Genomic DNA, 72,089 nt, shown 5'->3' with positions numbered 1-72,089 from the left:
ATTTTTCTTTCATTAGTTTCTGTATTAGTTTCTGTATTAGTTTTATGAACAAGTACTTTTTCTTTACTTAGTTTCTTTTTTGTATTGGTTTTATGAAAAATACTTTTTTTTCACTGTGTGTTTTTCTGCTTCTATCAGATAATGTTTTCATTTTTATTCTTAAATGCATAATGGATTATGTTTTAGTTTTTGATGATGCATAACTTGTTATGCATTAGTTTTTATGATGCATAACGTATTATGCGTTATTTTTTTGAAGATGCATAATCTCTTATGCATTGTTTTTCGACGATGCAAGATTTGTTATGCATTTATTCTTTGAAAGATGGATCATAACGACTCATGCAAATGTGGTTCCTTCATGCATCTGCATCTGCATAACAAGTCATGCGTCTGCATAACAAGTCATGTACATTTATTTTATTAGGAATAACATGTTATTCAGGTTTATTTTTTTTGCATAACTTGTTATTTAGATGTTTATATGTAACCTGTTGTTCCTTCATTTTCCTTGTAAGATTTATATCATAGTACAGTTAAATGAAATAAGATTGCAGCAAATAGAAGCACTTAAACCAGCATTGATATATAATAAATATATATATAAACATCGACAAGATAACATAAGTTGTTCTGACAAGAACTACTGAATAAAGTTAAGTTTTCATACCAACACATTACACATAACTACTGACTGAAGTTAAGCTTCACACTAACTACTTTCCCATTAGTTTTCACTCCCAAGTTAAATTTCTCAACCTACCAACAACACACAGGTTGTTAAAACAAAGTTATGTTTGAGCCTTTCTATTATGCACAACTTCACATTTGACGCGCAGCTTCATCACATTGACGCGCAACATCATCCAAGATGTCTTCATTGGCATCTATCGCCCAACTGTTTCCAAGATCCGTCAGCATTTTCAATACCAGACTTACTCTTTTCTTGTTGTCTTTTTCTACTGCATCTTCAGCCATTTGTCCCTGACTTGAGACTTCATGCTCACCTTCATATAATAGCATACAAATATGAGGCAGTCGGGGTGATGACCTTGTTCAGGAACAATCTTGGAAAAATGCATTTTAGAACTGCTATTTTAGAACAACAAAGGAATGCATAACAAATATAACAACATTTTTTTATATGCATAACCTGTGATGCAGCAAGTCTAAACAATCCATAACTAGTCATGCATTTAATATTGGAACTGAATAATATGTCATGCATTGATTTGTTAAGGTGCATAACTTATTATGCATTTAAAAACACAACCCTGCTTAACTTATTATTCATTTAACCACACATGCCTCTTTCTCAGGCATATGCATAAACCATTATGCACATCTTTTACCATGCATAATCTATCATGCACTACTAGTTAACACATAAACAAACAATTGACTGCATGACATATTCTGCATATTTTTTAAGAAGGCACAATCTGTTATGCATTTTTTTTTAACAAGCATAATGTGTTTTACATACAAACAAGCAGGTAAATGATAAGAAAAGTTTATTAACTGATGCATAACAGGAACAAGAAGGAATTCAACGCACCTTGTTTATAGACAACACATTGCTTATTAGATTCTTCTTCTTCTTCCTCTTCACTCTCGGATCTTTCGATTTGCTTCTTCTTCATCCTTTTCAGGTCTTTCGATTGTTTGGGTTCATGTCTTTTTCTTTTCTTCTGATGATCAACAGCTTGCCTCACTGAAACAGGCCAAATCATATTGAAACAAATCAATGACACCAATTAAACAATATATCACACAGAAGATACCACAAGCAAATCTTACCATCTTCGGCATCATTTATATTATCATCCACATTATTTGTATCATCACCCAATACTTCCTTTGGTGCAGCTTTATTTGCTTTATTTTTTCCCTTAGTAGCTTTTTCAGGCCTAGGTGAACTAGGTGATACTTGAGGTGACACCTGATCTTTTAATCTCTTCGACTTCCTTGACGGGGTTGCTTCAGGATCTTTTCAACACACAAATAAATAGGCTATTTAAGTTATGCAGTAACTTTGGTAAGCATATGAAAGTTAAATTTAAACAGATGAAAATTAAAAAGCAACACTTAAAAATAGGTGTTATGCAGTGTTTTTTTTTGTAAGCATAACCTGTCATGCATCTGCATAACAAGTTACACACATTAATTTGATGCTGCATGCCCTGTCATGCATCTGCAGAACAAGTTATGCAGATTTATGTTACGCAGAATCAACATGAGAACTAGTTATGCATACCAGAGCCTTTCTTACTCTTCTTCAGAACATCTCCCTTTGCCTTGATTTGCATCTCCTTCAGTGTTTCGTCACTATCAATTTCTTCTTGTTCATCTTCAACATCAGTAGGTAAAATCACATTGAGGAGAAAATTATGTTAAAATCGAAGAACAATAAAGTGATAACTCAAAAAAATTATGGGTATTTAGGATGAAACTCTCACCAGAAACAATTTTCTTTTTAGGTTTACTCTTTTTTTCTGATTCATCATCGGCAATTACTGTAACAAAATTTAAGATTAAAAATAAATAAATTCAAAAGAAACAAAATCAAACACTAACAGATGAAGCTAATGATAAATCTCACCGGGTTTTTTCTGTTTCTTCGACTTCATTTTTCCTTCGGTTTTCCCTTTTTCATCTGATACATCAAGAACAAAAATTTAAATCGAAAATCAAATAAAATCAAATGTATCGAATGCATGCAAGAATAAGATCGATTAAACTAGTTTTAGTACCTAATTTCTTCTCTTTTGATTTCTGAAGTGTTTTTGTTGGTGTTTCATCCATTTTGGTTCTACTAAATTCTAGGGTTAAGGTTTTTTAGAGTTTGAAATTGATTTTTAGGGTTTGATCAACTTCAATCATCGGTTTTAGGGTTTGATCAACTTCAATCATCAATCATCCGTTACAGTGTTTATGGAGGAATAGGAATAGAAAAACGGATGAAGAATAAATGAGAAGAAGAGAAAAGAAATGGTTCCGACCGTTTTCGGGAGTTAATAAAACTGCCCAGAACCGCTGAAGGGTAATTGAGGAACTCTGCACGTTTTTAATAATTTTAAATAATGTTGGGTGCGACTGTAGGGAAAAGTAATTGTGGGCCTGGCGGTAAGAAAAAAAATTCTGGGCCTGCGCCTAATTTTCCCTATAAGATAATGGATTGCACTCATCATAAGAAAGGAAAAACATTATGAGCTTTAGGTTCATTGGCTTGCAAAGATATTTGAGAGAATTTCAAGAGTTATTTCTTTTTCGATTTTTGTTTTGTTTTCTTTTAGTTTTGTTGTTATGTTTTTTTATAAACGATAAATATTATCACCTCTTACGCCATTTGTAGTGGCTTTTCTATATCAATCTCTATTATAGAGATTAATATGATATTAGGGATACAGATTTAAGGGAGTATTTAAGTGAAGTTGAAATGTGACAAGAGGCTTTTTTATAGGTTATTAATGAAAAAGAAACGCTGGTACTGAGATTTTAGTTGCCAATTTTTATTTTCCGGCGGAGAACGAGAAAATTTTGACCAAAAAATGATATTCAATAAATAGGTGAAAGTTTAGAAATTACAAAAGAGGAAAGAAAATAAATCGGTTGTTTCCAGTTACAGCTTCCTGATCACAAATAAGAGTACTCAAAGAGAATCCTCCGATATCGAAAGACCAACTAAAGAAAGTATATTTGACAGCCACAATCACCTTCTAAATATTTCTATTTTAATTATTATACACCATGCAGTTACGCTCCTTCAAATAGTTTGCCAGATTGCAAAAGGAAAAATTTCCCATATTTTCTTTATCATGCTTCTATTCTTCATAGTAGATCGTTCCTATAAATTAAAATTTATGTTCACAGAGAAAACCCCTTTAACTCCAAAATCCTTCAAAAAAATTTGGAAAACCTTCTTATTCTGAACAGTGAAGAAGTAAATTTCCTTGAGATTTCGGCTGAACATTACATATTAGACATGTATTAGAAGTAACCTTGCCAGCTCTCCACATATCTTCAAAGTTGGTGCTCCATTATGACATAAACACCAAAATTAATAAATAAACTTTTAAAGGAATCTTTGGGTTCATAATTTTTTTATGAAGAAAAGATAAGAACCCATCCACTTCCAAAGATAAATAAGACTGGCCATTGAGAACTCGAAGACAAAGTTTCTTTTCCTGCCATCATCTTACATATTATTATGCACAAGTAATAACAAAGTTTTCTAGTAACTACAACATAATAACATTTTTCTTTACCTCATGTTCATTCAAGTTTCTATTGAAATTGAAATTCCAATATCACCGTGAACTAAAATCATATGTTTCACGAATTTTTTTTCCTAATAAGATATATTATAAAGATATGGAAATATATCTCTTAGAATGTAATTACCGACCCACTTATCTGTCCAGAGATGAATAGAAAAATCATTCTTCAAAATTAAACTTGTTTTTTCTTTCACATCATTCATCGCTTTAAGATTTCCTACCCATAAGTTGTGCCCAACAAAATTAGAGTAAGTATTATGTGTTAGAGCATTGATCGGTTGAACCCACAAGTTTTGTTATCTCAAACTTGTTGTCAATGTTAGGTGATGAAAACAATATCTTGATTTCTAGTCTACTAAGTCAAGTTTCGGATAGGTTAGAATTGTAGTTGATATTAGAGATTACCCTTGAAGACTGAAGATCGACGAAGACATTTGGAGACTTTATGGATGAGGTACGTGAAGATTGAAACATTCTATTTACTCACTATACCATCGATATTATATTGGTCTGCCAACCAATATTTTGATAAAATAATCTCGTTGCTTAATCATTCGAATTGCTTGTGACATGGTCGATGGAGGATGAACCTTCTATAATCATTCAAAATTATTCATCTTCATATGGTTTTATGTTAACAACTTGACACATCAAAATACATATTGGTCTATGAATCCAACAATCGCCAGAGACTTATACTCGTCAATCCAAATCATTTCATTTGAACATCATTGATGCTTCAGCTAGTATAATGATATGTCACAATCATCAGTTCCATCAGACTCAACATATATGGTCTATAAAGCATTGTTGTTATCTAAATATATAAACACTTCATGCTTCACCCATCATTACAATGAATTACGAAATATGTTCAATTCATCAGTTAAGACTCATAGTCTAACTAGGTCAACAATTGACCATATAAATATAAGTGAAAAGACGAGGGTATCCAAATACACCACAATATTTTAATTTATCCACATATAAGTCCTCTACTGAATTTGATCTTCTATAGACAGAGTCGAGACAATACAATTCGGTACACACTTACTGTGATCCTCTATGGATATGAGATCAAGACAATACAAATCACTTGTGTGATTGACTATGGATACAAGATCGAGACGATACTATAACAAAGTGTGCACTTGATAATAGGTTCCGTAAAAACCGAAACTCTATAGGATCAATATCAAGTGTTACGGAACTAACGTACGTGTGTAATTTACTTAATTATAAAAAAATTATAATGCGAAAAACAAAGTAAATGACACAACAAGATTTTGTTAACGAGGAAACTCCAAATGCAGAAAAACCCCGGAACCTAGTCCAGTTTTGAATACTCTCAGAATTAATCCGTTATACAAAATCTAATACCAACTTCGTATAGTTGAGACCGAGCATACTACCCCTAGCTACTTAGTTCCCTCAGTATCCCTGTGTCTTCGACCTCTAGAGTCACGCACGTGAATAGTAAGTCATTTGGATCGTATTCCAAACATCAAAGGAAGAATATGTTTGGTAACCACTCTAATCAATCTTGATAGAAGATAAGTGAGTTGTTTGACAAAGGCTCTTCTGTTTAATCTATTAAACCCATTTGTCCAGTTAAATCAATCTAAGTATTGATTGCCGAAATAACCAAGTTATATGTTCGCAATCAATCAATATTGATCTAAAGAGAAACTATAAAGCGGTGCCGATCTCACGCAACTAATCAATCAAGTATATCAAAGATAAACCGATTCTAATTGGATCCCAGCCGATCAAGGTTTGTGCATTAAATCCACAAGATACGAAAACTAGTAAGAATTTTTCTCCGTCTTCGAATCTTCTACTGCCTTCAAATACCTGCACAACAACACTTGGATCCTCTTGTGATCAATCACGCACAAAACGGAGTCTGTTAAGAATGGATTATCACAAGATGTATTTAGATCCGAAGATGGTCTTAAAGATCCCGTCGATACTTTGATCTAGTTTGAGTTAATCTTATATCAGAAGAGAAGATTCTTAAGAATAAACAAACTAGGTGCAATCGAAGTTACAACAACCATTAGTCAATCAAACCAATAATCAAAAACTAATAACAGTGTAATTATCTAGTTTCCCACCAACGGTACTCATAGAGCTTCTTGATCCCACATAAGTCTTTAAACGAGCGGTTGTAAGAGATTTCACCTAATTAGGGTCTTTTCCTCTCCGAATAGACAACTCCACCAGAAACTACAAGAAATAAAGTTTTCCTGGATCTTAGGATGGTTTGCAAGAAATTCATACTCAAGTATTTATAGACCAATGTTGTTTGGACAACAAGGAAATTCCAAAACAGAAAATATTCTTAAGATATGCATTAAAGTATCTAAGTTCGGTTTTTATATTTCCAATTAATGTTAACCCACATTTCCTAAAACTCTCGTGGAAAAGCATCTATTATTAGTCTAGCACATTAACTAATAATATTTTCCAGAGGATATGCTTTAATTGCTGGTAATTAAACTTATATGATGAAAATCATAATTAAATGCTTTCACCTTTTCGGACCAGGGATCACCTTGAGTATTATGTACAAGTTTATATATATAGGCATCCGGAAGCTTCTCAACTTGACAAACCCAAAACCCTAATTCACACACACCATGAAGAAATATGTGAACCATGGTTATTGGTTTCGTACTTGGAACCGATTAAACCATCACTCCAAAATATGTTGTGACCGGTTATAACATGATACCCAATACATGTCGTAATCGATTACACCTTGCTCACAAAGTATCTTGTGTCAGGTTACACCTTGCTTCCCGAGTTATCTTGTGATTAGTTACAACTTGCTTCCCAAAGGTATCTTGTGATCAATTACAACTAACTTCCCAATTCATCTTGTGACCGGTTATACCTTGGTTCCAAAGTAACTTATGGACGGTTACAACTTGCATTCTAATATAGCTTGTGATCGGTTATACTTTGATTTACAATGTAGCTCATGACCGACTAAAACTAGCTATATTATATAGGCTAAGACCGGTTATACCTCAAGTCTCAACAAAATTAAGATAGGTTCTACCAAAGTCATCTTCCATTGGTCATCCAAAAATATATTAAAAGGATAGCAAGACCAGTCATGATTTCCTTTTCGATTATGAAAGAAGTTCATACATTTACTTCCTTAAACTCATGTAAAGATACATAGTTTTCTAGGATGAAATCATACCTATATAATGCACACATAATCAAATAACTAAATACAATAGATTATGTCGATGTCGTATTTACGAAGTTCCAAAAGATAAGTGTTTATACTTCGTAATATGTTTTTCCTTTACACTTTGATCATAATATTATGACCAAGTCTCACCACTAGAGCATTATATACAATATATACAACTTCGCATGTTATGTTTTCAATATAGCACAACTTGAAAGATATGTTAGGAATTTAAACAAGATCAAGTCAATATTACTAACCTCAAGTAGAAGGATGATTTCGTCGTTGTAGTCGTTACATCTTCTCATTCTTCAGGTATTCAGAGTAATACTTGTATGTCTCAACATTCCTAAACTTTCTAGTTATTTGTGGGTGAAAACTGTTTCTGCTGGTTTTGGTGAATTCGGGTGTGTGGATGAGAAACAAATCTAGACCCTAAACAATGCACAGCACGGGAGTACTTTTGATTCGAGAGGTCAATCTGTACAATCCTGGCCTAAACCAAGAAATGGTCGTTCCAGGCTTGCTTCGGTCACAAAGTGAAGGAGAAGGGTTAGTCTTAGGAAGGGAAGCGAATAGAGTGTTGAGACCAGAATGGTTAATTATGAAGGTGTGGCTTGTTTTACGACTTGTATCAGAAAGTGGAACTGGATTTCCGATGAAAAGCTATCAGTTCTTTGGTGAATTCTGGATACTATGTTGTTGCCGACCAAAACTTGTTGTTGGTGTGATTTGAACCCAGCATGTTGTTTGCGTTAGGTGAATGCTCCACCGTTGTGACATGGTTGATGTCTTGAGTGTTTTTTAGAAAACATGTAGCACTTTGCTACGTGTGGCAAGTCAAAATTAAGAGACTTTGTCGCAGGAAAACAGCGTGTGATGCTATTAAGCTTGTATTGGCTGGTCGCCTAAAAGTTGTCACAAGCCTGTCAGTTTGGTGGCGAACTTGGATGACTGAGATTGTGTCTCATGAGGAAGGGTAGCCGTCGATTATGTCTACCTTCTGTTGGCGCATGATAATGGCACAGTGGCACCTTTGGTGCATGCCAGTGGCATTGCGGCATAGCTCGTGCATGCCAGTGGCATGGTGGCATGGCTGGCATAACTTGTGCATGCCAGTGGCACGGTGGTGCAAGTGACGTCTGGCGTAGCCGTGACCACTAGACTTATGTGGCTGGTAGCCTAAAAGTTGCCACAAGTCTGTCAATTCAGTGGCAAACTTGGATGGTTGAGATTGCATCTCATGAGGAAGGGTAGCCGTTGATTATGGATACCTTCTGTTGGCGCTTGATAATGGCACAGTAGCGCCTTTGGTGCATGTCAGTGGCATTGCGGCATAGCTGGCATAGCTCGTGCATGCCAGTGGCACGGTGAAATGGCTGGCATAGTCTGTGCATGCCAGCGGCATGATGGTGCAAGTGGCCACTAAAGTTTTGGCACGTTGGTGTTAGACTCAAACGTGGTGTGGCAACATCAGTTTCAATGGCCACATTGATCCCAATGTTCTGTGGAACATTGTTTGGCGCAACAACTTTGCCTAATGCCGAAACCTTAATTAGCACATATGCATGCAGCATGCGGTAGGTGGCCGTGGCATGGATTTTTATACAAACGATGCCAGAGTCATGCAGGAGGATACATAGGCAGGCCACCATGTAGGAACGGCCATAGAAGCAAGTATTTCCACGATTGTCCATGGTGTGGCGCCTTTTTTTAGGGTTCCCTAAGTCTGTGCAGCTTGTGGCATGTTGCGTGCCCGAGGTGGCATAGTTTTTGTGCCACAATTCAGAACTTAGGGTTTCATCCACCTCCACTAGAGCATGGACGCGCCTACTGTTTAGGCTAGCCAAATTGAAGTCTATTGTGAAGCTGGTCGCGCACGGAGAGTGGTTTAGCAGGTTTGGCGTGTTGTCGCGGTAAGTGGCGTGTTTGGTATGCATGTTTGGCGTGTGCGGTTGGCATGCCGTTAGTATGTTGGCGCGGTTTTGGGAAGCTAACTTGGTATGGAGACCTCTTGACACAATTTCCACCTATTTTAAAGTTGTGGCAGGTTTAGAGTAACCTGATTGGTCAATGAAAGTAGGGGGCCGCCAAGCACGGGCGTGGCTACCCTTTTGGCACGTGTGGTAGATTTAATGTGACCTGATTGGTCGATAGAAAATAGGGCTGGAAAATATGGGCCCAGCCACAACTCATAGGGAGTGTGGCAGTTTTGAAGCGACCTGATTTGTTGGCAAAGGAATAAGGGCCGGTTGGGTAGCATGGGGCGTGGCCAAGTGGCGTCGGCTAGCCTATGGCATGGCCACGCTTCCCTCGTTGTTTCTCCTACTCCGCGGCTCTGTTTATTCTTTGATTTCTGACTGAGTATTCCATGCAAGGACCTTAATCTTGATACTTGTAAATTTTCGCTACTGTGCTGCGAGTGAACACCAATCCGTCATGCCATACCAATGTTAAGAGTTCTGCTGGGGAAAGAGTATCTGGGATCATTGCCACATGCGCCAGTCTGGATAAATTTCATGAAAGTATATTGAACGGCTCAATACACGTGCTAGAGGAGAGGTTGACACTCATGGCTCTGTTTCCTCACAGAGTGACGGCACATCAGATGCAAGGTTTTACAAATTTAACCCTGAGCTAGAAACCACCATCAACATTAAGTCCCCTGCTTAGCCCTTAATAGTGGCATTGTTGCAGGGTAAGCATGAGATGGTGACAGACAAGGATAAAATAAAAGCGGCAAGTCATGAAGAGATTGCCAGGAAAATTTGGCTAACTTTTGGCACTAGGCATGAGGAATATGTGATCCTTGCATCGGCGACTCCGAGTAATTACGCTTTGGCCATAGAGTGTTGGCGTCAGTGATGTAACTTTGGATACTGATCGGCAGAGATGGCATTGCAATTTGGTCCGCATAACGGGCGCTTGATGGCTAGGTCACGGAACGTGCGGAGATGGTGCTTAACTTGGAACGGTGGAAACTAGCTTCAGCCCGCGGAATGGTGGAAATTGGCTTCAATCTGTGAAATGGTGAAAACAACACTTGGAACTTTGGCTACCAAACAGTGAGGACAGAGCCGGCTAGGTCGCAGAAAGGGCAGAGATGGCGCGACTTTGACCATGGAGTGCTGGAGCCATGACGCTGCTTGCTAAGCTGTGGAGCGGGCGGAGATGCCTGATGACTTGAATGCCAAACCCTAATTATCCTGTATAGACAAGTATCTAATCCAGCTGGTATCACGCGTTCGGAGCCTTGATACACGGCTGGTAATAGGGTTTCCTTTCTCAGGTTTCATCAATCTGCTTAACATAATAGGCGATCTTGAACCTTTCTTTCTTATAGATCACCTTAGAATTGCGTCCATCCTCTTCACAGGTACCATCTCGTGTCTCTTCTCATAGTTCTCCATTTTGTCTTCTTCATCATGTAGATTTGCCGATGCATCCATAATGTAATATTTTTTTCTTTGTAGCATATAATGGGATATTTCGGTGATGGTCATACCTCTGACTTTTCGGAGAAATTTTTTGAAGTTGACAAGACCAGGTTTTCTTCATATGAGGAGGTATTAGACAAAATCATACTGTTGTTCCATGAAGCCTGCCAGATTATACAAGGCATGTCCCTCACCCATTTACGCATCGTGTGGATGCGTGTTCAGGCTTTCATGGCTTCGATGGACATGGAGGAAAAGTGGAGACATGATGAAGCCTCCCAACGCATCAGGAAATATCAACGTGATGAAGCTTCTCCACAACCCGGCGCCAGGTCTGAAGGATTCGCCTCTCGATTGAAACGGCAAAGGACTGAGCCTAAGAAACCTCTAGGCGAGAGCCAGTTTAATTACCATGTCCATAATGGTATCGTAATCCTCGATTCTGATGTGGACGAACCATAGCATCCTCAAAAGGCTGTTGGAAAAGTTCCAGAGGAAGATGTCGACGCGGTTTGCGAGACTGAAGCAGGTTCTGTAGTGGACGCTGAAACTGCTGTTGGGGATGTTGGAGCGACCGCTGAGGATGCCGACAAGGAAAATGGGGAGGCGGTGGAAGCATATGTTGGAACCGTTAGAGAAGTCGTGGAAACATATGCTGGGACTGCTGTTGAAACGAATTCTGGATGGGATACTGAAGCTGCGGCTGAAACGGCTTCTGGATGGGATGCTGAAGCTGCTGCTGAAACGGCTTCTGGATGGGGCGTTGAAGCTGATGCTGAAACGGTTTATGGATGGAATGTTTGCTGTCGGAGAGGGTGCTAGGGCAAGTTTTTGAAAAAGCTATGATGGAGGCGTCATTGACCAAGGCGTTTGTCATTGACGACTAGTTTTCTTTCCCACTTTTGCTATTTCTTCTTGGCGTTTAGCCGCTTTTGATACTTCAGGGATTTATTTTCATTTTCTCGTTTATATGACGGAGCTAGGGCTTCGCCAAGTAATATTCTTTTATTCAGCTTTTATGGTTTCACGTCTTTAACTGAATGAATGAATAAAATCTTCGAATTGAAAAGAATCCAAAACCCCTCTTGCAAAAATAAGTTGCTCAATTCTCCTAGGCCATCCAGCAAATGGAAAGATACCGTACACAAATAATGCGGATGGAATTGTCACACGTACTAGCCAGCATGCTGTTTTAGCAGCAAACACCTCCGAGAGCCGACATCAACCATAGCAAATCAAAACAGGGGAAATAACAACAATGGTTAAAGATTTTACCGACCTGTTTCTTGGTCCTCCCTTGTAGTAGCACAGTCGTCACATGTCATGAGGAGCAGAGAAATGTCAGATGAGACTTGAAGCCAGATATTCTCGAAGAAGATATTTTTTCCGCCATTAGATGATCCTCTCTCTTTCGTATTCTCTTCTTCAGTGTCTTCGAATAAAGTAGGGTTTGACTTTTTCTGGTTTCGAATTGATATACAAGGTTTTTATGATGGTTCGGGATTTGTTTGAGAGAAAAAGTGTGCTCTTAATAGAAATTGACACCCTAATTATGAATGCAAGTGGTGCACTCATTTTGGAGGACATACAAATATTGAACGAAAAGGGAAATTGTCGAAGGAAATACTAAGAACAATTTTTAAGTGAGAGGTAGCATGACGTCTTCAGGCTTGGAATGGTTTGAGCCACTGGGCGTGAATTACCACACCTTCCAACTTTTCGGCATTGATGAGCTTGCAGTAGCCTCCCAGGATAACTTCTGCTACTAAGTATGGTTTGCCCGTGGAGTTAGACGAAGGAGGCTGAGCGGAAATTTTCACCACCGTATCTCCAACCTGAAATGGGTTTTGATGTTGCACGGCTACTCGACTTTCAGATTCGTTATTCTTGACCAACATTCTCCAGATTTTTGACAAAATACTTGAAAGGCTCGGCATCCCATTCACATCTCTTAGTGGCGCCTGGGTTGAGGATCGAATTGAGTCCCCGAGCCTGGACGAGATGAGAAGTGGCTTATTGCAGAAAGGGTTGTTCAACAAGACTTACTTGTGCCTGGAATCTGCGGATGAATGTCGACGGGCTCTCTCTAAGTAGTTGGGTTACACTGGCAAGTTGTTGATACGGCAACAGATAATCTTCAGGATTGGATGGCTTGTTGGAGATTCTTTCAGGCATGGACACCGACAAAGGAGATACCCCCAATTTTGTTTTATTTCCATGTACCCACGAGCGCCCCAGAATCATGTCATATTTTAGGCATTATTTGACAATGTGGAATCTTCCATGTGTTAGAGCATCTCCCACCTTGATTTCAAGGTTAATGTAGCCGTACGCATTCATTGCTTCCCCTTCCGAATTCTTGACCATGATTTGGGAGTGGGTAGCCTCCCGCTTTGAAATTCTTGCGTCTCTCAGAGTCTTGATGGTAACAATGCTGAAGTTAGAGGCCGCTTCGATCAACGTGCTATCAAACTTGGCATTCTTCAAACAAACCGTGGTAAGCAGTCCAAAGTTTCATTTTCCGTCACCGCTTCTTGAGAGAGCTTGGGATTCCGGCGTGGTTTCTTCAATAGGAAAAATTTGCTTGCCCGACACAACGCGATTAAGGGCTGCAAACATATCTTGATGCTGCGTCTTGGAAAAATAGAGAATTTCACACACGTGCTGCATCATGGATTGTACAGTTTTGTGAACAGAGTCCCCAGAGAGCATGCAATCCTGATTGGAAAAGTATCTCTGTGAACTCCCTCATTGCCCAGTTGAAGTTCCCATTCCTCTACCTTTTCTTTGAATATACGCTTCAATCTATTGCAGTCACTGGTCGGGTGATGGACAAACCTGTGGTAGCGGCAATACTTGGGATTTGTCACTTCCTCTTCAGTTGGTGGGCTCCTAGTAGGAGGCATGTTGATGGCGTCATCTTGGATATATGCCTCCAAGATTTCAATTACTTCCTCGATTGGGAATGGGAAATCTAAGGCATTTTCCCTGACTTCTTGGTGATGTGCAGGAGCTTTAGCTGCAGTCTTCCACAATGGAGCCTCCTGATGTTCTGGCGCTGTGCGCTTGGACTGTTGTTATGCCACTGGATCCTTCCTTTTTCCTCCTTCGATTACCACGCCCACAGAGGGGCCAGTGTTATATTGCTTGTTGACGAGGAGTCTATTTCCTCGAGTTTCGCGTGCGTCTTCACTCTTGGCTGGCCTGGTTCTTTCCAATAATGCTGGTGCTGTCGTGGCCGGACGTTTAGCAGTATCATGAAGTTCAGAGAATGTCTGGAATTGCAGATTCTCCAGTAAGGCACGGTAGATGGGAACCATTCCATTGATGCAAGAATCCACAAATTGTTGTTCGGTCACGTTTGGGTCATGATAATCCATCGCTTGATTCTGAATCTTTTGACATAATAATTTGGATGTTCATTGTTTCGTTGAAACATCCTCCTAATCTGAGAAGGTAATTTGCTCAGACACAAAGAAGTACTTCTTTTAGAAAACCGTAACCATGTCACACCAGTTGGATATGTTGTTTTGTGCAATGATGTTGTACCAGGTGTATGCTCTTCCGGTAAGTGACTTTGAAAACTCCCTCAAACGGAGAACATGATTGTATTCGTGCTCGCCCAAGGATTCCAAAAATCGTGAGACATGTTCACGTGCATTACCAGTGCCGTCATACAAGTAGAATTGAGGAGAAGAGTATCCTCTCAGAAGAGGAATTTTTTGTACTTCAGGAGGATACGGGGGCTGATGTTGATGCATGTCTGCAAAATCGCTTTTTGTCTCGGTTTCGAAGAAGTCGTTCCAAATCTTCTCGTGTGACAAAATTAGAGGGTTGATTCCTCTCCACTGGGGCTCCTGAACGAGTCTCTTCATCTACAAAAGTACGCCCTGCTGAGGTATAGGCGCCAGGAGTATTGAAGGCGTTCCTCATCGGCTCTGGTTGTCGTGATTCCTGTGCTAACCGTTTCGTTAGGTTCTTGAGGAAACTAAGCACCTCCTTCTGAGTCGAAGCAATGTCCGTCTGAGCTCTAGCAAGAACCTCCTGTCTTTCCATCAAATCGGCAATGGTAATGTAGGATCGGCTTCCTCCGCCTCCTCCATTTTCTCGCCCTGATGGTGGAGTAGCAGCGAATCTGGTGACAGTTGGAGGTGTCACGCTTGAAGAAACGTTGGGGGTGGCAGCATCGGTTCTGGCTCTGGTGATCGGAGGTGTAACCCCTGAAGGAACACTTTCTACACTGCCAGCATTGGCAGTTGGCGTGTTAATGCCACTGGAAGGAATGTTAACACCGAGGATGATTTCAGCACTGGTGTTTTCAGGATTTGTTGCTGATCCGGACCTCAATTCTACCATCTTGAGATCGGGATTGAAAAATAAAATTGGAAATTGATATTGCAACCGAGAGATTAATCTCTCATTGTGGTCGCCAATTGTTTGTGGGTGAAAACTATTTCTACTAGTTTTGGTAAATTCGGGTGTGTGGATGAGAAACAAATCTAGACCCTAAACAATGCACTGCACGGGAGTACTTTTGATTTGAGAGATCAATCTGTACAATCCTGGCCTAAACCAAGAAATGGCCATTCCAGGCTTGCTTCGGTCACAAAGTGAAGGAGAAGGGTTGGTCCTAGGGAGGGAAGCGAAGAGAGTGTTGAGACCATAATGGTTAATTCTGAAGGTGTGGCTTGTTTTACGACTTTTAACTGGAAGTGGAACTGGCTTGCCGAATGAAAAGCTATCCGTTCTTTGGTGATTTCTGGATACCATGTTGTTGCCGACCAAAACTTGTTGTTGGTGTGATTCGAACCCAGCACGTTGTGTGCGTTAGGTGAATGCTCCACCGTTGTGACATGGTTGATGTCTTGAGTGTTTTTGTGGAAAACATGTAGCACTTTGCTACGTGTGGCAAGTCAAAATAAAGATACTTTGTCGCAGGAAAATAGCATGTGATGCTATTAGGCTTGTCTTGGTTGGTCGCCTAAAAGTTGCCACAAGCATGTCATTTCGGTGGCGAACTTGGATGGCTGAGATTGCGTCTCATGAGGAAGGGTAGCCGTTGATTATGGCTACCTTCCGTTGGCGCCTGATAATGGCACAGTGGCGCCTTTGGTGCATGCTAGTGGCATTGCGGCATGGATGGCATAGCTCGTGAATGCCATTGGCATGGTGCCATGGATGGCATAACTTGTGCATGCCAGTGGAACAGTGGTGCAAGTGATGCCTGACGTAGCCATGGACACTAGACTTATGTGGCTGGTCGCCTAAAAGTTGCCACAAGTCTGTCATTTCGGTGGCAAACTTGGATGGCTGAGATTGCATCTCATGAGGAAGGGTAGCCGTTGATTATTGCTACCTTCTGTTGGCGCCTGATAATGGCACAGTGGCGCCTTTGGTGCATGCCAGTGGTATTGCGGCATGGATGGCATAGATCGTGCATGCCAGTGGCACGGTGAAATGGCTGGCATAGTCTATGCATGCCAGCAGCATGATGGTGCAAGTGGCGCCTGGCGTAGCCGTGACCATTAAATTTTTGGCACGTTGGTGTTAGACTCAAACGTGGTGTGGCAATATCAGTTTAAATGGCCACATTGATCCCAATGTTATGTGGAACATTGTTTGGCGCAACAACTTTGCCTAAGTTAGGGTTTGGCATGCCGAAACCCTAATTAGAACATATGGCATGCAACATGCGGTGGGTGGCCGTGGCATGGCTTTTTATACAAACGATGCCAGAGTCATGCCGGAGGAGCCATAGGCGGGCCACCATGTAGGAACGTCCATAGAAGAAAGTATTTCCACGATTGTCCATGGTGTGGCACCTTTTTTTAGGGTTCCCTAAGTCTGTGCAGCTTGTGGCATGTTGGAGGCCCGAGGTGGCATAGTTTTTGTGCCACAATTTAGAAATTAGGGTTTCATCCACCGCCACTAGAGCATGGCCAAATTGAAGTCCGTTGTGAAGCTGGTCACGCACGAAGAGTGGTTTGGCGTGTTGTCGCGGTAAGTGGCGCGTTTGGCATGTGCACTTGGAATGCTTGTTTTGCATGTGCGATTGGCATGCTGTTTTTGTCGTGTTTGGCATGTCGTTAGTATGTTGGCGAGGTTTTGGGAAGCTAACTTGGTATGGCGACCTCTTGACACAATTTCCACCTCTTTTAAAGTTGTGGCAGGTTTAGAGTAACCTGATTGGTCAATGAAAGCAGGGGGTCGGCCAAGCACGGGCGTGGATACCCTTTTGGAACGCGTGGTAGGTTTAATGTGACCTGATTGGTCGATAGAGAATAGCGCCGGCAGATATGGGCTCAGCCACAACTCATTGGGAGTGTGGCAGTTTTAAAGCGACCTGATTGGTCGGCAAAGGAATAAGGGACGGTTGGGTAGCATGGGGCGTGTCCAAGTGGCGTCGGCTAGCCTATGGAATGGCCACGCTTCTCGTTGTTGATCCTACTCCACGACTCTGTTTATTCTTTGCTTTCTAAACTAAGTATTCCATGCAAGGACCTTAATCTTGATACTTGGAAATTTGCGCTACTCTGCTGCGAGTGAACACAAATCCGTCATTCCATACCAATGTTAAGAGTTTTGCTAGGGAAAGAGTATCTGGGATGGTTGCCATATGCACCAGTCTGGATAAATTTCATGTAAGTATATTGAACGGCTCAATAAACATGCCAGAGGAGAGGTTGACACTGATGGCTTTGTTTCCTCGCAGAGTGACGGCACATCAGATGTAAGGTTTTACAAATTTAGGCCTGAGCTAAAACCACCATCAACACTAGTCTAACCTAAACGAAGTTGACTCTAGTATTTAGTCAAGTAACTCTAGATGAGTTTTAATACTAAAATATGACAACCAAACTTCACATACCAACGGTTGGTGAGTTCAACCGAGCTATGATTAAACAATAAGTTTGCAGAGAAGACTTTCACATGTGACATCAATCATTTCACATGGGGGAATATTCACTAGGATTTTAGTTTGGAAGCCTACAGCACGTGCGATGTTTCAATACATCCACGATGAGAGATGTGAGTAAATCGTGCTGGCAGTTAAAGGAGTAAATGTGTTAGAGCACTACACGGTCGAACTCGCATACGTTGCTATCTCAAGCATGTTTGTCAATGTTAGTGATCAAAACTATAAGTCTTGATTTCTAGTCTACTATAGCTAAGTCTCGGACTAGGATAAAAAGTGTAGTTGAGCTCAAGGACTCCATGGCGATCATCATACAAGATGAAGAACTACTCAAGGAACTGGTGGAACTTCATCGACTAAAAGGTATATGGAGACTTGAACTTATCTATCACTCAAAAGTCTATCTAGTCTATCTCCTATCTTGAGACAAAAGTCATTTTGCTATATAGACTATGATTATACACATTTGTTATTTCGAGCCGAGTTTATCTCGCCTATCTATTTCTCGAAATATATGTCAGTAAGCTTTCGCTTTGGCCAAGTTCATCTTTACTTAGTGACGAAAGTCATGTTATGTTTCAATCACTTTGAAAATGGCTTTGACGAAAAATGGTTTGTGAATAACAACTATATAACGTCCTTTAAGAATGTTTCAATTATTGAAATGAGAGTTTAGAATATATAACCAATGTTGGATATAAGCATTGTATGGTAACACATATATGTACAAGTCTTTATTCCTTGAACCAAAGTAGGCGTACTTTGTTGATCAGGAAAATCGGAACAAGAGCCTGAACTCAGTCCGCGAACTGGCGGAGGTTCTCACCCCGAGAAAATCTGCTGGAGTTTGTGAACTCCTTCCGGGTTAAGTCCGCGAACCTAGTCTGCGTACTTGAGTTGGTTATTTCTAAAGACGATTATTTGTGAACTTATATTTATATAAACTAAGGAATGCAAGTTTGCTAACCGTAGCTATAAAGTTCATAAATCGATTCGAGTGAATCAAATCGTTTTTGCTTTGATTGTGTCTTGTATACTTCTATAAGATCTAAGTAATTGAACAACTCTCTAACTGGTTCATTTGAGTCATTTGAACTAGTTATGGTGAAGAAGAATATGGTTGATATGAAAGTGCTCATATGGCTAACCATTTGGTTAACTATTGTTGAACCAACAAATGTACATGTTGGGGTACGGTTACACAAACCTAAAATCGTACATTTCATTTGTGTGTAACAAGCTAAGTTTTCGATCCAACGGTTGAAAGATATTAGCTTGAATCTAATCAGGTTTTCACCTAACGGTGAATATTGAATGCTTTGTTACCAATCTAACATTGATTGCAAACCCTGATTTGAAAGACTATATAAGGGATAACTCTAGCAACTGGGAAACCTAATCCCCACACTTCCTGTGTGATACTAGTTGTATTAGCTAGAGTCGATTCTCATTTAACCTTAGGTTTCTTCTTGAAAACCAGGTTAACGACTTAAAGACTTCATTGGGATTATGAAGCCCCACCGATGCTACTTAGTTGATATCTCCGATAGGCAAGATGTCATACGAGTACAATCTCATATTCTATCATACGAGTACAATCGCAAATATTGGCTTGAGATATCTCCGATAGGCAATATATAAAAGTAATCACAAACATTTTCGTCTCATCGTTTGTGATTCCACAATATCTTCTTTCGCCGCGTCGATTATGATTATTGTGAGGTGATTGATAATTCTAGGCTGTTCTTCGAGAATATAAGTCCGGGTTATCAATTTGTTCCTGTTCACCTTGATTTATCAAAGGACAGAAAAAAACTCGTAGGTATTTCTGTGGGAGACAGATTTATCTATTACCGTAGACTTTTCTGTGTGATACATATTTGTTTATTAAAGTCTCTGACTTTGGGTCGTAGCAACTCTTAGTTGTGGGTGAAATCAACTAAGGGAATCAAGTGCGCAGTATCCTGCTGGGATCAGAGACGTAAGGAGCATAACTGTACCTTGGATCAGTGTGAGATTGATTGGGGTTCAACTACAGTCCAGAACGAAGTTAGTTTGTAATAGGCTAGTGTCTGCAGCGGCTTAATACAGTGTGTGTTCAATCTGGACTAGGTCCCGGGGTTTTCCTGCATTTACGGTTTCCTCGTTAACAAAATTCTGTTGTCTGTGTTATTTCTTTTCTGCATTATATTTTGTTATATAATTGAAATATCACAGGTTGTGCGTTAGTTCAATCAATTAGAATTTCTGACCTCTGGTCGTTGATTTACATTGATTGACACTTGGATATTGGTCTTTGGTACCATCCAAGTTATCTCTCTTATATTTAATCAAACTCACAGATTTCTATTTGCTTGAGTAAGGATTAAATCGAGATATCGAGATATTATAACTCTTTTATATACTTTATTAAGATTGAGTCTAATTGATTCTCTTGAAAGTATATTGGAGTTAGTCCATACAGATTGCTAAGAGAAATATTGGGTGTGGTTGTTGTACCTTCGCTTTTTCAATTGGTATCAGAGCCGGCAAACACGTTTAAAGACCTTACAAGTCTGTGTTTGTAGCGATCTGACTCTATGGACAGAAGTTTTATCTCCGTAAAGGTACCACCAGTCTTCGATGGCTCAAACTACCTATGGTGAAAAATTTCTATGCGTGCTTTTCTTCAAGCTCGTGATTTTCAAACATGGGTACATGTAGTTAATGGCTATGAACCTCCAGTTATTACAGAAGGCGATGTAACTATACCGAAGGATATTGGTATATATAGCGCATAAGAAGTTCTTGATGCAAAGCAAAATTATGACGGCTTAAATGCTATCATACATGACATTACCCCAGATCTTCAGCACCATGTGACTATATGCACTAAGTTTAAAGAAGCATGGGATATCTTTGAAACTGTATTTGAAGGAAATACTAATGAGAAAGAAGCTAAACTTCAAAACCTATGTTCTGATTGGGAAAACCTTCGTATGGCAGATGAAGAAACGTTTGATGAGTTTAATCACAAAGTGTCTGAAATTTTTAATGCATATTTAGCATTGGGTAAGACTATTCCTGAAAAGGACATTGTGATGAAAATTCTTAGATCGCTGTCATCTAGATACGACTCTAAGAAGCATGCCATCGTTGAAGAAAATAATCTCGCAACGCTTTCCGGAAATAATCTGGTTGGGAAGCTAAAGATATTTGATTAAGAGCATACGTCTAAACCTTGCAAGGATGTTGCGTTCAAAGCTATAAACTAAATTACTTGATAAAAGTAAAAGTGTTTGTATCTCTCAAGATGATCTTTCTGAGGCTGATTCATCAGATGAATATCTTGATAAGTCAGTCTCGTTGATCACAAGACATTTTAGGGATCTTATTTTGAAGTGAAGTAAACTATTTTCCAGAGATAAATCCAAGTCGTCAGATAAACCTCATAATCGTATTCCTCCTAAAAATAGGGATATTGATGAGACTGATGACGAGGATATGCCTCAGTGCTTTAAGTGTAAAGGTTTTGGTCATTTTGTAAATGAGTGTCCAAATCGAAAGAAATACACTGGGAACAAAGGTTTTGCTGCAACTCTTGATGAAATGTCTGACAATGAAGACGATAAACAAGTGTTGCACTTCTTGGTGAAAATATTGATTTTGATAATTGTAGCAATACATACATCAATCTTGATATTCTTTCAGAAGAAAACTCAACCAATCTGGAAGAAAAAATTGACCCCTTCTTTGGAAACTCTGTGTATAATGTTTCAAGTTACATTGTGTGTCTAGCATCTTGCACATCTCAGATGCCTGATTTATATCCAAGATTGACGTGCTCGTACTGTTCTCTCAAGGGTCATGAACTATCAAAGTGTTACAAGTACAAACACAAATTGAGGCATGTCAACAAACTTCAACGAAGAGCAAATCGATTAGCAAACAAGCTTAAACTTTCCTAGAAAACCGCTGAGGTATGTAAGATTTTATCTTCGTCTAAGAAGTTAGTTTCCAAGGACAAAACAAGACCATTAGAAAAGAAAGCATGGTCAAATTATTTTGATAGACAAAGGTCTGTGGATTACTCTCAAGAGGATCATGGTGGAAAAATTGTTGTTCTCCGCAACACAACTTGATTGTGTTACTTTTTAAATCCTGTCTCATGTGCCTGATCAAAAGAGACAAGATTGTGTACCTCTCAGGATTTAGGAAAAGTTTGTTTTTCTTCTTTTCTTAGTTTTCTTTTTGCGTGTCGATCAATAAAGGAGGGTTATTATCGACAATTCTACTCTCTCTAGGGTTCAGAGTTGTGTGTGCACGAACCTATTAAAAGGTTGAGTAACCCTACATTCCTTTTTCCTTCCCTGGAACCTTTTTTTTATCTCAAGACTACTTGTTGAGTTTAAATTGTGATTTCCTCTCACAAACCCATACGTTTATGGATACTCCAAGCATCATGTCTTCCGATGGAAAATATGTTAATATGATTGTTAAGCATCAATCATGAAGGAAAAAGAGAAATCTCCATTATCTCCAACATTGAAAAGAAAAAGAAGGAATGTGAGGAAGCCAAGAGCCGTTCCTTCAAATTCTCAGAAGTTTTCTGACATTCTTGAAGTGTTGAAGGAGATGCGGAAGGAGATTCAACAAATAAAGGCTTTTGTGTTTAAGACTCATGAGATTCAGAAGGCCCTGGTTCGACATCAGTCAAGAAGTTTTATTGATATCAACTCCTATCTTAATGAACCTTATGTCCCAATGGATGTTGACGACAAGGAGTTCAGGGACGATAAAAAATTCTTCAAAGGTCTTATTTCCTAGTAAATCTTCTTTTATTGTTTTATTTAGAAGAATAACTAGAGTTTGGAATAGCCATTATTGTGATTACACATAGCTATGTCTAACGTTTTCATCTTCATGTATTAGGTTTATTTGTTTAAATTCTAAAAAATTGTCTGGAAGATGATATTTTTGCAGTATTAATCTTTATGGTTTTATATATTGCAATTTGTTATGGGATATGTGTGTTTGGGTCCGTGAACTATGATTGTCCCATACCTTGTCAAAAGTTAAGTCTTTCGTAAGTCGATATGCATGTATTGATAAAAGAATGATTGACTTTTGACATCACAAAAGTTTGAATCCTATTATGTCATTTATTGATGGAAGATAGGTTAAAATCTTTTGTTTACGAGGATTATGTCTATTATATGTCATTCTGCAAATGGTAATGGAAAATAGAATGAATCCTTGTCTATTCCGCAGTATTGATCTTCCCTGATCCACATTTTTATGTATATACTGTGAGGCTCGTAAGTTCTCTTATGTCGAGCATGACCAATTAAATTTATCACTTTTTGTGGTTAATTTGGTTGTATATTTCCAATTAGATTAATTATGGGTTTTCTTGTGATTAATCTAATTGAGTATTTTTGGATTCAAATTCATATTCGTATATGACTTGTTATGTCCAAAGAAATCCTTCTTTTCTCTTGAAATTAAGGTCGCTCTTGTTGTTCCTTCGGAAATGACATATTATGGGGGAGAGTTATTAATTGAACTTGTGCTTAATTGCCAAATCTTTGTGTGGAGTGCGGCTGTGGAATATTATAGGGCTTATCTTGTATCTTTATAAACTCCTTGATGAAAGCATTTAGCTTCGGCTATATGATTGCATTTAAATAAGTTGATATGTGATTACTTTTGGTCATGAAATGTCTCTATGGAAATTTTCATTAGGATCCGTTCTTGTACCTTTGCCAATTTTATTGACAAAAGGGGGAGAATTAATATGTAGTTCACACTACAAATACATATGGTTTTCGGATCATTATGTAAGGGGGAGTGGTTTACATGTGAGATGGAGTATTGACTAAGGGGGAGTGATACATATCACCATAGTATTGTTGTCGAAGTTGTGATACAATTGAACTTTGATGCTGCATAATGATACTATGACAATGGATAACAATGATCGAGAATTATGTTTTCTCATTGTTACAGCTACGGATTTTCAACAATGATGATGCTGAAATTACAACCTTTGGAATCATTGGAGTACTTGGAAGTGACGAAGATTTCGAGTAATGTTGAAGATTAAGCATGTGGAATAGGATCTAGAAGTTTATTTATTTATTTTTGTATTCCATATGTATTAATATTTTTGTCACTAAAATTGACAAAGGGGGAGATTGTTAGAGCACTGCTCGGTCGAACTCGCATGCGTTGCTATCTCAAGCATGTTTGTCAATGATAGTGATCAAAACTATAAGTCTTGGTTTCTAGTCTACTATAGCTAAGTCTCGGACTAGGATAGAAAGTGTAGTTGAGCTCAAGAACTCCATGACGATCATAATACAAGACGAAGAACTACTCAAGGAACTGGTGGAACTTCATCGACTAAAAGGTATGTGGAGACTTGAAGTTATCTGTCACTCAAAAGTATAATACTCTATATCCTATCATGAGACAAAAGTCGTTTTGCTATATAGACTTTGATTATACACATTTGCTATTTCGAGCCGAGTTTATCTCGTCTATCTATTTCTCGAAATATATGTTGGTAAGCTTTCGCTTTGGCCAAGTTCATCTTTACCTACTGACGAAATTCATGTTATGTTTCAATCACTTTGAAAATGGCTTTGACGAAAAATGGTTTGTGAATAACAACTATATAACGTCCTCTAAGAATATTTCAATGATTGAAATGAGAGTTTACAATATATAACCAATGTTGGATATAAGCATTGTGTAGTAACACATATATGTATGATTCCTTATTCCTTGAACCAAAGTATGCGTACTTTGTTGATCAAGAAAACCGGAACAAGAGCTGTGAACTCAGTACGCGAACCCAGTCCACAAACTGGCAGAGGTTCTCATCCCGAGAAAATCTGCTGGAGTTTGCGAACTCCTTCCGGGAACTTAAGTCCGCAAAACTAGTCCGCGTGCTTGAGTTGGTTATATCTAAAGATGATTATTTGTGAAGTTATATTTATATAAACTACGGAATGAAAGTTTGCAAACCGTGGCTATAAAGTTCATGAATCGATTCGAGTGAATCAAATTGTTTTTGCTTCGATTGTGTCTTGTATACTTCTATAAGATCTAAGCAATTAAACAACTCTCTAACTAGTTCATTTGAGTCAATTGAACTAGTTATGGTGAAGAAGAATATGGTTGATATGAATGTGCTCATATGGCTAACCATTTGGTTAACTATTGTTGAACCAACAAATGTACATGCTTGGGTACGGTTACACAAACCTAAAATCGTGCAATTCATTTGTGTGTAACAAGCTAAGTTTTCGATCCAACGGTTGAAAGATATTATCTTGAATCTAATCATGTTTTCATATAACGATGAATATTGAATGCTTTGTTACCAAGCTAACATTGATTGCAAACCCTGATTTGAAAGACTATATAAGGGAGAAATCTAGCAACTGGGAAACCTAATCCCCACATCTCCTGTGTGATACTAGTTGTATTAGCTAGAGTCGATTCTCCTTTAACCTTAGGTTTCTTCTTGAAAACCATGTTAACGACTTAAAGACTTCATTGGGATTGTGAAGCCAGACCGATACTAATTTCTCGTAGTTGCGTGATCTTATCTTGTATATTCTATCGTACGAGTACATTCGCAAAGATTGGCTTGAGATTGATATCTCTGTTAGGCATGATATAAAAGTAACCACAAACATCTTCGTCTCATCGTTTGTGATTCCACAATATATTCTTTCGTCGCGTCGATTAAGATTAGTGTGAGGTGATTGATAATTCTAGGTTGTTCTTCGGGAATATAAGTCCGGTTTATCAATTGGTTCATGTTCAACTTGATTTATCAAATGATGGAACAAAACTCGTAGGTATTTTTGTGGGAGACAGATTTATCTATTACCGTAGACTTTTCTGTGTGATACATATTTGTTTATTAAAGTCTCCGACTTTGGGTCATAGCAACTCTTAGTTGTGGGTGAGATCAGCTAAGGGAATCAAGTGCGTAGTATCCTGCTGGGATCAGAGACGTGAGGAGTATAGTTGTACCTTGGATCAGTGTGAGATTGATTGGGGTTTAACTACAGTCCAGACCGAAGTTAGTTTGTAGTAGGCTAGTGTCTGTAGCGGCTTAATACAGTGTGTGTTCAATCTGGACTAGGTCCCCAGGTTTTTCTGCATTTACGGTTTCCTCGTTAACAAAATTCTAGTGTCTGTGTTATTTCTTTTCTGCATTATATTTTGTTATATAATTAAAATCACAGGTTGTGCGTTAGTTCAATCAATTAGAATATCCGACCTCTGGTTGTTGATTTACATTGATTGGCATTTGGATATCGGTCTTTGTTACCATCCAAGTTATTTCTCTTATATTTAATCGGACTCGTAGATTTCTATTTGCTTGAGTAAGGATTAAATCGAGAGATCGAGATATTATCACTCCCTGAAATACTTTATTAAGATTGAGTCTAATTGATTCTCTTGAAAGTATATTGGAGTTAGTCTATACAGATTGCTAAGCGAAATATTGGGTGTGGTTGTTGTAACCCCGTTTTTTCAAAATGGAATAGTGGATGGAAAATCAACCAAGTCTCCCACGCAAAGTGGAACTGGCTTACACATGATTTCCCACTTTCCATTTTCCCATTCCTCTTCAACCGTCACCATTTATGAGAGATCAATGTGTTAACTACCTCTACAATAAATAGGTTCCTCAACCTATGACCTGATAACAAGACTTAACGTAAGTAAATCTACGACAGTCAATCATCAATCACACATAGAAGATTTTTCTGTCTTACACAGAGAAATCATCTTCAAAGCAGTTCAACACATCACTATTGATCTTTACACATTTATCGAATTTACCTCAGCTTCCCTCCCCTACAGATCGACCCTTCTCCTTCCTTGTGACCTAATTGAATCTGGAATAAACATTTCTTGGTTTATGATAAAGTCCTACAAATTAGTCTCTCAAATTCAAAGTACTCCCGTGCAGTTCATTTGTTTAAGGGTTTAGACGATTTGCTTTATCGAGCACTTTCCTACTCCACCACTTTTACTCAAAAACCAGTGAAACGATTTTTTCCCACGAACACCCTTATACAGACCGGCCTAATAAGTACGGCATCCAGTCCATACCCAATACATGCAGTCAAGAATACCTAGCAATCCTGAAAATCCCCTATTCTGGTTTTGCTTTAAAATTTCTTTAACATCTGCATCAGTTGGTTTTAGTAAATAGGTTGGACCAAAATGTTTAATCGTTGCTTCACAAAATAACATAAGATACTTGTATGCAGTAATTTTTCCCATATGAAATTATATTACTCGTTGTTAGAATCCGGAGGTTTGCCATAACTAGAATCCTTAAGGCCGAAGTAACATTTTGTTCGTAACCATGATCTTTAATATTCAGTGCATAAGCCATACCGGTAATTAAATTGAGGTTCAGTCTGAGAAAGCTCATCAATAATATTTAACACCAAATGTCGGGGCATGCGGAATCGACGTGAGAAATCTTGATCAAAGAACACACAATCGGGAAGGAAATAATTATGCATCAACTTCTCATGGAACTCATCCCTCTGTCGATGCGTATATCTTCTTGTGAATAATTCTCTTGGCTCTAGATATCTAGGTATCTTCCCTGATAAATATAGATGCAACACAATATTGTTTAGTTATTTATCTTCATCTGACTAATCGTCCATTTCTCACATTACCTGAACAAACATTCGATGTTATGATTTAAATTGATCCATATGAATATGCACCTTTTAATCAGAAGAAACTATTATTTGTGAAACTGGAAATAAGTAAATTGAAATATTTTTTCAGTGTGAGTAAATTGAAGTCAGCGGGGTGAATATATATGCTAGGATGGGGAAAATAGCCGTTAGAAAATTAATTAAATAATTGTTAAAGACAGTCTCTACCAAGCCATATAATCTGCATTTTTAGCGGCTACGACTCGACCGGTGACAATATAGTCTGTATTGACCAATAAAGACTTCATCGCTTAACTCTTCTACCATAGTGATGCATCCAAAGGTGGCCTGGCATTTGTGTAGCTTTTCCCTTCCCATTAGGCTAAGTCATATGGGCTAGATTGAACTGTTATATTAGGAGTTAAGTGTTGCAGTTCAAAAAAAAAGTTGTTTATTTGTTGACACTAGTTCTCTCCCCTATCATTTTCCTGCAGTTGAACTAACAACGAGAAATATCGCTGAATGGTTCAACGCAAAAAAAAAAAAAACAAAAAAAAAAACACCTTTTCGCTGAATGGTTCAGCGCTGGACGATTTATCTTTTAATTTGACGGCTGAGATTTAAAAGCGCTGAACCAAACTGCACTGGGTAGCGCTGAGATGACGTGGACTACTAATCTAGATGCTAGATTAGTACTCCCATAGGACTTAGGAGGTAGTCCTGGCTGACGTGGACTGCTAATCTAGCCGCTAGATTAGCACACCATAGGACTTAGCCTTAGGAAGGGGTCTCATACTAAAATTTGCTAATAATAAATAAAAAATTTAAACTAAAAAATGTTTTATATTTCTAACAGAGTGTACATTTGATGGGAGAGTTTTATAGGTTTGGTTCATTGGATTGGCGCATGAATTGTTCTTTTATCTCTCTTATTCCTAAAAAAGAAGACTCTTGTTCTCCGAAAGACTATAGGCCACTAAGTCTTTTAGGCAGTGCTTATATAGTTTATCCAAAGTCTTAGCTAACATGCTTAAGTTGGTGATGCTTAAGTTGGTCTCAAACTTTCAAGGAGCTTTCGTGAAGGAGAGGCAAATTCTGGGTGGGGTTTTGATTGCCAGCGAGTGCATTGACAGTAGATTAAAGGATAAGAAACCAGGAATTTTATGCAAGATTGATATGGAAAAGGCATTCGATAAAGTTAAGTGGAATTCTGGAGAAACATGGTTTTTGTAGGAAATGGATTGCATGGATGAATTGGTGTATATCTTCTTCTCATATATCGGTCCTAGTGAATGGTAGCTCTACTGATAAATTTAAGCCATCCAAAGGGCTTCGACAAGGAGACTCTCTGTCTCCATTTTTGTTTTTACTTGTGGTGAAAGTGTTGTCTAAATTGCTTGTCGATGCTCAAGATAGGGGGCAGTTGCAGGGGTTTCAAGTGGCTGAGAACGGTATTCGGATCTTTCATATGCAATTTGCGGATGATATGTTGATTTTCTTGGATGCTAACATTGAGGAAGTCAGAAGATTGTTTATAATTCTTAATACTTTTGAGATTTTGATAGGGATGAAGATGAATTTGGAAAAAAAGTTAAATGATAAGTGTGGGGGTTGATGCTGTTGTAAAAGATTTGGCGATGGAGCTAGGATGCAAGGTGGAGAAACTTCCCATTAAGTACTGGGGTTTACCGTTAGGAGCTTCTTATAGATATGTTGTTGTTTGGGATGAAGTGATAAGGAGAATGGAAGTGAAACTTGCAAAGTGGAAAAAGAAATTCCTAAACAAGGCATGCAGGTTAGTTCTTATCAATAGTTGTCTGTCTAATTTGCATGTATACTTTTTGTCTTTGATAAGCTTGCCTGTTAGTGTGGAAATGAAGATTACCAAGTTAATGGTAGATTTTTTATGGGACTCTATCAATAATTGGAGAAAAATGTGTTGGGTTTCATGGACTAAAATCTGTTAATCAAAACATATGGGTGGTTTGGGAGTTAAGAACTTGAGATGTGTAAGTAAAGCTCTGAAGGATAAGTGGATATGGAGATATTCTAAAGAAAAGTCAGCATTATGGCGAAAGGTGGTGCAACAGAAGTTCAACAACAATGTAGATGTCTTTCTTCTATCTGATGATGCCAAGCCGCAAGGTAAAAGTGTATGGAAACATATTTTAAATGCTTCTACCTTTTTGAATGAGCATATTGCTTTTGAGATGAAGAATGGTAAATCTATCAGATTTTTGCTAGACAAATGGACCAACACAGGTCCTTTGAAAAGCAGATTCCTGGCAATTTTTAAGGTGTGCAAGAATAAACAAGCCTAAATTGCTGATATGGTGGTGGATGGCAGATTACATGTCAGACAAGGAGAGGTTTGTATTCAAATGAACAACTTGAATGAGATTTATTATGTAACGAGTTAGGCTATGCAGACAGGCTGAATGATGAGAATGATGTGGTGGACATCTTGGGTGGTTTCTCGGTGAAGAAATGTTATCAAGTGCAATTGGATAATACTGACGACCAAGGTTGTGATAAGTACTTGTGGCAGAAAACTATTCCTCCAAAGGTAAGTTTTATGTTATGGGCTAATACTCATAATTCTTTACCAACCTTGAGTATATTGAACTATAGGGGTGTGGATGTGCAGGATGATAAATGTCCTTTTTGCAAGAAAGTGGTTGAAATTGGAGATCATATTCTTGTATGTTGTCAATATGCGTATGAGGTTTGGTCTTATTTCTTTAACGCATTTAGAATCAGTTGGGTTTCTCTTGATACCGTGAAGAAATTTTTTGAAGCTTGGAAACTAAATAATTTACGAGGCAGGTGCAAGGAGGTTTGGTAGAAGGTGAGTTATGCTGTAATGTGGCATTCGTGGAATGAAAGAAATCGAAGGGTTTTTGGAGGCAGGGTCATGGAAGTTGAGGAACTTACTTTGCAAATCAAGCAGACGATTGTTTTATGTCTTTCGGATAGGGATGTTTTTAGATTTATATCTGTAAATCAAGTTCTCTTTTTCATTGGGATACAACCATTCATATGTAGTTGATGATGCGCTGTTCCGAAGCTCGTACTCTTTTATTTTTTTTCTTTAATACGACCATCCTCTTTCAAGAAAAACAGAGTGTACATTATACGTTTCATGCAGCAATGATACAACAAGTTCATGACATGGCCTTGAGACTTGAAATTTGAGACTCGAGCGTAATCAAATATTTATACTCTTCTGTTAGGCTGCTTCAAAAATGTGGAGAGTATAGAGCACACTCATGAGACTACCCTTGATGGTTTTGATGAGTAGTCGGTAACATGGATGATTCAAATTCAGAAAGAGAATTCTGCAAATCATCCAAATTCAGTCCCATAAACCAGTCATTTTCTCCGTCTTCCATTTCGAACTTGAAGCCTTCTGTAACCACCGCACTACTATCACTAGAAATTACTGTTGTTGTTGGCTCTTTATTTTCGCTGTTAGCTATTTGACACTCACTGCCCAACCAAGTATTTTGAACAACTGTCTGATCATTCGAATGGAAATCATCCTCCACTTCGGATTCTATACTCGTAAAACTCTCTGACCCCATGGCCGATTCCATATTTTCTTCAGCTATCACTTGTAGTTTCGGTTCCTTTGGTATCATCTCCCAGTTGTTCCTCTTGTTGTATAGCCGGCAAAGAACCCAATTGTCAAGCTGAAAAAACAAAAAGAGATTCTTAGCGTTATCTATCATTCAATGGTAATGGATTACTTGCACTGGGTACTTAATACAAGTGGTTTATGTGCAGTTGGTTTCCAAAGACGTACCCTTAGACTGCCATTTTTCTTGGATGACCTATTTGGTTCTTCTGCTAACCGATACTCATGCATAATCCAGTTAGTCTTAATTCCTTTGGGAGCTTTACCGGAGTAGAAGACTAGTGCTTTCTTTATTCCAACATTAGAAGGATGACCCGGTGGTTTGATTGGTTTGTCGGCACCTGTTGCTTTCCAGTATCCACTTCCGGCTGCTCTGTTCGGCCTTGAGCCGTTGGGATATTTTCTGTCCCTTGGAGTAAAGAAGTACCATTCTTTCGTTCCAAAGAGAGCCTTATCTGTTAAGAGGTATTATAAGTCGGAATTCGAGGTAGTTTAGGAAAATTATACGCTCTGAATCCAGTATAATCGACACAGTTGAATGTGCATACCTGGAAGTGACCATGGATCATACTTGTAGAGATCAACCTCGGCAATGATACGAACAGGCAGAGCTTGATGTGTGACTTTGCGACACAAGTAATGAACCATGAGTTCTTCGTCTGTTGGGTGGAATCTAAAACCTGGTGGTAAGTTTAGCTCAGATTCTGCATCTCTTTGCCTCATCATCTTCTTCTTCTTCGAGTGAGAAATTTCTGTTGGAAATGGAATCTGTTTTCAGAAATGAAGAACACTTTTTATGAGTAAAAATTATACAAAAATGGATGAAACCGACATATAAATAAGAATCAGAAGATTCGGTCTTAATTGCTTGTGGCGGTGGTGGTATGGACCGCTGATTTCGTCGAAGGTGCACGAGTCAAACACCTTTGAAAAGTAATTTTCACGTGTGGGTTTTCGATAACAAATAGGATATGCGGCGAAAAGTTCACCCATTTTGTGAAGTTCCAGGAAGGTCAAAGAAATTGGCAGTATCGATCAAATACATCTCCCCAAGTTACAAACTACACCACACCAAGGGATTAATGTCGGTGAATTCCCCTATCACTCTTTGGATCCAGCGCAAGTAACAAAAACAAGGAAGCTCATTTCTGCCAATGTTGCAACGTGCAAGGATATGTAAAATCGTGTTCGTAGGCGTCACTTGGGATTTCGTCATCGCTTACGTTTGTGTCTATCCGTAGTCCGTACTTTCTCTGGAGTCTAGTGGGGACGGTGGACCACAAACGACCACGATTGTTTAATGCCCAAGCCAATGGCAAGAGTTTTTATAAGGAGGCATCATCTTAATAAGATTAAGAGGTACCTATTAGAGGTGTAAACCGTGCCCGTCCAGCACAACCCGGCACAAGAAGTCACGTGCTTCATGTGCCATGTGCTGTGTTTTGTTGTGCCAACGATTTAAACATGTTGTGTCGTGTTGTGCTTTACTAGTCAAAAACTAGGCGCGGCATAGCCCACGGACACATCACACGAATAAACGTGTCGTGTTGTCCCGTGCTGGCACACGTGCTATAAACAATTTGAAATCACTTAATGGCATACATTAAATCGGACATTATCAAGAGAATCTAAATAGACAATATCATTTGAAATTATTTCAAGTAAAATTAACAAGTTTATTCAATAAAAAGAAATAGCTCTCAAGTATAAAATTGGATCATTTTCACGTAAAGTACACATTCTAATCAAATATAGGTAACGACATTATAACGGTATCGAAACATATTTTCCAAATATTTAGGTATTATATGTGTTGTTATAAAAATAAGCCCACAAAACAATGATAAAATATCAAAAACTAGCTAGAATAAAGACTCTTTTGTGAAATATACACAAAATATAATGCATTGTGCCTTGTTATATGGTGTACTTTGTGCATGCTATGACGTGCTTTCTTAACGTGTTGTGCTGGGCTGTGCCGCGTGCTGTGTTGTGCTACTGTGTTGCTTAGGCTAACCCAGCACAGCTCACGAAACTAACGTGTTGGGACGTGTTGTGCTCAATCACGTGCTGGGATGGGATGTGCTCTGATTTTAGAGTGCTGGGATGGGCTATGCTCGTGATGGTACAACCCAATTTACACCTCTACTTACTATGTTTTGGATGGAATAACTAGCGACAGAAGGAAATGTTGATTAAATTTATTTGGGGAAGAAACGCAAAATATCAATCTTCATGCGGAGAAACGCAAACCCCAATGAAAATTACATTGCTAAAACTTTACGATGTGTATTTACTATCTCCAAGATTGGCAGACGGTGAGATTTGGTATTTCGAATGATGCTCATTTTCTGTAGGAGCGTAAGTCCTATAAGAGGAATGTATCATCAAAATATTAGATTTAAATTTATTATCGTTTGGGATTTGCAGAGAAAATGACACAAATCATGTATGATAGTAGTGTTCATCTAAGAGTGTCCACGGATCCTCCTCTTTAACTTTATCATATTTAATTAAAACTTTAATTATATTATACTCGATAGTGGTCCTCAATTTATCAAATTTGATCATTTTGAGTGGCTTCCCGTAGTGGAAAAACATATCTGCCCATCCACATGGCTTAACAAAAAAATTGATTTGATAATTACATTAACAACTGTCCTGAGTTATCTTCGCTATTAAAACTTATAATCTTAAATCAAATCTACTAAATTCCACTCTTTCAGGTACTTTTCTATTAACCCATTCATCTTAACTAAGTTTTGATTTATTCATGCGTTTATAATTGAAACTTTTCATAAATTTATATTTTCTGGATTTATCCAAAACGACTGGTATAAACCGATTTTGCACAGTTGGCTGATATTCACATACACTTCGGTTGATTGTTTTTGATGATCTTCGTGGTTGAAGAACAACAACCCAGAATAGGTCGATGTGGACAATTCATATACACTGATTCTGGTTAAAGAAAACGTCCAATATTTTTGCATGTTTTTTTATAGGTTACAATCTGTCAGTATATATAAACCCCTATATATACCGGTTGTTGCAATTGGTATGATGACTTATCTAATTTACATTTATTTTGTTCTTGTAGAAACTACATAGTTTCCCATGTTTGGTATACATAGATTCTCATCTTTAACTTACATAAACATGTATATATTTCTACTAATGACTATAACAAATCGCGCATAGAAGAAAACAACATCTACAAACAAGAATGTAAGTTAATTTAGCGACATGAATGCAAGTGTCAACGAAGTATACATTCTCTGTTTACTTATCTAAAAAACAATAGGCTCATAAATGTTTTTGCCAAATATTAAAATTTTGAAGATTAAGGTTACTCTCTATGAAAATTTAACTTTCCAATAATAAGCAACAAATATTCATGACTAAACTTTAGTCTCACTATATGTGATTTTTCTAGGTTGATTCTTAGTGCATTACTTGTCACCTTCATTTTTCTTGTTCTTCTAATTTAAATCAAAGATGGTAAAACATATGATGTGGAACCCCCACTATTCTTTAACTCAATCAAGAATTTTCAAAACAATATATATCCATTTTATTTTGATTTATTTATTTTGAAACAGTTAATGAACAAAGGATCTAAATCCAAAACGCTTTACACAATATAAAGGATGAAAATTCAAACAATTTTCGTGAAGACAACATCACCTAGTTCATTATTCAAAAGATCATTTTTGATATCAATACAAGTTATTCGAAGCATCAAACATGTTTTATAAAATTCTCATACATTTTATTTCATTTCATACTTATGCAAGTTTCCTAAGATTACATGCATGTTATTCAAAAAATTCACCAAGTTTAGAGGAAAACATAACATGCTCATACTCATCACTAACTCATTGGTTTCTCAAAAGCGTGACAAAATCTCATATTTCAAATATTCAAAATTCAGTTTATGTTATGATAAAATTGCAATATTTTTATCCATAACATATCATTTGTATTAATGCAATGATCAAATTCAACAAATTTCTAATCTCAATCTTGTTAAATAACAAGATAGGCGGAAAGTAGATTATTTCTCATTTCGGAAGTATGAACATCTTTAACAATATTGTTCTACCCAAAGTAAACTTTGAGACCATACCAATACCGAGAACCCTAGAGATCTGAGTATATCTCAACACCACTTTCTTTCAAACGATTCGGTTCAACTTTTGAACCATAACCTATCAAAACAAGCATGGTGTAAAACATCAATATATACCAACCTCTCACTGTATCCACAATTCAAATTAACTTATCTTGAAAAGCATTGTTAATAACATTTGATATCCTTGCAATGTCGTGCAAGCATAGCAAATAACTCCATAATCAATATTATATTCATTTCTTGGTGAGAGTTGGTATTCACATTTGTTTTGACTAGGTTTCTAATTCTTTCGGTTTTGGTTTCGTATCAAATTCTATTTCATAAGTTCCAAACTTATATGAGTCACATGTTTATTGTCATACACAATAATTCTCGATATCTTGTTTCCCTAAAATTTATTCTAGGATTGAACAATCAATTTAGTTTAAATCTAGAATGTAATTATTTGATCACCACAATAACTGCAAATAGTTCATCAAACATACATCTTTTTCTTTGAAAGCTCAGTTAGTCATAAACCATTGTACATTCTTTGCACATCAACAAAAAAATCATCAAAAACGTTGTTCCACTCATAAATTAATTTCCCGCAATTTTTATTTTATTGGAAATAAAAACTTGCTCAAGTAAGTGAATTTTCACCTGTCACAATTAGGGCTGCACAACGGGTAGGGTGGGTAGGATATGGCCTATACCCTCCACTCTGCCCGTTTACTAGCGGTTAAGAAAATCTTTACCCGCCACCCTACCCGCCAAATAATGGATAGGGTAGGATACGGTTAAAAAACTGGCGGGTAGGGTAGGGTTGGCGGGTAGGAGTAGGGTATGTGCACTTCTAGGTAGGGTGGGTAGGATATGGCCTATACCCGCCACCCTACCCGTTTACTAGCGGTTAAGAAAATCTTTACCCGCCACCCTACCCGCCAAATAGTGGATAGGATAGGATACGGTTAAAAAACTGGCGGGTAGGGTAGGGTTGGCGGGTATGGGTAGGGTATGTGCACCCCTAGTCACAATCATTTACATGTGAGCATTTAGAACCAAAAAATAAGTAAGGTATGCACTCACATTATTACTTAAAAATCAAATAAAACTTAGAACTCAAAGTTTCTCTAAAGTTTCAAACAAAGATTCAAAGTTATATAGTTATAACATTATACATATAGTTATAACTTTCTATTAAGCATATTATCAAACACATGTGGTGCATTACTTTGATTTCTAACAATAATCTTCTTTCTCATTACCAAAAAAATAGTATAAAGTAGTAGAACCAAAAACATGATTTTAAATATAATTTCTTACACCTCTAATCTCTAATATCAAGTATCATGTATCCTATTCTGGACAAATATACACAACGGTTTTGAAATCACCACATCTCTCAATCTAAAAATCCGAACAGGAAATCTCAAGATGTGTTTTGAAGATAAGTTCATGATTTAGAAGTTTCATGTTACACACAAACCCAAAATATCAACACAGAGATCAGAAAAACGAAATTAATCAAGACTAAATTTCTAATTGTCAGAAATTTTCAGCTATGTTATTCAATTTTGTAATCCAAAAATTATGATGATCTTCATGATGTCTAATATATATGGTTAAAATTTCTAGTCCAACTCATTTTTCTTTAAAGAGATGCACAAAAAACTTTATAGCATGTGAGAAAATATTAATTTATCATCAACAATATTTTGCTAGCCATGTTACAATTCTAGTCCATCAAGATTAGACATAAAATTTAGAGTACAAATCTGTTCACACTCCTCTAACGAGTGTATATTTCAAATATTCTTATGATTGGTTGATTATTTAACTGATGGCCCCATTACCCTCCATGTTTAGAATCACGACCCTCGTTACATAACTCCCTAAATTAAATTAAGGGTGTAGATTGAAATGTGAAATATACACTCGTTAAGGAGTGTGCACGAATTCGCACTCTAAAATTGAACTTTAGGTATCTAATAACCTAAAATTTCCAATCATCATATAAAGTCGTTAAAGAATAATTATATCGTTAATAATTCAATAAACAAAATTAACAATGATATTTATCGCGTTTAAGCAATCGTTTCTTCTAATATCCGTGGAAAATAAAACGTATTAAAATTGTTAGAACAATTGTTGAATCATGCCTGTAAAACGAAAAAACAAAAACAAAAATAAAATAATTTTATGGCTGATTCGCAGACTAGGTCGCTCTCTTTAAGACGTTTCACGGCTCTGCCCAAGATTGTGCAAACAGTTCTTCCATGTCGCATCGTCCCCGGGATAAAATAGCCGAGATCAATCTTTTACACAATCACTCTTGCACGGTGAGAGGATGTGAAACTTTTACACTTCATTCTTGCTCAGAAACTCTTTTAGAAAAATCAAGGATGATCAAACACTTGTCTTTCTATCTTCCAAAATTTTGTTTTAAAAGCTCAAAAGACATAAAAGAAAATCTATCTTACAAAAACAAATGGTTTTTGTAAAATCCAATGGTTGTGGATGTGTTTTTCAGTGCGATCCACGGCCACCATTTGCTCTCAAAGTTCAGAAAGTTGAGAGACAAATCGCAGATAAAAATCAATCCATGTTTAACGCCCCCATCCAACCGTCCAAATTCACGCATCCATTAATATCAGCACCAATTTAGGGCATCAATCAGCACTAATAGTTGAGTTTCTTTTAATAATATTCTCCTGCTCCTATTATTATCTTCAGTTAGGAATTATACATTGATCTCCTCTTCAGTTACGAATACAAAAACGATTTTATTTAAAAACCCAGTAATAACTTCAAACGTTACATGCAACATCTGTTTCAAATGTTCCACTACGTAAACCCTAGACGGGGTGATCCCAGTTTCAGTCGCAATCTCTCTCAGCACTACTTGGTAATGACCGATTATTTTTTATTTGATTCTTTCGGTGATAGTTTGATTTGCTTTGAGTTTTAATAAGATTATTATTGTTCTAATGTAGGTTTTGATTGTTGGATTCAGAAAATCATCAGAGTTACAAACATCTTAGGTAATTCAATTTTCTTAGGTAATTCAATTGTCTTTGGTAATTCAATTGCATTTTTAAATTCCGATTGTTGTATTCATTTGATTTTTTTGGGTTTCTGGACTTTGTTCATTCCTTTCTAGATTAGGAAATTTGTAACTGAGTGATTGCTCATTTCTTATTAGATTGATCTTCCATGCGTCTTGGGTTATGTCAAGAAGGAAACCCTCTAGGGATGTACCCATAACTCTAATGAACCCCGTCCATTATCATTGAGACAAAATTGCAGTGTCAGCAGGTACACCTTCTCATGGGGGAATCTCCAGAGAAAAAATAGATGATCCTGCGGGTAAATAATCTAGGCTGTTTCTTCATTTCATTCCAGCTTATGAATAATGACAGCCATTAGGTTCATATTTAATTGCATTAGTTATGTAAGCCCACTCGGACCAAGACATAACCCAACAGCTGTTCAGGTGAATACCTATATATATATATATATTTTTTTTACAAAGACAACAAAGTTCCTCTTTGTATTATATGGAAAATTTCTTGTTTGGTCCTAGGCCCATATAGTTATTTATAGTAGGGTCCAACCGAATCTTTTTTTTATCCGGAGGTCCAAAATTAATTAAAACATGAAAATGTCCATAATACCCATTACTACCAAACGTGTGTGTCTACACTGCTTACAAATTTGAGTACATCTCTGCTACACTGCTTAAAAATTCGAGTACATATTTGCTACACTGCTTACAAATTTGAGTACATATCTGTCGCACTGCTTAGAAACAACCTGTGTGCAGTTTGCTTATATACAGTTCTGAGCTTGATGTTGAATCCTAAGCTCTTTCAATCTCCTTCCCTGCGACAATAATTAAATTACACAAGCATCCACATTTCTAATTCATTCAAAACTCAGAAACATTCATCATCACTTATCATCATAACGGCAGCAACTTGTCTTCTCTTCACTGCCTTCTCTTGCCAGAAAAACGACTTCAAAATCAAACCAAACTCTCCAAAATTGAATACCCAATCTTTATTTCCTTCTCAGCTTCGATATCCCAGTCCTGATCTCCCTTGATCTTCATTCCAATCAATGACAGACAACAACTCTTTCCCAACTGGTTTCTCGGTATTAATCTCTCACTCTGTCGTGTTGTTCTGAGCTTCTGGATCACGCCTTTCCTCCTCAAACACGACCACAAGAACCGTGACTAGCTACTGGTCGACTTTGTTGGACAACGGTGAACTCTTGGCAGCAGCTCTTCGTATTTTGGTTGTAGACTGAGATGAAATGAGCGGAACTGGTCGAGTGTATTAGGACCTAGCTTTGTTGTTGTTGCGTATAAGACTGGCCCTTATCACAGAGGTGGCTACCCCGATTAATAAATGTAACTGCCTTGGCTTCAAATCCATTAGCACCTAGCGTAGCCAAAATGATGAATTATGCCTCTTCTCCTCTTCTTTCATGTAACATGACTCCAAAATGCCTGCAAAATAAAACAAACGTAATATACAAAAATACAAGAGAAATAACTAAGAAAAGCATAAAAAATTGACATTCAAAAGATGTATTTAAGGAACTTATCACCCATTACCAATGAAAACTCTTAAGACGTGTTGGTGTTTAGCAAACCATACCAACTAACGAAGAGTAATAAACCTGCAAAATGTTTTCCAGTCTATAAATGATGTACTCAATTTCTTGACAGTACATCTGCACTCAATTTATTCGGTCATTTCTTTTTCGAAGGCAACAAATAATTATTTCTTGACAGTACTTATACACCCAATTTATTGACAGTATACCTATACTCAGTTCATGTTTTACATCTACAAAAATCATCCTTGAATAAACTCAATTCATACTGTATAATACAAAAAAAAATCGTTCTCGAACCGACACATAAACTGCTTAATAAGCCAATTCCATTACCAACCCAAAAATATCATATAACCAATGGATAATGCTAAGAAACAAAATTCTTCCTTTCACACCATGACAGTGATTGCGTTACAAAACACAACTAATTCTATCTAAACCTATGTGTAATGCTAAGAAAGACAAGTCTTCGTTTCACAACTATCAGTACATATTGGATGCACTCATATTTTCAGTGGATTTTAAACATAATAACACGGATTTAATGTTAAGAAAAATATGTACAGGATCCTATAAATGTCCCCATAATGAACAATACTTCACTTAGTCCAACTTGGGTAATTATAGAGTGAATATACTTAAAAATTGAAACTAAAATCGTTATGGGTTGTCCAACGGATAGACGACGGTGCTGGTATACTAAGAGAAAAAGGTATAGCAAGGAGATAAACTGTTTATTAGTTTTTTTTTTTGGTATTCCTCTATGCGAAAAAAGAAACTTAAGCAAGAGTCTTATGTAGTTGTGTTGATAAGGTGTACCAATCTCTGCTTGTAAGAATGACTTTATGCAACCATATCAACTAGCACGTCTTGTTGAGCCCCCTTCTAAGTGACCAACTGATATGATTAAAAAATGTATAAAAACTCCAAGCAGATTACTTGGTTATGCTTAGTGCAGAATAATAGTTATGGAGCAAAAAACCAGCAGCTACTGTAATGTTCTATGAAGTGTAGACTGTGATTTTTACAGAGTGCAACATTTACACACTGATTTCTCGTCAGTGTAGCGTATATAAACTGAATTTTCAGCAGTGCAGCATATACGCACTGCCAAATTATACCAAATGAAGCTGCAAAAACCTTCTACAATACTTATCTGGGAATAATACAGTACATTCATTATGGACTCCATCAAACTCACTAAAAATGCATGAGAATGCAATACATGCATTACACACTCTCATCAAAACACACTAAAAAAGCATGAGAATGCAGTACATACATTATGCACACCCATTAAAATACACTTCATACTAAACAAGATTACATAAACAAGAATATCGAAACACTTACATGTTTGCATTATATCGTCCCAAGAACTTCACCGGAGTTTGATCCTTCAGAGAAAGGACGCAACCATCAGGAAATTCAGGAAATCCCATTATACGCCACGGCCACCACGATCCATTCCTACGCCTAACCCGAACTAAACTACCAACAGACAAACAGTGGAAAAACTTTGAATAAAACAAAATCAAATGAACTAAAAAATCAACTGCATGCAAAGAAAAAATGACGAATCCATGAATATAGACGAATTAAAGCACATATTCAGTACTACACATACGTACTAATGGATCAACCCAAAAAAAAAACAGTTTGTATCAGTATTCCACATATGTACTGCTGATTCATGAACTAAAAAACAATTGTATGTAAAGAATCTATCAAAGTAACATAATCGAGAGAGTCTTATTTCAGTATCGAAGATATGTACTTGTGAATCAAACAACAACAAGTGATAAAACTAAGAACAAAACAGAATCAAAAGCAATTTGTATCAGTATTCAACATATGTACTGTTGGATAATACCCCTGAAACAACAAACAAGCAAGATTTTGATAAAATGAAGAAGCGAAAACAACAAGATAATCAAATCGAAAGTTCGAATATGTTCAAAACATCATAATCTAGCCAAAAAATTGAATAATTACGATCAAGATAAAAAAACAAACCAAAACAAAAATAAATGCAAAAAACAAACAAAAAAAACAACAGATCAAGATTCACAGATTCAGTTGAAAAAAAACAAAAAACAAACAGATCACATATTCACAGATCAAAAAAACAAACAAAAGTAATTACGATCAAGATTCACAGATTCAGTTGCAAAAAAAAAAAAAACAGCAGCAGACATAACAAACCTGTAAATCTTCAAAGAAATCTTCATAAAAACTCTAGCTCGTAATCCAAAAGCAGGAGCAAAATTTGAGAAGATGAAGAAAGAGAGGAGGAGAGCGGAACTCAAATCCGTAAATAATGGTGATTTGTTTTAAGAGATATATATGTATTACCAGGGAATGGGTAGTTTGGGTATTTTTGAAAGTGGATTATGACATCCCGCACGTGTACCGGACCAGGGGATAAAAATTTTGGTCCAATTTCCTCTTTTTCTTTTTATTATGGACCTCTGGTTACTGGGCTTTAGTGGGTGGACCTGCTACTAAGTAAGACTACCATAATAGTACCTATTGGTAATTCCTGCATTCTATATATACTCCCTCCGTCCCACTATTAAGTGACCTAGTTCAAGTTTGCACAATTTTTAAGGCAAGCAAGGAGAAAAGTATTTTTAAGCACTTTTTACAATTATACCCTTATGGATAATAAATAGTGAAATTTTGAAATGATTTATCTCTCAAATTACACCACGGATGTTCTCAAACTTTGTACCATTGAAAAGCATTTTAAAACACCTACGTAACGAATATAAACATGACTATCAAATTATGCATATTTCTTATATTTCTTATAATCAATTAAAAGGATAATTTTAGAAATATCACCTTGTTTAGTGATATAGGTCACTTAATGGTGGGACAAAATCTAAAAGTAACTAGGTCACTTATTAGTGGGACGGAGGGAGTATTCTTTTATACCCATGCCATTGTTTATGTAGCCGAAACAATGTGGAGATAAGACTATGGAGCGTGTCAAGATGCAGATGGATAATAAGCTCTTTTGTTATAGCTTTATTAGAACTCAGCATGCTTCTATGGATACTTGCATGAAGATGCAGATGGTAACATTCAGTGGACTGAAGAGATTTTAGATGAACCTGACGACAGGAAAGCTCTTACACGACAAATCTAATCTTCCTACCATCAGAATTGTCAGACAGCATTTTTTAATACAAATGATGCATCACTAATTCACTACTCTGTAAACTTGGTTGTTCATGTCCGTATGTGTTTTCTCAGGTAAGTATCTTTGTCTTCCATCTTCTAATATGGTTTCTCGATCTAAATAATATGTGTTGTATGTGGTCAAATTATACAGATTACTTACTGCTCCAAATCTGGATCTAATTTCTTGCTGGAGATGCTAGTATCTTTGCCAATGATTCAGGAGCCATACACTATTGCTTAAATTCACTCTGCCGCTTCTTTACAACTGTATGTACGTATACTATGTTTGACTAATAAATTGCACAGCATTTGAGTCCCTATCTTGACATCTGTTGTCCCTTTTCTGCCCTACACGAGAAAAGAAGTTGAATTGCCACGTTAAATTATGGTATTACTGACCACAAAAGAAATGGTAAAATTTAACTGTACTGTTATTGTTCTGTGTGCAATGGGCGCATTCCGTGTCACGCCCAACAAAGATCTTGAATACGAAGTTTATAAAGAGATCGATGTATATAGAAATCCATTTTGGAGCTAATTCAAAGACTAATGTTGGACATCACCATCTAAAGAAAAATGGTTCATACGACAACATTTTCTTTTTGTTCATCACTACTTTTGTATGTTAAGTGTCTACCACTTCAGATAGAACACATGAATTCTGGCCACAAAAATTCCTTGCAAAAAGACATCAAACTGAGAAACATGAATCCGGCAACCAAAAATAAGGTGATTGAGTGGTATACCAGTATCAAACTCAATGGTGAAGAAAAAAACAAATTTCCCTTTGGAGTTTCACGTAAGTCTAAAAAAAGAAAAATACAACAATAACAAATACATTTTAGGATGCAAATGAAATCCACGGTTTTCGGGAGAAAGAGAATTGGTTATCTCATAAAAGGAAACAAGTGAGAAGAAGAAAAGAGATTCAAAAACACCAGTTGAGTGAAACATACAAAATTCATACAGGCACAACGTTAAAGATATGAAATCCACCGGCAATCAAATTGGATATACTCAGCAAAAGATTAAATTAAATGAATGTACCACTATACTTTTTTCCTTTTTGTTTTTTTTTTGTTTTTTTGTTTTAGTAATTGACATAGGTTATATTCATCCGACATGTTATTTTACAAATGATAAACCATATACCGACATGTTATTCTAAAAATAGTCCAACTTGAAAAAGTGAAAATATCTTTTTTACAGGAATGGAGGGAGTATTATTTAATAGTTTCAAATCCAGGTGAGTAATTCTTTTGGCAAAGTTCTTTTAAAAAGAATAATTATGACCCTATTAAGGATAAATTATAACAAAAACAACAATCAGCAGCTCGGACTATTACGACACGGGTCATATACTAGTCTATCTTACAAAAACAAATGTGTTTTGCACAATCTAATGGATCTAAACGTATCTTTTCCAATGATCGACGACTTTCTGAAAGTGCAAAAGATAAATCGTGATTAAGGCTTAACCCACCTTTTAAGCTCTAATCCAATGGTCCAGATTTCATATTCCCGCATATTTTGTCACTCCATTTATTATGTGCGTTACTTTTCGGATTCCACGTGAAGCGTTTTTCGAAGGATAACTATTTTTCCATTCGTTCACCGTGTAAAGTTGTAAATGGATCTCATTTATCAAGCGTTTTTATTTTCCTTGGCATTAATGAAAAAATCGCATTCATGGACCAAAGCACCAAGATAAGGATGACAAAGAGGTTATATATAAGGTTTTCTCACACTCGATTTTGATTGATATTGAGCAGGAGTAGAGAGTTTCTCAGGTATGACTCACTTTTTTTTTTTCTAATTCAGTTTAGGGATCTTATCATTTACACTAATAGTTGTGTTGAATTTCTGAGTGATTCTGTTTAATTCATTTTGATATTTTTCTCCAAAATGTTGATTTGGTTGAGCATACCTTGCGTTTAATTCCTCATCTTCTCAGCCTTCCGCTTCCTGAAGCTATGCAGGGAGGTTCAATTTCACCATAACAACACCATCATTTTAGTCCGTTACAGAACCCCATTAACAACATTATTTTCGACCTTTAATTCAAAATCGTCTAATCAATTTTATAAGCTATACAGGCAGCTGTGAGAGGTGCCATCCATCTTAGGTAATTGTTTAATTCTTTTCAATTATAGTTTGATTTTGCCCATTTTTTTTCTTTGTTCCTAACTTTGATTTTAAATTGTGTTCCTGACATGTCTTTTCTAAAACATAAGCACCTTAAACATATTTTGGTACCCTTACTGTTTGATTATTGTTATTTATGGCAGTGAGGTACCTAGCCATTAGTCTCAAGATAAATAGCCAGGTGATGGAAAAAGTGCACTTTTAAATTTTATGGTTTGGTGCGAGTTCTTCTCCATTTTAATTGTCAGACGTTACGCGTATCAATTAAAGTTGTTTTGATGCATCGATTGATCATAAGTTACGAATTAAAAAAAATCCAATTAAAAGTTGTTTTGATCGATTGGTTTTGTTATAAATTTTGATGTATTATTGCAGATTTTTGTTGGTTGCGGACATAACGAGGAAAAAGCTAGCGCATCCGTTTCAGGTAAACCACTGGAATACTCATCTTTTATCAAATTTAAAGGGCATGTGATTGTTGTACAATGATGTGAAGGTTGCTGAAAATGCTGTTTAGTGATTATTGTGTAACACTTTGATAATGATGCATTGGCTAATATTGTTACAGAGTTAAGAATACTATTGGCTATTATGTTTAAGTTGTGTTCCATTTCAACAACTTAAACACAGTTTCTTTAGCTAACTAATTAGCCTTCATTTTGGTTTAGATCAATTCTACACACGAATTCGATTTAGTCTACCTGGGCGGTGCATTGTCCCAAAACAGTAAAGACTCCAAGTAAATGTTACCATTTGTACCATTTTTTTTTGTGGCCAGTAGTACCATATACGTTTGTAGGTTGCTTTCTCTAAAGAGGTTATCTTCATGTAAGATATTAGCTGTTTTAACACCTTTCTTGAAATGTTGTTAAATTTTTCCAATGTTAAAACTTCACTTTCCATATTTCCTTTCAGACTACTGTCATGAAATTCGTTATTTGTACCATCCCTCAAGGCATAGATGTTCATAATAACAGGGAAGTCGTTATTTGTAGTCTCCCAATGGGGTTAAAGATTTTTTTTTCCTTTTTGGTGTGCTTGAATTTTGATAACAAATCCGTGTCTTTGTTTTGCAGGGGGATTATGAGGAGAAGTCACATGAAAAACTGCATTTGTTCATTGCTCTCAAATTTGAAAAACCCCTTGAATTCGAGTGGGGCTATAGGTATGTGTTTGCTTTTGGTGATCTAATAGAGGTATAAAGCACCACCAATCTGACCGACTACAGTGACCTCAGTCTAATTAAATTGATGCTCAACATCTCATATGGATGCTTTTTCATAACAAATGCTAGAGACATCTCTGTAGACAATCCCATTCAAGTCATTCGTATAAAGGTATATGGATGGAGATAATTCTAGCAGTAGTTGGTGAAATAGTGTCAAATTAGATTTTCTTGGAAATTCAGAGGTATTTGCGGTTTCAGCTCTTTTAAAAGGATGTATTTAAAGTTTTATGGTGAACTGGGAAGTGTGGTCTCTATATGTGGCATTTATGTATTGGACTAATTGGCTTACGTTTCTGATGCGATGGCAAGGGGCACGTTTGCTGATATCCACATTGTCGACGAGCTCTTAAAGGGAAAACTTGGCCCGAAGATCGTTCATATCCCATCTAGACAGATGAAACTTTACATGTTTCACACATCTCAGGTGAGTTTGCATGTGCACTTTGTTAAGTCCATTTCATGAGATTAATTCTTCTCTTTCTTCCCTGTTAGAAATCAGGGTAATCTAATTGGACTCTCATGTATTTGGTAAACATGGGGTCAGAAAATGACTTCTCAAGCTACTCTCTTGAATAGACGATATACAAATTTGAACTGCAACCAAAACAAGTGCTAATGTCTTCCAAGTCATGTATGAAAACATAAGTAGTGATGCGTTTCGTAATTTAGTGAAGAAATGTTTAACCGATCCCTCAACATTTTTATTTGGTTTATGTTATTGATCCCTTCTTCTTTTATTTTGGTTTTCTGTGAGTCTGCTATCATATATTCGTTATTTGCAGAAAATAGATCCAAGTGCGTAAAGTGGCTTACATAGTCGTCACTTAGATTTTGTTCTGACTTGCATGTTTCCACTAAACTGGAGGTGGAAGCATATGAATTTTAGACCACTCCTAAGGAGTTCATGCACATTTTTCGGCTGCCGCACTATCCATTCCTGGCAATTATGGATTTATTTACATTCCCTGTTAAAGTTAATTTTGTATTCCTTTGTCTTTTCCTCAATTTTGTTGGTCGGGTGTCCTTGAATTGGGAAATCTGAATTCCATAGTTACATTGTGGAATGTATCTACTCATTCAGATTCTAATATCAATGGCAAACAAGAGTTTGATGGGAATCCATTTTCAGATCCACGGTCTCTGCATTAAGCCTCAGAATAATCGTTGATATTCAGGATAATCGCTGATGCATATGGTTGATTTTTTTTTTGTTATGCTCAAACTTAATACGAGCTGTGAAATTCTTCCCTCAACTTCCTCCGTGTGAAACAGACCCTTATTAATTTCGGAACATGTGATAATTTCATTTAGTAAATGTATGAGATAGTCCGTTGTAGAGAGACTTTTATAGACACTTCAACCAGTAAATACAGGCAACATACATCACACAAGTCCATAGTTATAACGGAAACTATGGGACGACAAATTAGAGCTCTTGAAATTCCTATGAAATGGTACGCCCATGCTATGTTGTAAAAGGCGCTAGGCAAGGCCAGGCGCCAAACCTAGCGCCTTTGGCGTGCTTAGGCACCGCGGAAAAATTGGAAAATGCACCTTACAGGGTTACTTTGGCGCCTGGGCGCCTTTTTTTGCCAGGCGCCAGCCCAACGCTTAGTGCGCCTTTGGCGCTTAAGCCCCAAAGGCGCTCGCCTTTTACAACATAGCACCCATGTTTACTTTAATTTCCATGGCCGTGCACAACTTTTGCAAACCTATACATGACTCGTATGAGCATGTTAGACTCCATTTCGAACACCCATGAGAAATTTTTTACTTTGGGGTGCATGTTTTTTTTTTTTGATGAGAAGAGAAAAATTTATTAAAGAGAGGAGAATTTACAAATGTCTACCAAAGGTAGACAACGAAATGCAAGAACCGGAGAAAAAAGATTCAGAAGAACACGATCTGCTAATTACTTACAGTAGTTGAAAATTTTAAATGCACCATATTTCCACAAGCACTAGCCCAGGACAACACAAGAGTCTTTACATCAAATGCAAGGTCTGAATCCATCTTTAAGATGTATATGTTCATACTCAAATTTTCAATTTTTTATATGATACACTGTCACAATAACCAGAGTCCGGGCCGTTGCGGCACGGGTCATATCCTAATTCTCACACAGGGAAGAAGGTTTTAACAACTCTTCAAATTCTTAATCTTAAAAAGTTCTGAGTTTTATTTTCCATAGCCAAGAATAAATATGGGATTAAATGAAAGACATTATTAAGATGTTAATTAACATCTCATTCAATAAAAAATGGTTTTTGACATTAACTCCAAATAAATTTATTCTTTAAGAAAAACAATAATTTTCATATTAAAAACATTTAAATGAGACACTAATTTGTTGGAACTCAATAATGTTTTTAAAACTTATATACCCAACACATATCCCTAATTACTTTATATATCCCCCGATTGCGCATTTTTGTTAAAACATATACTTTTTCAGGGTTCTTTTTTTTGGGTCATTTTCGACTTCAAATTCAGCTTTTGGATTCAATCTTTTGTGTATCATGGCCTAATTAACTCTTTTTTGATTTTTTTCATATTTCCGATACCCACAATCTCCCTCCAACTAACCTCGCAGTCGTCATTCTAAGGTTTGAAAATCAGGAGCTCAGAACTAAAGAAACATTGGTGCGGATCTGATTTGGATCCAGATATTCTTCTTCAGCTTCAACTCTGAATCCAACCCAGTGATCTCGAATTTCGCGATGTGATCTACTGTGGGTATTGGTTCATTAGTGAAATTAGATTACGGTACTTAACTTTTAGTTCTCCAGGTTTTGTTACTAAAGCTTTGAAAAAACATGGTAGAGACATATTTGATGTGGAACTGATTTTAGAGTTTCTTTGTGATGATGCTTAATCCGAAAACAGTATTGAAAGCCCTCATCAGCCGGTTATAAGACCACCAGTAACCAGAATTGAAGTGCACGAGGGTCGAAAAATATTACCGATGAAAAAGGGATACAAACAAGTCTTTACGAAGATAAAGGGTTACAAGGAAATCGTAAATATATGTCGTATCTTGAGTTAATGTTGGAATTTGCAGTCATTTTTTAGTTTTAGTTAACAACATATAACTTTTTTTTGATTCATTAAGAACGTATAACTTACATTAAAATTTATGAGTATTTGTTAGACAATATATTTGAAAATAATGATGACAAAATTAAATAGTGTATTTGTATTATTTTAATTTATTTAACGTATATATTAACATTATTATGATTATGATTTTTGTGATAAAAATAAATATTTATTCTTCGTATAGAAATGTTGTTAAATATATAAAGTTTCTTTTGAAATAAATATTTTCTGTTATGGGATTATGTTAGAGGGAATATATGTTATGTATTACATCGAATCCACAAATGGGTAAGACCAATAGAAAAACAACTTTATTAAATATATTTTATGGTTAGTTTTTTATAAGGAAGAATCTATTAATGAAAATCAGAAGATTGAGAAGACATAATTGAAAAGGAATACCCATTTTTCTAACGACTTTTTTTTTTCTCGTAACTCTCCTTTTCGCGGACTTTGTTGTCTAAACATATTGATTATGAAAGAGATAATAAAAAAACTCTATACATATTGTTCAAAGATGGGTTTCATAAATGCACCCATGTCCAATCCATTACCCGACGGGTTTGATACCCGAGGGTGAGAGGGTAAACCGAGTGGATGCAGGTAGATTGGCGGATTTCAAAATATCCTAACAAAAAACTAACTTACTAGTAATGATTTTTTTTTCTTTTGAAATAAAGAGGTTTTATTAAGATAAAAAAATATCTACAACCCAGAGAAAGATTCAAACACTTATATTAAGAGTGTAGAACCATTCTCAGTTAAACAGGATAGAGCTTACAGGAACATGTCTAAAAGTATTCTTCTCATGAATCCTTTAAACAACATCTTGCTTAATAATCATAAAATGACGAGGGTACCCAAGTACACCACAATCTTTTGGTTTCAACTTACAAGCATGATACATTGAGTGGTCGTTTATAGACTAAGTCGAGACAATACAACGTCAAGATACTCACTTGATAATAGTTACAATTCAAAACAGATTTACTATATGATCAATATCAAGTTATTAGGATTAACATACAAGTGTATTTCCTTTTAATTATAATAAAACAATTATAATTGTGGAATGTAAAAGTAAATCACACAACAAGATTTTGTTAACGAGGAAACCACAAATGCAGAAAAACCCTGGGACCTAGTCCATCTTTGAATACTCTTAGAAATAAGCTCTTATACAAAGAACAAAGACAACTTCGTATAGTTGAGACCAAGAAATCTACCCCTAGTCACTTAGTTCCCTCAGTATTCCTGCGCCTACAACCGTCTGGCCAACGAACGTGAATCCTAAGATATATATCACTATATTGAGTTGTTTTACCAATGTAAATTCTTAAGCACTCAACTCTTTTTAATCGTCTTCCAAACAGAAAAGGAACAAAGTTATTTGGTAATTACTCCAATAATCTGTAAGAATAAAGATATGTTTGGTTTTTACAAAAGCTTTTCCGTTTAAACTTGTAAACTCTTTTTTCGGGTAAGATCAATCTAAATACGAAATAATCATATCTAGATTCACAAATATAAGATTCGAATACTGAAGAATACCACCAAATGATAGTTTTCGATCTAAATTACTATGATCAAATTCATAAAAGATAAATTAGATCTAACTCGAATCCCAGCCGATCAATATGTGTGCACAAATATCACAAGATACCAAAAACCAATCAGAAAAATCTTCTTGTCTTCAAATCTTCAAATGCCTTAAATTGTACCTTCACAGAACAATTGATTCCACATATGATCGATCACACACAGAACGGAGTCTATTAATAATGGATGATAACAAGTTATCTTCAGATCTAAAAACAATTATGAAGATCTTGTCAATACTTTGATCTAGTTTGAGTGAACTTATATCAGAAGAGAAGGATCTCAAGAATAATGAAACTAGGTGCAATCAAAATTTCAACAATTGCTAGTCAATCAAATCAATAATCGAAAACTAAAATAACAATGCAATTATCTAGTTTTACACCAACGGTGCTCGTAGAGCTTCTTGATCCCACAGAAGTCTTTAAACGAGCGGATGCAAGATATTTCGCCTTATTATGGTACTTTCCTCTCCGGATAGTCAACTCCACTTGAAACAACACAGATGAAGTTTGCATGGCACTTAGGATAGTTTGCAAGAAATGTAAACTCAACTATTTATAGACCAAGGTTGTTTGGACAACAAGGAAATTCCAAAACCGAAAGATTCTCAAGATATGGAATATGTACCTAATTTTGGTTTTCATATTTCCAACTAATATCCAACCTGTAATTCTGAAATCTCTCTTTTGAAAATATCTAATATTAGTTTATCACTTAACTAATACAGCTTTTCAAAACATATGTTTTGATTGTTAGAAGATCAAAAACATACAATTCGAAAATCTTATTTAAAAGATTCTCAATATTTCGGTTTGGGATCACCTTGAGTATCAAGGAATATCTTTGAACAATTAAAGATAAGAATTATATTCATGTTCAGATTATGTCGACATCTGGAACTTTCCTATTTAGAAAACCCTAATTCCAAACTCACACAAAACCGTAAGTAATATGTTAATGTTGGAAATCAGCTTTTCTCTTGAGTATGAGAATCATACTTAACCGATTTTAGAACTTAAACCACCGTGTTCGCAAACCAGGTACGCACACAACGGTTCCAGATCTTGGCATGTCCAGCCATTTACAAACCAGGTACGCGAACAGCAGTCCCGGACCAACTCAGGTAGAATCGTTCGCATACTAGGTACGCAAACAAGGTTCCCAGACCTGAATCATAACAATACAGTTCGCATACTGGGTATGCATACCTTGATGTATCCAAACATGGTTAATTTTTCTGAGATCGGTTATACAATGATTCCTAACATAGGTTAATATCAGTTATACCTAGTCTCCAAATATAGGTAGGGATTGGTTATACCATAACTCCCAATATAAGCTAGGATTGTTTCTACCATGCAAATCCTAATTCCAAACTCACACAAAACTTCAAGTAATATGTGAATGTTGAAAATCAGTTTTGTTTTTAGGACCGGTTCTACCATGACTCCTAACATAGGTTAAGATCGGTTTTACCAAGTCTCCAACTATAAGTAGGGATCGATTCTACCATGAATTCAATAAGAGCGAGGATCTTATCTACCAAGATTCCCAATATAGATAAGGATCGGTTCTACCAAGTCTCTCAACAAAATCTAGGATTGGTTATACCATGTATCCCGATATAAGTAAGGATTGGTTCTACCAAGACTCCCAACAAAAGATAGGATCGGATCTACCATGTACCCCAAAGTAGGTAGGGATCGGTTCCACTGTAACTCTCAGCATAAGTTAAGATCTGTTCTACCAGAATTTCTACCTTAGGTTCAAATGGGTCATCCAATAAATCTTTATAGAAAACCGTACCAAAACACCTATTGATTTACAATTTCGATCACGAAACAAGTTTTGTATATGTACTTCCTTTAAACATATGTAATGAAACATAGTTTCATAGGATGAAATCACACTTATATCCAATACAAAATCAAGTAACAAGTTACATAGATTATGTCGATGTTGCATTTATGAAGTTCAAAAGTTAAATGTATTCTTCGTAATCAAATATTCTTCCTTAACACTTTAATCATAATGATATGACCAAGTCTAATACTAGAGTATTGAATATAACCTCGCATGTTATGTTTTCAATCTTAAATGACTTGAAAGTAACGATAGGAACGGAAACAAGTCAAGCCATTATCATTCACCTCAAGTAGAAGGATGACGTCTTCATTGTAGTCGATACGTTTTCATGTTCTTCAGGTCTTCAAGGTAATACTTGTATGTCTCAACATTCCTATACTTTCTAGTCTTTCCCAAACGAAGTTGACTCTACTACATTTTATTAGACGACTCTAATTGAGTTTTGATACTAAAATTTGACAATCAAACTTGATATACCAATGATTGGTGGGTTCAACAGAGTAATGCTCTAACAATCTCCACCTCTTTCAATTTTAGTGACAATACTTTAATACATATGGAGATAACGAATTACAAAATAACTCATTCTTCTCACATTTGATTCCAAGTTTCAACAACACTATATCAAGCACATATTAAAATAATAAATGTCGATATTGACATTTGAAAAAATCTTTTCTCCGCCTAAAGTAAAGCTAGGTATATATTCAATTCGAACATCTTTGTTATTCCCCTTTTGTAGTATGAAATACTACACATCATGATGCTATGTTTTTCCCCCTTAGTTTATGCTTTACTCTTTCTTTAGATGTAACATTTAAACACATATGTCATTTCTTAGTGATCATAAATCACTTTTTTACTCCATATGTTTCTCTTTATTTATGTCAAAAAAATGACAAAGAAACGAATAAACATAAGAGCGGACCGAAAGGTTATAACAAATTCATAAGAACTTGTGCAACCTATAAGAGTTAAGCACGAAGGTTTCATATGCGTACCATTTTATATAACCAATACTAAAACCAAAACTACCTAAGTAATCTTGTCTTAGTATGTTATCAAGGAAAAAACTTATCGAAGCAATTTTCCCTTAGTCTGATTAGTTAACTAAGAAAACTAAGTTACAAAACTGAATCGATTATGTATGTAAAATCGGTTTATTCGATAAGACTCAAAAGAGATCAGAATTAACTCAACTTATCTTGCCAGGTTCCAACTATTCTAAGAATAATTGTTAACTAGTTTTTGTCATCAAGGAATCAACTAGACTTGAATAATCGAATCCTAGGTTTGACAAACTTAAACTAAGATCAAAATTAACTTAGTTATATTATCAGGAATCAAATGGACTAAATAAATGATCCCTTTTTCGTTATGCAAAAAAAAAATCAGAATTGAAGAAGTGTTTCTTGACCGGAAAACAATTGAAACATAACAATCCACATAAAATAATAGAAATATAACAATTACACCATGTTTCGTAAAACAAGAACAAAGAATAACCAATTAAATCATCTTTTCTTAACAGGAAGACGATTAACTAACACAAAAATCGTACTTTACGTTTCGACATGACAAATTAAGAACATAATTAACTTAGTTTTCATATCAGGAAAGATTATAAGCATAATTCTTCCCTTGATTTCCACAACCACTGTCCCCACAAAGATATATCATTAAGCACCAGTTCAATAAGAACTCTCCCCATGTTAGTTGTTATTCCCCTGCAAAACTGAAAAGACGAGGGTACCCAAATATACCTCAATCTAAAACTTTTCCACCTACAATTCCTTTCTCCGAAAGTGATTGTCTATGGACCGAGTCGAGACAATACAACGAATCGGTTCACACTTCGTGTGATCGTCTATGGATACGAGATCGAGACAATACGAAAACAAGATAACTTGCATGATTGACTATGGATACAAGATCGAGATAATACAACAACGAAGTATGATTACTTGATAATAGGTTCGAAACTATAGGATTGCTATCAAGTAATTAGGAATTAACGTTTGTGTATTTTACTTCTAATTATAATAAATCAATTAAAATTGCGGAAATAGAAAAGTAAAAGACACGGAAAGATTTTGTTAAAGAGGAAACCACAAATGCAGAAAAACCCCGGGACCTTGTCTAGAATTGAATAATCTCATAATTAAGCCGCTATACAAAATCTAAACCAACTTCGTATAGCTGAGACCAAGCAACTAAACCTATAGTTCACCTAGTTCCCTCAGTATCCCTGCGCCTCCAACTTGCAATAAGTCACGCACTTGGAACAATTCCTTTGGTTCGTATTTGTAGATGTGGAAAAACGATTTGCTGGTTTTTACGGATTGAGGAGATGACAGTACGGAGGAGACTCCTTGAACCGAGAAAATGCTCAACCTCACACAGATGCACTGCAAGAAGGGAGTGCTTTAAGTTCGAGAGATCAATCTGTAGGACTCCGGCCTAAACCAAGACAATGGCCGTTCCAGAGTCAATTCGGTCACAAGAGAGGATGGGTTGATCAGTAGGAGGGAAGCTGAGAAACGTGTGAGATCAATGGTGGTCAAAGATTGTAAGTGTGTTGTGTGTTATGTGCGAAGAAAATAAGATAAGTTCTGATTTATTGAATTTGCTCTGTTGAGAGTAATTGCTCATATGTTGAGTTCTTAATCTCTTGTTGTCTGCTTGACGAGAGACTGTTCTTGTTATTTCAATCATGATCCAGAGACTTACTTATATTTCTAGAATTGTAAACCTTGATCCCATGAAGTTTGAAAGTTGCTGGAGTCAAAGAGTGGGGAAGTGGAAATCGTGTTAAAACCAGTTGCTCATCGTGCGGAGACTTGGTTAATTTTCCACCCACTACTTTGCTAACTCCTCCAACTGATTGCACGACTTTCTCACGTTCTCATCGTGGATGAATGCACGTGTCGTAGGCTGCCATACCAAAACCCTAATTGGTATCCCTCCATGTGACACGATTGACATCTCGTGATTGTGGAATCAGTTGCTGACTTTATGAGACGATGAGTCCTTGTATTGTTGAATCGAACGTGATTTGAAAATATTATGAGACTCATGAATTGAACATGTATGCTGAGACAAAGATATATTGTCGAATAAATATTTATAACTTAAGGTGAGCAAATGTTGTTGAACCGTTGAATATTGATAGTTGAACCAATATTCCTTAGTCTGAGCAAATATTGCTCGTTTGATGAATTGTTGGTATCGTTGAATATTGATAGTTGAACCAATATTCCTTAGTCTGAGCAAATATTGCTCGTTTGAGCGAACATTAATTTAGGATGCTGATATCTGAGCCGAGCATAATTATTAGAGTGTTGATCACGGGACCAACATAAAATTATTGGTGTTTGAATCTGCTCAGAATTATGTTTTTGCAGAGCTTTAGATTCGAAGCCCTAATTTTTGATCAATTGATGATTTATTGAAAATCAACCACAGGGACCGGCTACATGGGATGAGGAGCCGACCCTGTCACGCCCATATGCTCAAATGAGAAAAATATCAAAAATCTCTTGAAGACAAGTTGGTGAAAGGATGATTAAATGCTGGTTTAATCATTTATTAAAATAATGCTTGTGTAAGCGTCAGATAGTAAAACCTGATTATGGAGAGATGAGGGACCGACCAAGGGTCACGGGATCGGCTCTTGGTGGTCATGGGACCAGCTGATGGTCGTTTGAGCAAATTCTAAGTATTTTGAGAAGAGTTTGGACCCAATATGAGAAATTGAGCAAATTAGGTCAAAATTATTAAAACATGCGGGACCGGCTATTTACAAGCCTTAGGTCCGGACTTGGTCGGTCAAGGAGACATGCCTGTGTCACCATAATGTCCTTGTCTCAGTCCTGAGAGTTTCGATATTTTCTGATGCGCGTTTGAGCAACATTTTGTGAAAATATGAAGGATTCAGGGTTTTGCTGAAACTGGGGAATCTTCATGAGATGATGAAAAATAATTAATAAAATATGGAATTGCAAGGTGAGGGACAGGCCACGGCTAGGGCATGGCCGGCCAGCTAGCAAGCTCGGTCCCGCAATACCTTTCCCAAATGTAATTTTATGTATTTTCCCTGATGTGAAGGAAATACCATGAAACTGAGGAATTTCATGAAGTTAAGGACTTTCCATGAGATTACGTGAATAATAATAATAAAATACGGAGTCATGAAGTGTGGGATAGGTTATGGCCAAGCCATGGCCGACCGGCCAATGGGCACGATCCCATGTCACTTTCCCTAATTTTATAATATTTTCATGATTTTAGGGAAATGTCATGAAATCAAGGAGTTTGTTGAAACTAAGGATTTTCCTAGAAGTTAGGGAGTTTCCATGAGATGAGGGAAACAAATAATATTAAAATAATGAGACAAGGGCGTGTGGGACCGGCCACGGCTAGGGCATGGCCGGCCGGCCAATGAGCCCGTCCCGTGAGCTTTTCCCTAATTTTATATTATTTTTCATGAGTTGAGGAAAATATCATGAAATCAGAGAATTTTCATGGGATGAGGAAAATAATAAAATAATAAGGAATCATGAGGTGCGGGTCCGGCCACGGCTAGGGCATGGCCGGACGGCTAGTGGACCCGGTCCCGCGACACCTTTCCTAAATTTTATTATTTCTTTGATACGAGGAAACACCATGAGACTGGGGAGTTTCCTTGAGACGAAGGAGATTTTTTCAAATGAAGGGATTTTCATGAGATCAGGAAAAAATAATAAAATATGATAAAATATAAAATTGGGCGTGCGACTGGCCATGGCGTGTCTGGCCGGCCGGTGGGCCCAGTCCCCTGACGCCTTTGCTAATATTTTATTATTACATTTTTCTTCCTATTTTGCATAGGTTCATTGTTCTTTCGTGTTTTGGAATGATCGTTTGTGCATTCAAGTGCTCGTTTGCGCATTATTGATAAATACACTTGCACCATTTTAGTCGGGGCTTACTCGATAGCTGCTCAGACGCCCGTATGTTGAATATTTATCACTAATCCGTGGAATTCTGCTGGGAAGAACCACGAATTGAAGTGATTAAATATTATGAATAATGTAGAATATTTTCCACGGATTCAGTTAATGAATCTAATAATTTAGGAATAATTAATTGATAACTTTATACTAGCACGATCGTCTAGGAGCATTAATTATTCAGGAATTAAGTGATATGAGCTTGTTGAAGCGTCATATTTCTTTCATATAGTTAGGGAAAACATTGTTACATCCTGAAGACGTTATTGCTCTATACTAGCAGGTAAGTCGTCTAGGATCCGTCTAATCTTCCGATTCTATATAGAAGTAATTACTGAAATTTATCAACATTCATGAGATATGCCGCTGCCTCAGCTGAGAGACTGCATATCTGTATATACTCTGAGAGATAGTATTCTCAGTTAGAGATTCATGCGGCATGAGTTTTCATGCTTCAATCAGAGACATGCATGAGCCTCAATACTCATATGATTGATGGATCAGGAGCATATACTATTAGTTTTACGATTTTAACCCTTGTTGAAAATCCACCATCTACAATATTCCAAACAGTAAAGGAACAACAAATCTGTTCGGTAACAACTCTTTTCAAACAACGTGATATGAGTCTGACAAAAGGCTCTTCCGTTTAACCAATAAACTCTTTTGTCGGGTTCTAGATCAATCTATTCAACAACTACCAAAGTAATTGTTTAGACTATGAAATCAATACTATGAATCACCAAGAAATGTATTGATGCTGATCTGCGCAACTAATTCATCCAATCTATCAAAAGATAAATCGATTATAGTTGGATCCCCATCCGATCAAGTTTTGTGCACACCAAAGAATATGAACTCAAAATAAGAAATCTTATTTGTCTTAAATCTTCTTAGACCTTCAATAAACACCTGCACACAAACAACTTGAATCTCTTATGATCAATCACACACAGAATGGAGTTTGTTAACGATGGATTATCACAAGACGTCTTTAGATCTACAAACAGTCTAAAGATACCCGTCGATACTTCGATCTAGTTTGAGTGAATCTTATATCATAAGAGAAGATTCTCAAGCATAAACAAACTAGCTACAATCAAAGTTCAACAACCGTTAGTCAATCAAATCAATCGAAAACTAATAATAAACTGCAATTATCTAGTTTCCCACCAACGGTACTCGTGGAGCTTCTCAATCCCAAAGAAGCCTTTAAAAAGAGCGGTCGTAAGAGATTTCGCCTAATTATGGTACTTTCCTCTCCGTATAGACGGCTCCACCAGTAACAGCACAACTAGGTAGTTTTGCTGGCTCTGAGGATTAGTTTTCTTGAAATGCAAACTTCAATATTTATAGACCAAGGAAGTTTGAACACCATTGAATTTCCAAAACCGAATATTCTCAAAGATATGCAATAAAGCCAAAATCGATTTTTCATAATTCGTGGAAATGCTCTGTCCAAATATTGACCGAAATCTCAGTAGAAAATCTCCAATTAGTAAATTCACATAACCAATTTTTATTTTCTAAACATATACATTTAATTGCTGGAAATTAAATTCATATAAAATTAAAAACCTTAACTAAAAGATTCTCAATTTATTTCGATCCCGGATTCTCCTTTAGTTATTAAGGAATATCTTTGAATAATAATAGATAAGAATTATTGCACATGTTCAAAGTATGTCGATATCTTTACTTTGTAAATCCTTTTTCATATTTACAATCTTGGAACCGTTTTGCCACACTTCCAAATGAGTTTAGAATTGGTTCATCTGATTTCCAAGAACTATGTGATTGGTCAAAAGCATTCAATCACCATTCATGGGTTTAACGGTTCTACCAAACACAAAGTTCGGTTCTACCTCCAAGTGGCTACTAGGATCTGTTACACTAGTTTCCATAAAATGGTTAACTAAGTACCAGGATCGGTTACCACTATCTCATGGTATTACTTATGATCGGTTGCACAAGTTATAGGATCGGTTACACCAATTACTAAAACTTATTAACCTACTACAAGGATCGATTACACATCTTGTGATTAGTCCCACCAAGTTCTAGGATCGGTTACCCAATGACTAGGAATGGTCACACCGATTACAAATATCGATCATACCATCTCAGGTGATTACTAAAAATTGGTTTCACTAATAAAAGTCATACCGATATATAAGTCAGGCATTGTGAATAGTTTTACCAAGATACATAAACAAGTTATGAGCGGTTATACTAAACACACATATTGGTAATCCAAAAATTTGCAATGAATAACAATACCAATAAGCCTAGCGATTTCCCTTTCGACTCACAAAACAAGTTTGTGAATCGTACTTCCTTTAAACGAATGTCAAAAATTGTTTCCTAGGACGGAATCTTCACCCACACCCATACATAATCATAATAGAATTCATACGATTATGTTGATGTCTTATAGACAAAGTTCAAAAGATAGGCGTTATACTTCGTATTATAATTCCTTAATACTACGTCTAACTAGAGAATAATCATTCACATCTTTGCAGTTATGTTTTCAATATAGCACCATTTCAAAAATACGTTAGGAATGAAACAATTCAAGTCAAAATATTACTAACCTCAAGAGTAAGGATGATGTCGTCGATGTAGCTCTTTACTTCTTTGCATTCTTCAAGTCTTCAAGTAACACTTGTAAGTCTCATATCCTAATAACTTTCTAGATAACCTATACGAAGTTGACTCTAGTAAACAATCAAGCGACTCTTTAAATGAGTTTTGGTTCACTAAAATATGACAACCAAACTTGACATACCAACGCTTGGTGGGTTCAACCGATCAATGCTCTAATAAAAACAAAACAACAACAACCTAAAACAACCTTTTCCAGAGAAAGGTTGACACAGGTTTTTAGCTAATACGTGCCAATAGTAAAAGCTTAAAATTGAAACTCACATGTTCTGATAAATACACAACTTATGTAAACATAAACGATAAAAACATCATTGGGACTTTCACACATGCGTTTTAATCAGTATATCTTTATGATCCTTTGATAAAACCTACCTAAAAAGGTTAGAATCTAATCTTGCAATATTAAAAAGTCACACAAATCATAAGAGAATACCATAATATGAGATCGGAGATTAGGTTAATGAAAACCGAAATAACATATCATAATCGAAAGCAAAGCATAAAATATATTCATTCACATAATCTATGCAATCAAAACTATCACAAAGAATGACACAAAAGATTTTGAATAAAAGCTTAATTATTCATAATACTAATAGTTTTGAGTAAAATTTACACAAACATTGAAATAAATCAATAATTGATTAGTCTATTGTCATAAAATAATAAGTAGACTGCTCCTTATTTTTGAACCATTCTTGACATTCATGACGTAGTCCCGGTCCTTGATATCCTTCAAATCTCCAAACCTATGTGTCAATATCCAAGCTTGTAGAGTTTCAGGATCTTTTCGATGAGCAAAGGCTAACTATTTCTGAATATAGTTTAATTGATTACCAAGACGTTGGATGTATCCTTGTTTTCTTTTTCAGAAGTCTGAGTAGAGGAGGCAACAATTTTTCCTTTATTTTGTGATCATATCATTTGGTTGATGGTTCATGTATAGACAAATTTTGTGGATCTTAGATCACCAAATATTTCAACCATTGAGTTCTTGCAGAGTTCTATGATGAGACAGGGATATCCAAGATTTTTCTTAGATCCTAGAGAGAAAGGAAACTCAAAAATCATGGACATCTGATGATAATTATCCCAAAAAGATGAATTTGTTTATCACCTTCCACAAAAAAGTAGACAAATTCTGGAAATTCTTTATCCCAGTGTGACTTGTCTCTTGTACTTGCTAAAATAGTTGGAATGGAAATATTTCCAAAAACCCTTAGGTCAAAGGGTATATATTTGGTTAGAAATCTTTCCTTTTCCCGGTCGATCATTTTTCCAATGACACGGGTTTTAATGGGATCATGATCAATTTATCATATGATTACATGCTACATTGTACTTGATCATATTCGAAATCATCTTACGACTGACATAATAAATATTGCATCTAACAAGTGTGACAAAGATAAGTCCATATCAGGTGAATATTTTTCAAAATCAAAGAGTTTTACCCAGTTCCGATCTCGGATGAACTTTATATAGCTTGCATTAGAAACTTCCGAATCAAATCTCTTTTCACTGGTAAATTTTATTCCCTTGAGAGTTTGATATTTATCAAAACATGAACTATTTATAAAATAGGAAAATTCATGTTCATCCTTGATCATGTGATAAAACGGATCTTCTCAATATCATTGTAAGGAATATATGGATTCAAAGGATCTTCTTTGTCTAGCTCAAAAGTTTTTTCGCTTCTTGATTTCATTTTTCCCGTTTTTTCTTGTAACGAAATTATACAGAAAACCCTAGGTCTGGTGCCGAAACTATTCTTCCAAATTGTTTGTAAGAACAATATATGAGCATTCCCTTAAAAGAAATTTCCTTTCGGATTTGACTAGGTTTAGGAAACCGTTGATTCGAAAATATTTGTTTATTAGGAAACAATTTTGCTTTCGGTATCTTGTCATTCTTTTGCTTTTGGATTGGATATTCATTCTGTATTAATTTAATATTCATGTTCGAATATTTATCAACTCTATTATTATCAGGGTCTGAAATATCTTCATAAACCCATGCAGGTTTGATAAAATAAATCTTTTATTGAAGATAACAAAGTAAGGTAGCAAAAAATCAAACATGACAATACAGTATACAGAGAAAATCTGTTGAATTATTGAAACGATAATATTTTAGAGGATTACTTGCTTCATTGAAACCGTTATGTGGAGTATCAAACAATCCCTTGTTAATAATATCATTAACAGAAAGATCATCCTTCACATAGTTAGAAGGAATCCAAAAGAAGAGTCTAGTCAGATCTATACAGACAATTTTAAATGTGTGAACACAAACATTTGGGTATGAATACCAAAATATAATTAAAATATCAAAATAATAGTCATGAGACTCTATTAGAAACGCCTTTTCAAGGATCTTGTGCACATTCACATTTGACATAAAAAAATGTCACATGGGTATTTGTATTAGTATTACTAAATCAGTTAGTAATAAATGCCATGAGATACATACATATGACTGTCAGGAGGCTAATCAACAGACCTGGGGAACAAACGGAAATAATCTATATTCCAAATATACTCTGAAGAGAGAGTATTGCTTTCTTCATTCGTGTCTTCCACCATGACAAGTTGAAGTCACCAAATATTGTTAATACGTTAACTGAATCATCCATTTGATTCAAATCTCATAGGTTGGATACACTCTGTATCTTCCTGCTCTGATGCCATGACGAGGGTACCCAAGTACACCACACTCTTTTCGTTTCAACCTATAAGTCTGATAGCTTGAGTGATCGTCTATAGACTAAGTCGAGACAATACAACTTCGAGATACTCACTTGATAATGGTTACGGTTCAATACCGATTTACTATAGGATCAATATAAAGTGATTAGGATTAACATACAAGTGTATTTACTTTTATTATAATAAACCAATTATAATTGTGGAATGCAAAAATAAATCACACAACAAGATTTTGTTAACGAGGAAACCGCAAATACAGAAAAACCTCAAGATATAGTTCAGTTTTGAATACCCTCAGAATTAAGCCGTTATACAAAGAACAAATCCAACTTCGTATAGTTGAGACCAAGTAATATACCCCTACTTACTTAGTTCCCTCAGTATACATGTTCCTACAACCGTCCGGTCGACGCACATGAATCCTAATACATAAATCACTATCTTGAGTTGTTTTACCGATATAAAGTCTTAAGCACTCAACTCCTTTTGATCGTCTTCCAAACAGAAAATGAATAAAGTTGTTCGATAACTACTCCAATAATTTTTAAGAATAAAGATATGTTGAGTTTTGACAAAGGCTCTTCCGTTTAAACTAGTAAACTCATTTGTTGGTTAAGATCAATCCAAATCCGCAACAATCAGATCTAGGTTTGCAACAATCAGTTTTGGATATTGAAGAATACCACCAAATGATGGTTGCTGATCTAAACGACTATATGATCAAATTTATCAAAGATAAAATAGATCTAAGTCGGATCACAGCCGATCAAGATGTGTGCACAAATATCACGAGATAGGAAAACCAATCAGAAAAATCTTCTTGTCTCCAAATCTTCAAATGCCTTCAATTATACCTGCACACAACAACTTGATTCCACTTATGATCGATCACACAAAGAACAGAGTCTATTAACAATGAATGATCACAAGTAGTCTTCAGATATAAAAACAGTTCTGCGATATAAATTTTATAGAACCCATAATTGGGGGACATAAGTTTTAATTATATCATGGGTATCTTTATTATTAAATTATTAAAAGGTCCAAGAAATCCTTTCCAAATATTATTAAATTATTAAAAAAATATATATTTTTTATTTCTTTTAATTTTTTAAATTTATATATTTATTTTTTGAGTACGCCACCAACAGTCCGTATGGATAATTGATGAACACCATGTCGCCGATATACTGTCGACACTATCATGTTGAAAGTTGAATTCTTTTTTTTTTAAAGCATTGTTGAAAGTTGATGGTGTTATTCATCAATAACAGTCGGTACAATATTTATTACGTGAGCAATGCCGACCGTATACTGTAAGCACCGGAAACAGTTAACAATACGGACTGCGCACTAAAATTTTGGACATGGTTGGTATCATAAATCGTGATTTTTCTGGGGAAAAAACTACAACAGTAGGCATGGTTTTCGCTTCCATGCCGAATGTCTAGAACTTGACGACTCCTTTGGAAAAATTCAAAAAGTGAAAATATTAAAATTTTAACTTCTAATTTTTCGAAAATTAAAGTACAACGACAGTTTGGCCATTACAAAAATATATAGATTAGAGATCTTTTATTTTATTTCTAAATATTTTGTTAGCACATAGCAACAGTGAAGTGTTTACAACGAAGATCATACCTTGGAATGTCCAAAGTTTCAAGAACTCAGCTACCAGAAACCATCTGAGTGATTTGAAAAAATCTCAAAACCCTGATATCATCTTCTTACGTGAAAACAAAATAAAACACGCCAAATGTAAACCCCTACTAAAACAATTTCAATACCCAAATAATGCTTTCATTGAGAGCAAGGGCTATGGGTAGTATCACCCTTTCATTTGAAGGAGTGAACTACCAATTTGGTATAATTAGAGACTGTTATGGGTAGTTTTTACCCCGCTTCCACCCCCAACACGTTCATACACTCGTTCATGTGAACGAGTGGTTGGTAGTTAACACTGGACGGGGGACCGTCCCCCATTTGAGAAAATAAAAAATAATTGCGTTAGACGAGGGACAGTCCCCCGTCTATATTGTTTGTAACTATCTTACGGGGATTGTCCCCCGTATATGCCTAAATTCAATTTTTAAAAGAATAACTTTTCCCTCCTATCATTATTTTATTATTAAATTTTGAAATTTTTTGTATAAATAGGAGATGATTACCCGTTTAGTGTCCTCTCTCAGTTTTGGCCATAATAGCTCCACTCTTTCTATTGGACGAGTACTCTTTCATATGAAAGAGTTAGTCTCCATTTGGAGACTATCCATAGCCCGTGCTCTGAGCCTAAAGGCCTTTCAGAAGGTCTTGTTTTAATGTGGAAAAATGGTTTTTCCTGTGATATTGTAGATACTTGTAATATCATGTTCAATGTATTAGGGGCAAGCAGATTTTAGTAAACCTGAATTCTTGCTCACATGCATATATGGTTACTCCAATTATGCTAAGGAAAAAAACCAATGGAGTTATATCCATCAAATAAGTAGAGCTAACAGTAGCCCTTGGATCTTACTAGGAGATTTTAATTTCCATCTTATTGATAATGACAGTGGAGCTTCATCTTCCACATATGGATGAGTTAATAGCATAGTCTCTAATTATGATCTAGAAGACACTGATTTTTTTGGTAAAGATTTCACATGAACAAATAATAACTTAGGTACAATACTAAGAGGTCTAGAATAGATATGGGTCTAGGTAATGGTAATTGGAATTTGAACTTTCGATATTCCCCAACTGGTTTCAATATCCCCTAGTAGGGGCGGTTGTTCCCTTAGCCTGAGTTAGCTCTGCTTCTGAGTGTAATGAGTTCCATCTTATAGAATGTTGATTCGAAGAGTTTTTGTGTTTTTACCGGAGTAGAAAACTGTGCCTTTAAACAATAAAAAGTTAGCAACTGTGGTAAAGATTTTGGAAATAGTGCTACAGCTTATACAAGCTACAAAATGTCATAGGAATTGATATCTGTGACAACTTACCTGAATTCATATTATTTCGAGCGAAACATATCGATTTGGAATTCGGATTTGAGCTGGTATAAGCCATTTCCATTACTAAACGAAGGAAAGGAGGTCAAACATGATAGACAAGAACCAGTCAAGCTAGCCAGGGAGACTTCCTATGAACCACATAAGGGATTCCATACATGTATATACACGTCGGATTTCCTAGGAGGACATAGGCAAGTCATCCTTGGCTACTAAACATGGTTCTGTATCTTCATGAAAGACCTCTTTCCTTCCAAGTTACTCACCTTCTGATGATGGCAATACTCGTCTAAAAACTCTGTATTTATAGTAGAAACTTGGAATGGGCTTGTGCTTAAAATTAGTTCAACGTTGCTCTGATTATGGCATAAAGTTGAAATTTGCTCAACCACATTCTTAAGGAACAACTTTACAGCGAGCATATGCATGAGTGTCATTGACATAATGTGATCCTTTGTCAGTGTCAACGGCTAATTAAAGTGACTTGCAATTGCATATAAGCATATATAAATGGTTGGTTACATGTCTTACTAAGAACTAACAAGTACCAGTTGTGATGGAAACCCTATCCAGGAATTAATACTTGATGAATTGGAAAGCTAGTATTGACCTGCCAAATCTTTGGGATAAGGGATAAGAAGATGCCATAAACCACAAAGAAGCCAATTGGGTTTGACTACTAAGTAAAGTCTAAGCTTGTGTCTCACTAATTGTCAGATACATATTCTTGGTGGAATTTGGCTCCTAAGTAAATTGATGAAATCTTTTATGAAATTTCAAAGTTGCACAGCATATGAAAGCATACAACACAATATTCCTTGTGTATTGTTTTCATCATTTGTGCACAAACTGCTCTACTTAAAAATAACTCCAGAGCTCAAAATCCAAAAGGCAGCACAAGCTTCAAACGTTCTGTAAAAGGGGGTTTAGAAACTTAATACAGCTTGTACATGCATAATACGATAAACTGTAATTTCATCAAGAAAGAATCCATAATACATAAAATCTATCAATTGAAGTAACACTGTAAAAGCCAAATTCAAACAACCAGACAGGTCTCCGAGTTATCTTTCTAACAAAAGAATCGAAGTATGTCTTTTCTTTTTCTTTTTTCATTTTCTTTCCAATACCATACTTACTCTCCCGCACTTATACAATCAATCTAAAAGAATTGGAAGAACAAACAAACAAATTTATAGTTACTACAACTGTATAATACCTCTCGTCTATTTATCTTAGCCGCCCGTCCGCCTGCAAATCGACTTAATTATACATGGTTGATCATGAGTTCTTAATTAAGCGGAGATCATCTTGGTCTTGTATCTATAAAGAACCTTCTTTTTCTTGAATGTATTATTCTCGACTGTTAGGACAACCTTACCGGGTTCGCTATTCCTGAACGAGTTCCGAATTGATTCTTCCTGAGAACCCATTTTCTTTCCTTTCTGAATAATCATGGTGTAAGAACCTTCATCGCTTGGGACAAATTCTTCTTTGTAGTTAACCTCCCAGCCCAACACAATCAAGTCCCACAGAAGAGTAACTCCAGACTCGGGTGCAGGAATTTCAATAGCTTCTGTTGATCCAGACTTAACAATAACTTCAGTCACATTGCATTCTTCAGCAGCAGAAGAAAATTCAGAATCGTTCTCCCTCTTCATACCACCGTAGCGGATAGGAATTTGTTGGGCTGGAATGTACCTGAAAATGACAATTTGTCAGATTATGCTGATCTGAAAATGCAGCAGCTTTGACAATGGTATTATCAACCATGGTCCCGATTCTGAACAAGAGATACATATATGCACAAACCTTAGAAGTGTTTCAGTGACTTTGGCCGGACGAGCAAAGACGAATTTACTCTTAGTCCTTTGGGTTAAGAATGGAGATAGAACAGCATTGAAGGCATAGTACCAAAATGGAACATTCACAAAGATCTGCAGTCAAAATGCAGCAATCCAAATTGTTAACGAAAAACAAACACCATTTCTTAATTGCGTGCACAACTCTAAATTATCACTGAAATTGATGCAGAGGGAGTAAAGCGACACACTTACATTTCTGGCGACAAACTCTGGATAATTGTCTTGAAGAAGACCCACAGCTTGTTTCATGGCAATTCGAAGCTCCTTCCTTGATGGCCCAGGTGAATTCTTGAGATCATTTATCTGAAGCAAAGAAGAAACACCTTTTTTGTTACTAAAATCAAGTTTTTGAATACCCTTCTCCATCAATTGAAACCTCCATCGCATGAACAATTGTCTTTGCTCCTCGGTACCAAATGTCTTCTGGTAAAGCTCATCATTTTCAAAAATACCATACATGTTGTAACAAATTGGGTGTCCTTCATGATCTATGCCATCCATATAAGCTACTGAATTGAGATGATCTAAACCTAAATCTTCATCCAAGATTGAATCGATCTTGTTATCTTTCCTCCATTGTAAAGTGTTCTTCAACATCTCAAAAGCTTCGTTAACCTTAAAATCTCTAGCTCTTAAGAATTTCAAAAGGATTACATCAGTTGCTTCTGAACCTGCACTTGGTAAGAGAGGGACACCCCATAATGAGATATCTTTGTCTACAACAACAACATCATCATCTGATTTCTTCTTATCTTCTTCATTTTCCTGATTCTCCGCCTTCTTTTCTTCCTCTTCTTTTGGTGTGCATTTTTCCTTGTTGTCTGCAGTATCTTCTTCTTCTAGTTCTGCAACAACATCCACAGATTTCTCCTTCTCCTCCCCCACTTTTTCTTCTTCTTGTAATGATTTCTCTTTCTCTTCCACCGCTTTTCCTTCTTCTTGTACTGTTTTTTCCTTCTCTTCTACCACTTTTTCCTCTTCTTGTTTTGATTTCTCTAATTTATCATCTTCATCATTACCTTCTTGAGTTGCTGGTTTCGTCTGCGGTTCTTTCTCCTTTTGAGCTTCTTCTTCCTTTTCTTTTTCTTCTTTTGTGTGCGCGGCTAATGGGAACAGCTTGTTTTGGAGAATAGCTTCTTCAAGCTTTGATTTGAAGTCAATCAGTGCCTTCTTTTCATTATCTTTCAGATCTGAAGATGAGGTCTCTTTGATTTCTTCTACTTGTTCTTCTTCTTCCTTATTAATAGTAGTTGATTGAACAACCTCTTCTTTGCCATTTTCATTTCCGTCTTTACAATCCTTAGCTGCTTCTTCTTCTTCTTCTTTTTCTCCCGCACACAACACTTTTTCATCTGATTTAGTGTCGTGTTGTTCCTCCTCTTTTTCTTCTTCTTCAACATTGTTTGTGTCTGCATTGTCTGCATCAACCAGTTTTGGGTTTTCTTCGACTTTAATGTTGCTGCCATTATCAGGATTAGTACCATTGATGATGGGTTCATCAATATTAGCAGCAGCCATTTGGGTTTCTTCGGATTTAACTTGTTCGTCAGATGTCATGATTGATTGAAACTCTCTGATTTCTTCGAAGAAATCAAAGAGATTGAGTTTGACAGCGGCAAAAAAAAATTAATATGAGAATGAATTGAGGTCTGTGATTCCTACTCCTAGTTTAGCTCCTTGTTCTTCTCTCCCCTGTCCTTTAAATATTAATTTTACAAAATCATTAAAAAAGGGGAGGTGTGCCTAACGGTTACATTTTGATGAATGAGTTTAAACTTTGAATAATTAAAGGAAAGACGCAGAGAAACAAACGCCTCAACATACGGAAAACAGAAGAACCCCACCGCAAATTATGGGGGACATTTTTGGTGGACGCTCGTTCTTTTTTTTCTTTTCTTTATTTGGGCTTTTCATTGTTGGGGTTTAAACCAAGGCTTCGTATATCTTGGGGTTTAATATATACGAAGCCTTGGTTTAAACCCCAACAGCCTCAACATCTTCGTCATCAGCCTCTGAGTCGGGTAGATGTAACATCTCATACATTCCTATAATGTCTCCAGCAGGGTCTCCTGACAACAACTGTATCCCAAGAAACAGCCTTGATCAAGAGTCACCACCACTTATCTCAAATGCAACTCTTATGCATGGATCGTCTTCAACAACCCCAGCACAAAGAGAGATGGATACCAATATTGTCTTGTACAATCCCAATAACCTCAAAAGACCAGTTAGTCCTACCAGCTCGTATAGTCCTGACCCAAAGCATAACAGACCTTCCACAGACTGTTGGTCCCAACCACCCATCAAAAAAGACCCCCTCATTCTCCTTCAAATCTCAATCCCCTGCTCCTAAAAAATCCTACCCCACTGATGGTTTTGCTTTTTCCAAAAATTTTGTCATTGAAGATTTTCCCCTACCAAAATCAATCATAAGAGAGGGACCTGCTCAATCACAAAACTTCACCTTCATCCCAACCCCACCCTACCCAAAAAGTTCTTCGATGACCCATTAAAGAATTACAAACCCAAGAAAACATGTTCTCCACCGCCAAAATTCAAAAACACCCAAGTCTCTAACTAAAAATCCATGATTTTGACTGGTAAAGCTTTGGAAACTCTGAACAATCCCATACTAGACCCACCACGCCTTATCCCTCACCCCCCAACTTTCATGAGTACAAACAACTTCTTTGCTAGTGGTGGATCGTAGCAAGGAATTTTCAAGGAGAAGACAACCATCAGTACGTCCCCTGAAGTATTCTCTATTGTTGTTAATACCCTCCTTGGGGATCTAGTCACTGAAAATGAGAAACTAATGCAACAATATGCAAATGGTGCCTGGAAAATTGGGTCTGCAAATCTGGAGGATCTGAACCAGGTGGAAGAAGAAGAGAGAGAGGATCTGCTAAATCACAGTGAAGGAGAAGAAGGGGCCATAACAGACCCACAAAAACACCAAGAGAAAGAAGAAATATTGGTCACACAGAGATCTAGGTATCTAGTGGTAAAAAACTCAGTTGCAGACAAAGGCAAAGGCAAGGCAAAGATGCAAGAGGAGATAAAAAATTGCATTGTAAGGAGACACAAGGAAGCATTGCAATTAGGATCGATGACACAAATAATCCTCTAAGGAAAAATGGAGCTGATCCCACCAATGAAAACCCCTCCCCATTTCGTTTACCCCACCAAATGATGATAACACCACCAGTACCCCAGAAAAAGCACCCCACACCAGCCAGAGAGAATCAAAGAGTCACTGAGGAAGGTGTACGTATGCGGAGGAAAATATTAACTCTCGCCAACACAATACACAAACTGCAACAAGAAGCCAAAAGCCGTGACAAGGGTGAGAAACAGGAAGAACAAAATCAGACCAGCCAGGTAAAAACTCTCTCTAGCATTTTGTGGAACACCCTAACTTACAGTTACTGCTCAATTGTTTCTAAAAATGTTTGTTATAGATATGAAATTATAAGTCTGATTGGTAGAGAACTAGTCATAGTTAGATTTTTATATTATAATCACACGAATACTCTGAATACCTTGTGCTCTGGATACTTTTTTGGCTACCTCCTGGAATCGAATCAACCCACCCACCTCGAAGATCATTCACCTCTGAGCTTTCCGCCGCTGAATATAAATATAAAACCCTTTTTAGCTCCCTCGGAAATTACACTACAAACCAAATCTTTACAGACTGCCTACACCGCCGGAAGGTTTATCCTTCTCAGCTCAAATTACCTCCCTCCAAAAAACCAAACCCCCTCATTTTACATCAACCTCAACAACCCGTTTTCATGGCTCTCAAAATCTTAGCCTGGAA

At 36.5% G+C, this 72,089-nt stretch overlaps 3 protein-coding genes and 1 long non-coding RNA gene across 19 annotated transcripts; 1 reads left to right on the top strand and 3 right to left on the bottom strand.

Annotated features, from left to right (window-relative positions):
* Positions 1-30,595: 30,595 nt before the first annotated feature.
* On the bottom strand, positions 30,596-31,960 carry LOC113289982 (NAC domain-containing protein 68-like). Its single transcript, XM_026539442.1, has 3 exons — positions 31,719-31,960; positions 31,339-31,625; positions 30,596-31,225 (listed from the first exon to the last, which is right to left on the bottom strand). Exons 1-3 carry the CDS (start codon positions 31,894-31,896, stop codon positions 30,809-30,811), a joined length of 882 nt encoding a protein of 293 aa, XP_026395227.1. The 5' UTR covers positions 31,897-31,960; the 3' UTR covers positions 30,596-30,808.
* Positions 31,961-44,705: 12,745 nt separating this feature from the next.
* LOC113289980 lies at positions 44,706-47,593 on the top strand. 16 transcript variants are annotated; one of them, XR_003331306.1, is made up of 5 exons: positions 44,706-44,892; positions 45,199-45,227; positions 45,391-45,428; positions 45,623-45,674; positions 46,324-47,593. XR_003331306.1 is itself a non-coding variant. In XM_026539441.1 (4 exons), exons 1-4 carry the CDS (start codon positions 45,609-45,611, stop codon positions 47,276-47,278), a joined length of 291 nt encoding a protein of 96 aa, XP_026395226.1. In that variant the 5' UTR covers positions 44,899-45,608; the 3' UTR covers positions 47,279-47,593. The 16 variants fall into 16 exon arrangements, 2 of the variants coding, with proteins under 2 accessions (XP_026395226.1, XP_026395225.1); XR_003331308.1 differs by lacking the exon at positions 45,391-45,428; XR_003331300.1 differs by having other exon boundaries at positions 45,391-45,674.
* Positions 47,594-65,922: 18,329 nt separating this feature from the next.
* Positions 65,923-66,657, bottom strand: LOC113286369. The gene is made up of 2 exons (XR_003329252.1): positions 66,393-66,657; positions 65,923-66,286 (listed from the first exon to the last, which is right to left on the bottom strand). It is a non-coding gene; the product is annotated as an uncharacterized LOC113286369 (long non-coding RNA).
* A 691-nt stretch (positions 66,658-67,348) lies between these two features.
* Positions 67,349-69,975, bottom strand: LOC113289979 (patellin-4-like). Its single transcript, XM_026539439.1, has 3 exons — positions 68,459-69,975; positions 68,214-68,338; positions 67,349-68,102 (listed from the first exon to the last, which is right to left on the bottom strand). The coding sequence occupies exons 1-3, from the start codon at positions 69,821-69,823 to the stop codon at positions 67,697-67,699; spliced, it is 1,896 nt and encodes a 631-aa protein (XP_026395224.1). The 5' UTR covers positions 69,824-69,975; the 3' UTR covers positions 67,349-67,696.
* Positions 69,976-72,089: the final 2,114 nt, after the last annotated feature.

This window comes from Papaver somniferum, chromosome 6 (assembly GCF_003573695.1).
Source record: "Papaver somniferum cultivar HN1 chromosome 6, ASM357369v1, whole genome shotgun sequence".
NCBI classification, from domain to species: domain Eukaryota; kingdom Viridiplantae; phylum Streptophyta; class Magnoliopsida; order Ranunculales; family Papaveraceae; genus Papaver; species Papaver somniferum.
Note: the sequence above shows the minus strand (reverse complement) of the source record. Positions and strands in the feature narration are given on the sequence as shown.

Excerpts from the sequence above, each read along its gene's own strand:
- LOC113289982 (XM_026539442.1), bottom strand. The coding sequence starts at position 31,896 with ATGATGAGGCAAAGAGATGCAGAATCTGAGCTAAACTTACCACCAGGT. Across the intron at positions 31,626-31,718 it reads TGATCCATGGTCACTTCCAG|ATAAGGCTCTCTTTGGAACG; the intron begins GTATGCACATTC and ends ACCTCTTAACAG. Across the intron at positions 31,226-31,338 it reads AGAAAAATGGCAGTCTAAGG|CTTGACAATTGGGTTCTTTG; the intron begins GTACGTCTTTGG and ends TTGTTTTTTCAG.
- LOC113289980 (XM_026539440.1), top strand. The coding sequence starts at position 45,609 with ATGTATTATTGCAGATTTTTGTTGGTTGCGGACATAACGAGGAAAAAG. Across the intron at positions 45,675-46,323 it reads AGCTAGCGCATCCGTTTCAG|GGGGATTATGAGGAGAAGTC; the intron begins GTAAACCACTGG and ends TTTGTTTTGCAG. Across the intron at positions 46,413-46,784 it reads GAATTCGAGTGGGGCTATAG|GGGCACGTTTGCTGATATCC; the intron begins GTATGTGTTTGC and ends TGCGATGGCAAG.
- LOC113289979 (XM_026539439.1), bottom strand. The coding sequence starts at position 69,823 with ATGACATCTGACGAACAAGTTAAATCCGAAGAAACCCAAATGGCTGCT. Across the intron at positions 68,339-68,458 it reads CAGAGTTTGTCGCCAGAAAT|ATCTTTGTGAATGTTCCATT; the intron begins GTAAGTGTGTCG and ends TTTTGACTGCAG. Across the intron at positions 68,103-68,213 it reads GTCACTGAAACACTTCTAAG|GTACATTCCAGCCCAACAAA; the intron begins GTTTGTGCATAT and ends TGTCATTTTCAG.